The following is a 68,958-nucleotide window of genomic DNA, read 5'->3' on the forward strand; positions in this document are numbered from 1 at the left end:
TGATGGATAGATGCACTTTTATAATGGATGGATGCACTTTTATGATGGATTGATGCACTTTTATGATGGATGGATGCACTTTTATAATGGATGGATGCACTTTTATGATGGATAGATGCACTTTTATAATGGACGGATGCACTTTTATGATGGATAGATGCACTTTTATGATGGATAGATGCACTTTTATGATGGATGGATGCACTTTTATGATGGACAGATGCACTTTTATGATGGATAGATGCACTTTTATGATGGACAGATGCACTTTTATGATGGATTGATGCACTTTTATAATGGATGGATGCACTTTTATGATGGATAGATGCACTTTTATAATGGATGGATGCACTTTTATGATGGATAGATGCACTTTTATGATGGATAGATGCACTTTTATGATGGATAGATGCACTTTTATAATGGATGGATGCACTTTTATGATGGATAGATGCACTTTTATGATGGATGGATGCACTTTTTTATAGATCGATGCACTTTTATGATGGATTGATGCACTTTTATGACGGATAGATGCACTTTTATGACGGATAGATGCACTTTTATAATGGATGGATGCACTTTTATGACGGATTGATGCACTTTTATGACGGATGGATGCACTTTTATGATGGATAGATGCACTTTTATAATGGATGGATGCACTTTTATGACGGATTGATGCACTTTTATGATGGATAGATGCACTTTTATGACGGATTGATGCACTTTTATGACGGATTGATGCACTTTTATGATGGACAGATGCACTTTTATGACGGATTGATGCACTTTTATGATGGATGGATGCACTTTTTTAATAGATCGATGCACTTTTAGAATGGATGGATGCACTTTTATGACGGATAGATGCACTTTTATGATGGACAGATGCACTTTTATGATGGATTGATGCACTTTTATAATGGATGAATGCACTTTTATGACGGATAGATGCACTTTTATGATGGATTGATGCACTTTTTTAATAGATCGATGCACTTTTATGACGGATAGATGCACTTTTATGACGGATAGATGCACTTTTAAGATGGATAGATGCACTTTTATAATGGATGGATGCACTTTTATGATGAATAGATGCACTTTTATGATGGATGGATGCACTTTTATGATGGATAGATGCACTTTTATGATGGATAGATGCACTTTTATGATGGACAGATGCACTTTTATGATGGATTGATGCACTTTTATGACGGATAGATGCACTTTTATGATGGATAGATGCACTTTTATGATGAATAGATGCACTTTTATGATGGATGGATGCACTTTTATGATGGATAGATGCACTTTTATGATGGATAGATGCACTTTTATGATGGACAGATGCACTTTTATGATGGATTGATGCACTTTTTTAATAGATCGATGCACTTTTATGACGGATAGATGCACTTTTTTAATAGATCGATGCACTTTTATGATGGATAGATGCACTTTTATGATGGATAGATGCACTTTTTTAATAGATCGATGCACTTTTATGATGGATTGATGCACTTTTATGACGGATAGATGCACTTTTATGATGGATAGATGCACTTTTATAATGGATGGATGCACTTTTATGATGGATGGATGCACTTTTATGATGGATGGATGCACTTTTATGATGGATGGATGCACTTTTATGATGGATGGATGCACTTTTATGATGGATAGATGCACTTTTATGATGGATAGATGCACTTTTATGATGGAAAGATGCACTTTTATGATGGATAGATGCACTTTTATAATGGATGGATGCACTTTTATGACGGATAGATGCACTTTTATGATGGATGGATGCACTTTTATGATGGATGGATGCACTTTTATGATGGATGGATGCACTTTTATGATGGATTGATGCACTTTTATGACGGATAGATGCACTTTTATGACGGATAGATGCACTTATGATGGATAGATGCACTTTTTTGGGCTTCAAATTTTGTGCTACTGTTATAAAGCTTGGAAAACACAATTATTTTTAATGAACTGTGTTCATCTGAAAAAAGTATGTCATAAACACTTAGGATGGCTTGAGTGTGAGTAAATCATGGGATAATTTTCATTTTTGAGTGAACTATCCCTTTAATTCTCTCGTACTATACTTGCATGTTTTGCAGATGTTGATTGTGATGATTTGTTTACTGCGCTGCATCAAACATTTTCTTCCTTCCTTCCATTCCAGACATGGCCTCCACATTTTTCCTCCAGTCACTGACCTCCACTGTCTTTTCCTACAAAGAGAGACACACAAATGCATCACCTAATTGTGTTAAACAAAAGAAAGGTCTGAGTAACGCTAAACTCTCTCATTTCAGCCCAGATGGACGCCAGCTCACCTTCTCTGTGTCTTCCTTCTTGACGGACTTGAGGTTTGCTCTCAGATCCATGGACACCTTGTGTTTGGAGCCCAGCAGAGAGCGCAAGATGGCGTCGGCCGACACGCGGACTCTCCTCAGGGGAGGGCGCTTAAACTTTCCCCTCAGGTCCAGGACTTTGATGTTCAAATCTTTGATCTGCAACAGGTTTGTTAACAGGCTTCAGCATACACAAGTTTCTATTGAGCAGGTTCCTGTGTAAGTCTGATGTAATATTCTTACACAATTATTACATTCTTGAGCAGGGAGCACATGCCCAGCTGTCAGGCCCATTATTAATGTCCTTCGGTCCTGATGATCTGGTCTGTTCAAGTTAGGCTCAGTCTCTGTTTACAGTTGGTGTTAGTCGTTTATTTCATTGCCAACATTTTCATGCATAGTTTATAAGCACTTTCTGTTTTTCATATTTCCTTTTGAATAAAAAAGCTTTTCTTATTTTTAGTACTTTTGTCTTGTTTCCAGTCCAAATATCTAAAAACGCACGCCAAAAAGAGACAACATTATTTTTCTTACCTCATTATTTTGCTTGTTTTAAGACATAATATAAATCATATGAAACAAGACGTAATATCTTATGGCATTTTAAATGCATCTTGATTGAAGAACTTTTAGATATTTTGATTTTTGGACTGGAAACTAAATACAAAAATACAAATAACAAAAATAATAAAGTAAGAAATTTGCAGTGTAGTTTGGATTAAAAAAGAAGAAGAATTAAAATGTAAATGAATGGGGATATAACATTTACATACATTTACATTTACATTTATGCATTTATCAGACGCTTTTATCCAAAGCGACTTACAACTCAGGAGTACAGTAAGCGATCCGTCAAGAAGAGGCAACGAAACACAGAAAGTGCCCTAAAAACCAAGATTTGTATACCGCTCAGAGTAGCAAAAACCAGAAAAGGGAAGAAGAAAGGAGAAGTAGAGGAGGAAGAGGTTTTTTTTTAAATGTATTTATTTATTTATTTTTAAATGTAAGATTAAGTGCTCATGGAAGGGATGAGTATATGAGTATATAACTTGCTCTATTAAATCATTAAATTCTATTTTGGTGAATATGTCTGCATTTTTGCTTTTAACCATCTGGTACTGTTTGAATGTCGGTCAAAAATGACTGAAATTTTAATTTCAATGAAATAAATGAGTTCTATAATGATTCTTTATTTATTATTTTGTATTTTTAGGGGATTATATGGTACTAAATTATATTTTTGCAGTAGTTAGTTTCCATTTATTCACTTTTTGTTGTTGTACAGCACTTCTGTGCAACTCTGTTGCTTTTAAATGTGCTATAGAAATGCATCTTGACTTGACTTGACCTTAGACCTGAAAAGGAAATTTCCAACTTAAATTTAAAAATTAAATAATTAAAAAAACAAGATTTTCTGTCATAAATATTCAATGTTTTGGAGCAACAGACTGAAGTTTGGTCTCATTTTAAAGACGACATGTGGCAGAATTTTCTGAAGTAAAAAAAGTTTGTTATGAAAAATGAACAAAAATACAACGCTTTACTCTAAAACTAGAAAATCAAAGCCATCGATATGAACAAGCTGTGCTCCAAATTTTAGGTTGATATCTCAAAATATGAGTTTTGAGTAAGAACTTGTTTGTGCGCAGTACCAAACTCTTCCACTAGATGAAATTCGCCACCCATTCATTTCCAGTGCGCAAACAATACAAGTGTGACCATTTAACCTTTTCGAATCATGTCTATGAACTTTTTTGTGTGCATGTTCACACAGCAAGTGTTAAACCCTTTACAAAGTTTTGTAACATTTCCGATGTAGTAAAAGATTCTATAAATTAAAAAAAAGGAAACTTTTTCGCTCAAAAACGATCGAACAGCACCAGAGGTTAACATGGAAAATGTTTGAAACTTGTCCTGTCTGGTTAGGGGACTTTCAATGTCCTTAGTTAGCATTGTTGACTGAGAGACTGTAGCTTATATACAGTAAAAGGCTAAAGGGTTACTTTACCTCTCTTGTGTTGTGAAGCACTTTAGCCTCAATGTCGTAGCGCTCCTCGTCCACCACATCAATTTTAGCATGTAGTTCCCGACACAGCTCCTGATAGAGAGAACGAATCGTCTTTACAGGGCTTCCACTGATTTTGCAAGTAAATCTAAGTATGGCAGTACCATGGTCTTTTTATATATAATGTATACATGCCATTGTTTTAATGATGATATCAAGGTGCTTTAATTCTATAGTATTATAGAGCATGTATTTTGTGGTATATTTCTATATTAATACCAGTAGAGTTTTGTGAGTTGTTGACATACCTGAAGCTCAGCGAAAGACATTTCTCTAGTCTGTAGCGGAGGAGCTTTCTCAGCCAGATATCTCTCCTTCTCTCCCTCTTTATCTACCAGCTCCTGCTCTAAGTCATCCTTTGCTTTAGCTACCATAAGACTCTGACAAACACATAGAGATGCACTTTAAAATGCAATATATGCTAGGAAAAAATCCATTCTAAATATAGCTGGAAGCAGAAATTATTGGGGCCGAGCACAACAGCAGAGCAACAAGCTAGCAGAAGAACAACTGCAAAAATGAGTAAAAGACATTCAGAGACAATTTTAATCAGAACGGTTGAAAACCCATAGTTGTAATGAGATATAATTGCTTGTAATATAATTTCATTGCAATTTTTTTACCACAAGGGGGCGCTGCCCTGAAACTTTTCGGGTACCCTCCGGGTATGGTGCTGAAGACACATACTGAGTTTCGTAATGATATGCCAATGCGTTTGTAAAATATAGCAATATAACAACTTACAGCTTTGGATCTTTTTTGTCATTTTGTAACTAGAATGGCGGCCATGTTTTTCAAGGTACAGCAGTGTCATAATGGACTATGATAGCAACTGAGACTAATGCTGCATTCACACCGCACGTGAATGACGCGATTCGCGCGAGTGATTTACATGTTGCGTCAATGCGAGACGCGAATAGGCATTCTGCGGCGCGATTCGCGCGAATGAGGCGGGAAGGATCACGCGAATTTAGCGTTTTAAATCGCTCAAGTTGAAAAATCTGAACTTTGGCGGAAATTCGTGCAGCGTTAGCCAATGAGGAGCCTGCTTACTGCTGTCACGTGGTGAAGTGACGGATGGGAAACCCATAGGGGGAACCCCGAGGCCAGAGTAATTTAAAAATACTGTTATTGTGTCACAAAATGTAGAACCCCCTCCCATGACTCGCGAATTCGCGTCTGTTGTGTAGTGAATGTCACGCGCGAATGGATTCAAAATGTTCACGCGTCCTTCTTCGCGCGAATAGCGCAATTTATTCGCGTCATTCGCGTGCAGTGTGAACGCAGCATAAGACACTGCATGTTCATTTTGAAGTCAATCAGACCAGTGGTGCTGTAGTTAGAGCCAATGTCATGTTTTGTTCATATATAGCGCCACCAAGTGGCACAGTCCCACCGCTTTTTGTTTGTGTCCTCAGAGTGCCCCCATACTGTACATAAGTGTGCCAAATTTGGTGAAAATATCTAATTTCGTTTAGGAGTCAGAGATATTAATATGATCACATAAAAACTGACCCACCTCCAAATTTTTCAATGCATGTTTTTCAAAATTCTGACATTTGGCCTTTAGTGTAGTCTACCTTTTATGATTCTGGATTTTCCTACGGTTGTTTCGTCTCGATCGGTTTTGAAGATATTTGTGAAAGTTGTTTAAACACTAAATCACAACGCCATAAGGCGAATAACACGAAACCTAGCATGTTTGGACTCTGCAAGGAGTATAATGGACTCTGCAAGGAGTTGGACTCTGCAAGGAGTATAATGAGATGCCATGAAAATAAGTCAACCAAATCCAAAGTTATAAGCATGTGAATATTTGATTTTACCATTAGGTGACGCAGGTCAACTTCTCAGGCTCCTTCAAGGCATCGTGCAGATGACTTATACCGAGTTTCGTAACGATATTCTAATGCGTTGAAATAGTGCATGAAATACAGCATTTTACTACAAAATTCAAAATGGACACCGCCCAAAATGGCCGATATGGAAAAATTGGACATCTTTGGACCCGGCATGTATCCCCCGAATCTAACAAGACCATTTTTTTGAGGGTTTAAATTTTGGGGCTAACCGTTCAGAATTTATAAGCAAAAATAGCCATTTATCGTATCTTTGGACCAGTAGGTGGCGCTGTGTTGAAATGCAGCATGTAGCCTCAAGTCATGCTTGTGATGATCTGTACCAAGTTTGGTCTGAAAACGATAAAGTGCTGCAGAGATACAGCCTCACGTCTGTTTTCACAAGCGCTATGTACAATTTGTTTGCGTGTTTCCTGAAAATGCTTTAACCAATCGACTTCCATAACTTTTTCTCAGCCTTGTCTGAAGATGATCTGGTTAATTTTTAGTGAAAATCAGACCAAAAGCCTTGGAGAAGTTATAAAAATATATATATATATTTTTGAAAATTTAAAATGGCTGTAACATTTTTATCAACCCTTACGTTTCAAAAGTAATTAGCACAAACATGAGTATAACTTTGGACAGTTGGTGGCGCTAGAGCGATTGTGTTAGAGACTCCAAATTTGGCATGTTGATAGTTCAGACTGTTCTCTATCAGTGTGCCAAATTTCACATCTTTCCCACAAGTGCTTCTATGGGCTGCCATAGACTCAAAAGCAGAAGAAGAAGAATGCCACCGTACTTGGCCCCTAATAATGCATTTCTTCATTTTTTGGTGTTTACTAAGCATTGATTTTTTTTCTTTCTTTTTTAGCAACCACCCAAAAATATGTAATTTTGCACAGGCAACATTTTTCCTCAGAAAATGCACAAATATTGCATACAGCTGCAACTACAATCTATGAATAACAGTCGCAGAAAATGATTGTGCAGTGCATACGTACCTTTAGCATCAGCTTGCGAGATGCAGAGATCTTGGACTTTTTCTGTCAAATTTGAAATGAGCATTGGTTATATGTGTATATATAGCACTTATTATATACATATTTAATACTATCATTCATAATGTCATGTACTATTATAATAACTGTTGATTAGTTTTCTGGTTGCTGATAGATTAGTGAGATAACGTGTTGGAAAAGTGCTATTCAACGATGGCTTTTCACTCTTACCTCTTGCCTGCAAAGGAATAAAAACACACAGTTAGATGATGAATATCATAATTCTGATTCATAACAGCTTTTGTTATAAAAAGGCACATAGTCGTGTCCAAAAGTCTAGGATCCCTTTACAATGAGGTTACTTTAGATAGTTAACATGAACTACGGTAAAAATAACCATTACCTCTACAGCATTTATTAATCTTAGCTAATGTCAATCTCAGCATTTACTAATCCGTTTTAGAAATCACACGGCTTAATAAATGCTGTAAAAATTGATTTCTCATAGTGATTTCATATTAACAAAACCTGATGATCCAGGTTATTCGCCATGAAATGAGAAATTTTTTATTATTGACTTAGAATTTTAAATATTTCACATTGAATTTATATCATAAGATTTTCCGTCTGGCCTCAGACTTTTGGACTGCATTGTATTTACACACACTTCATTAATATTGAGGCCTGTGTTAAGGTGACAGAGCCGGTAAATCCAAGAATAGAGTGCATTTGTTGAGGATGCAATAAGACGTATGAACAAAAGAAAGCAGAGACACAGTATACTCACTCGGGCATCTTTACAATGGTGATTGAGCCTAGGAGATAAAAATAAAGGCATTTGTTTCTGAAGGGCAGGACCATTGGGAGGCTCAGATTCAGACATGCTAATCAGACCATTATATCCAGCAACAGGAATCTCACGTATTTGACTCTTGAAATCATCGCCGTTATTGTGAGACATATATCATTTGTTGAGTAACTAAGTGCTGCTTTTTAAAATGAATGACCTAACACTAATTGATTGATGTGGAATTGTGCAATGGTGTCTGTTCGGCGTCTGTTGACACTTTAAAGTCCTGACAGTGGCCACACACACACACACACACACACACACACACACACACACACACACACACACACACACACACACACACACACACACACACACACACACACACACACACGCACGCACGGATGAAGTGGACCCCTAGGAAAAATGGTGTTGGTAGACGCCTGTCATGGCGCGGTTATATTGGCATGATAACTATGCCACACTGATAACAATCCCAGCTTTCTCCACTTGCAATGCACCATAAATAGACTCGCATCAGAGCTTTAGAGGCTTTAACCCAGCCCAAGTTTCCGCTCATTGATGTTCCCATTGTTGTCTAACTGGTCTAGTGCACTTAAAAAAAAAACAAAGATGTTACATTTCACAATGAAACAAAAGAGCATGTCATCATTAGTTTAATTTATTTTGCCAAACACCAAAAGTTGGTTTCCAAAGTAAAATAAACTGTAAAATAAAGTGTTACCCAATATTGAATTACTGGGTAAAGTTAGGGACAGGTGTGGCGGGATGGGTAAGGTTATGGGTAAAGTTAGGGACAGGTGTGGCAGGATGGGTAAGGTTATGGGTAAAGTTAGGGACAGGTGTAGCGGGATGGGTAAGGTTATGGGTAAAGTTAGGGTCAGGTGTGGCGGGATGGATAAGGTTATGGGTAAAGTTAGGGACAGGTGTGGCAGGATGGATAAGGTTATGGGTAAAGTTAGGGACAGGTGTGGCGGGATGGGTAAGGTTATGGGTAAAGTTAGGGTCAGGTGTGGCGGGATGGGTAAGGTTATGGGTAAAGTTAGGGACAGGTAAGTTTATGGGTAAAGTTAGGGACAGGTAAGTTTATGGGTAAAGTTAGGGACAGGTGTGGCGTTATGGTAAGGTTATGGGTAAAGTTAGGGACAGGTAAGTTTATGGGTAAAGTTAGGGACAGGTGTGGCGGGATGGGTAAGGTTATGGGTAAAGTTAGGGACAGGTGTGGCGGGATGGGTAAGGTTATGGGTAAAGTTAGGGACAGGTGTGGCGGGATGGGTAAGTTTATGGGTAAAGTTAGGGACAGGTGTGGCGGGATGGGTAAGGTTATGGGTAAAGTTAGGGACAGGTAAGTTTATGGGTAAAGTTAGGGACAGGTAAGTTTATGGGTAGAGTTAGGGACAGGCGTGGTGGGATGGGTAAGGTTATGGGTAAAGTTAGGGACAGGTAAGTTTATGGGTAGAGTTAGGGACAGGTGTGGCGGGATGGGTAAGGTTATGGGTAAAGTTAGGGACAGGTAAGTTTATGGGTAGAGTTAGGGACAGGTGTGGCGGGATGGGTAAGGTTATGGGTAAAGTTAGGGACAGGTAAGTTTATGGGTAAAGTTAGGGACAGGTAAGTTTATGGGTAAAGTTAGGGACAGGTGTGGCGGGATGGGTAAGTTTATGGGTAAAGTTAGGGACAGGTGTGGCGGGATGGGTAAGTTTATGGGTAAAGTTAGGGACAAGTGTGGCGGGATGGGTAAGGTTATGGGTAAAGTTAGGGACAGGTAAGTTTATGGGTAAAGTTAGGGACAGGTGTGGCGGGATGGATAAGTTTAAGGGTAAAGTTAGGGACAGGTGTAGCGGGATGGGTAAGGTTATGGGTAAAGTTAGGGACAGGTGTGGCGGGATGGGTAAGGTTATGGGTAAAGTTAGGGACAGGTAAGTTTATGGGTAGAGTTAGGGACAGGTGTGGCGGGATGGGTAAGGTTATGGATAAAGTTAGGGACAGGTAAGTTTATGGGTAAAGTTAGGGACAGGTAAGTTTATGGGTAAAGTTAGGGACAGGTAAGTTTATGGGTAAAGTTAGGGACAGGTGTGGCGGGATGGGTAAGTTTATGGGTAAAGTTAGGGACAGGTGTGGCGGGATGGGTAAGTTTATGGGTAAAGTTAGGGACAGGTGTGGCGGGATGGGTAAGGTTATGGGTAAAGTTAGGGACAGGTAAGTTTATGGGTAAAGTTAGGGACAGGTGTGGCGGGATGGGTAAGTTTAAGGGTAAAGTTAGGGACAGGTGTAGCGGGATGGGTAAGGTTATGGGTAAAGTTAGGGACAGGTGTGGCGGGATGGGTAAGTTTATGGGTAAAGTTAGGGACAGGTAAGTTTATGGGTAAAGTTAGGGACAGGTGTAGCGGGATGGGTAAGGTTATGGGTAAAGTTAGGGACAGGTAAGTTTATGGGTAAAGTTAGGGACAGGTGTGGCGGGATGGGTAAGGTTATGGGTAAAGTTAGGGACAGGTGTGGCGGGATGGGTAAGGTTATGGGTAAAGTTAGGGACAGGTGTGGCGGGATGGGTAAGTTTAAGGCTAAAGTTAGGGACAGGTGTGGCGGGATGGGTAAGGTTATGGGTAAAGTTAAGGACAGGTAAGTTTATGGGTAAAGTTAGGGACAGGTGTGGTGGGATGGGTAAGTTTATGGGTAAAGTTAGGGACAGATAAGATTATGGGTAAAGTTAGGGACAGGTGTGGTGGGATGGGTAAGTTTAAGGGTAAAGTTAGGCACAGGTAAGATTATGGGTAAAGTTAGGGACAGGTGTGGTGGGATGGGTAAGTTTATGGGTAAGGTTAGGGACAGGTGTGGTGGGATGGGTAAGTTTATGGGTAAGGTTAGGGACAGGTGTGGTGGGATGGGTAAGCTTATGGGTAAGGTTAGGGACAGGTGTGGTGGGATGGGTAAGTTTATGGGTAAAGTTAGGGACAGGTGTGGTGGGATGGGTAAGTTTACGGGTAAAGAGAGTTAGATGTAAGGGAAGTGTCAACAGTGTAATTATAAAATTACAGAAATGAATTACAGATGTAATTGCATGCAGGTCATTTTTTAAAATGTAAGTACAATGTAAAAACGTTTAAGTAAACAATAAGTGCATTGTAACAAATGATGAATTTAAATCTTAGTACATAGTAGCTAAAAGGTTAGTTCAAACAAAAAAGAACTGTCTGTCATTAACTCCTCCCCCTAAATTGTGCTATTTTCATGAATATTAAATTTTTGTATGGGGTACAGATAAAATTATATTTTGAGTTTCTATTTTTTAAACCGATTTCCTTCATTGTATCAACTCAAATTTTTAATTTTAAGGCAACCAGGTTACTTACTTTTTTAAGTTAAACCAACAATATTTGTTTTGCAGTGTATAGTAACTACATGTAAAATATGTAACGGACACTGTAAAATGAAGTGTAACCTAATGTTCTTAAGGTCTTTTGGTTTTAATAATAATATGCCATTTAAATTGAGGTTTAATGCATCTTAATATCAGAAAGCCAAAAGTAAATACTTCTCGAAAGAATGTGAAACATTTTTACTTAAATGATCTGAGAGATGTAATTCATTATCATGTAAGTAAATTATGAAAGGAAATGTTTCAAATACAAGCGTAACATTCAGGCACAGGCATTGACATCTCCATGAAAATATTGATCAGGATGAGTATAAAATATTTTTTAAAAATAAGTTGCCTGGTTGCCTTAATTTTGAGTTTATTGAAATTAAAAATGTGAGTTAAATGTGAGACATTTTTGAGAATTGACAACCTTTATTCAAATATTTTTAAAATATTTTTGTGATGACGCAGCCAAATAGTGCTATTTCCTTGATTTATCATATTGTTTATGTGGTTCAGATACAATTATATTTTGCGTTTTTATTTATTAAACCAATTTCCTTCATTGTATCAACTCAAATTTTTAATTTCAATAAACTCAACATTTTAAAACAACCAGGTTACTTACTTCTTTAAGTTAAACCAACCATATTTTTTTTACAGTGAAACATTTACATTTGGTGACGTAATCTTGACTATGTCTGGCAATATTAGCGGCCTAAGACATTGAGTACGACACAAATCCTTTGGTTTATTCTTCTTAGAAAGGCGTATATTAAAGCCGTAATGTAAGCAAACGGAATGAACTTACCTTCTAGCTCAGATGGGCAGAGAAATGTTCTTCAAAGTGATGCTCTAGAACAATGCCTCTCTTTTTTAAGACACCCTCTTATTGTTCATCCTCGACCGGTTACTGGGTGATATTATTAGCACACACACACACACACACACACACACACACACACACACACACACACACACACACACACACACACACACACACACACACACACACACACACACACACACACACACACACACACACAAAGCCTTTATCCAGCACTTGTGGAGCTCTGTTGTTGATAGGCCGGACGCGGCGCTTATCAGCCTTTAGACAGCTGTGGTTCCTCACGATGCGTCGTGGCCTATAGCCTGATTTAGCTTACTATGAAGAAGGCAAAGCAATCTCTTCCACCTTTATAATGTGTGCACATTAAGATCTTGACTGTTTCTCCTGGACTGTTTTGTGAGAGCGACTGGCATCTTCCTCAGTACTTTTCCAGTACAAATATACACACTTCAACTCCGTGGACCCTGTACAGGGGCAGCAATGACATCGTCATGTATTTACTTTCCATGTTAAATGTCTGGAGGAGCTCTGACCTCATATGTGGAGCCATTTGAAAGCTTAGAGTCTCTACTTTCTGGAGATATGCTTCACTTTGGCATTTGTTTTACACAAAGTAAATGGTAAATGGACTGCATTTATATAGCGCTTTTAACAGACCCTATGGCCATCCAAAGCGCTTTACATCTTGCCTCACATTCACCCATTCACTCTCTCATTCATACACCGACGGCATATTTACACTAAATTACTCTGGTGCCATTTCCGCCTGGATTTGGCCAACCCAAATTCGAAAAGCCTCCCATACACACATACAGTGGTCTAAGTTCAAAATGGTGGTGTCATTTTACAGGAAACCCTTTAAAGTTATAAAACACTGCTAAAAGTGATAAACAGTTAAGTATATGTTGTCTAAGCTGTAATAACCCCCCCAAAAAGTAGGCGCTTTTTGATTTTTTTAATATAAATTCATTTTTGAAAGTGTGTAACTCAGGCCCTGTGTGCTCTAGGACCCTGCAGACACTTTGGGCTGCTTCCAGCATATACAATTAATTTAATGACTCTGGGATATTGCATTTATATCACTGTATATGGTGGTGGGAGGGGGTGGGGGGTCATCTCTTCAGACCTATTTGAGTAAATATGGCATACAACATGACTCAGACAAACTTCTTTTTTCCACTATTTCTGTAATTTAGTGGAAATAGCCCAAAGTGTCTGCAGGGTCCTAGAGCACACAGGGCCTGAGTTACACACTTTCAAAAATAAATGTATATTAAAAAAATCACAAAGCGCCTGCTTTTTTGGGGGGTTACAACAGCTTAGACAACGTATACTTACATGTGTATGACGTTTAGCAGTGTTTTATGTAACTGTAAAGGGTTTCCTTTAAAAGGACACCACCATTTTGAGCTTAGACCACTGTATGTGTGTATGGGAGGCTTTTCGATTTGCGTCGGCCAAATCCAGGCGGAAATCGCAAAAAAATGGTCTTGGAGTTGAAGTAGATATACACATGTGACAAAAAAATCAACTTAGGTCATTTATATGGTTCAGATGGTTTAATGTTTTAAGTTGCTGTTGACCCTCATCCTTTCCTCGGGTCATTTTGACCCGGAACTCTTTTTCGCATTTGAACCACTAATACACAAAAAAAGTTGTTTGACTGGATTTGAGGAGTTTTGTTTATTAATTTATTTTATTTAAAAGTAGCAAATCCTTCCCTCGCGGGTCATAGGAATGCTTCAGGACACAGAAAAAAAAACATTTTAACATCAATGTAATGTCTATATGTGAAAGCATACTGACGAGAAACTGACTCTAGGACCCACACTGTAAAAAAATTATTTAGAAAAAAAGTTACCTGGTTGCCTTAAAATTTTGAGTTCATTGAACTTAAAATTTTGAGTTAATACAATGAACATTTTTTGAGATTCGACAACCTTTATTAAAATATTATTAAAAGATTTTGTGAGCATATTGGGTAATTGTGTGTGTTTTATTTGTGATGATGCAGCCAAATTGTGCTATTTTCAGCTTTGACCGCGCCTCTGGAAGACTTGGAGTTAAGCTTTTCTCTGAGAAAAGAACAAAGAACGGCACTGAAGTCATTCTGAAGAAGGGAAGATGTGTTCAAAGTTTAGCCGACCGGATACGGCGAATGTTTAATCTATCAGCTCCGCTTCACCTTTGTTGCTCTGGTTGGTGTAGCGCTATCCTATCGCGTGCAGAGGGAGTTTGAAGACGACCGTTTATCCGCCCCTCGGATTGAGCTGTCAATGGAGAGTTTCAGACCAAACATCTGGATGTGGGTCTGGCTTGTCAGGCTAGCGGATCAGCTCATCCGCTTCACATAGAGCTATAAGAGTTATGAAATCTCATATTATTATTTTTCAACGAGGTCGGCAAAGCTCAATGTGAGAAATTTTGTGCTGAATTAAATGTTATGCAAGAAATTGTGAGCTATTTTAAAATAAATTGAAAGAAAGGGATTAAATAATTATTTATTTATTATTTATTGATAAAATCTAGTAATTTAAAGGTAAAAAAATACAAAATAACAAAATCTCGAACAAAATGGCATTAAAAATAGAAAAAAATATTATCTAATTTAAATTAAATAAGCTTTGCGGGGGAAAAATGTAAGTGTTATTTTAAGGGCTTGGGTTCATTCGGATCTTGATAATGAATATAATATTTAAGGTAACTTACTTTTTTAAGTTAAAACAACAATGTGCTTACTCAAGAAGCAAAATTACTGATGTTAAATCTTGTTTGAACTATTGATCAAAATTAAATGATGATGTGCTTAAAAAAACAGGGTAAGAAAAAGTAACTTAATTTTAATGGAAAATAAGTTATTATATATAAAAAGTTAGATTTTATTCAGATTTTCAAGTCACTTAATGTTGATATTTTTTCTTAATATCCTGAGTAATTTTGCTTCTCAAGAAAATGTATGTTAAATATGCATATGTATTTATTTATTTTTTGCTGTAATCATTTTAAGCACATTAGCTTCTCAGATGTTTCTCCTAAAAAAAAAAAAAAAAAAAAAAAAAAAAAAGCCTTAAAGTAATTGCATGGATTTTTCTAAAAAAAAAAAAAATGGCCAAGAAATCAAAGTCGATCTCAAACATTCCTCATCAAATTCTTCTCATGTTAAATTATCTGCAATTAATATTACTTTAATAGCTCAACTCACCAACTATTGACTTTATGGAGGAGTTTTAGGAGAAACATCTGAAAGTGAGTCCATTCTTCCTTGAGTTTGGCAGAAGATGATCTAACAGTTTGTATTAGGGATGAACTTGACTTCATTGCCTTTCATATAATCCGTTTTGCATACAGAAAGGGATGATATGTTAGTTTATGTGCTGTATGTTTCCTCCATTCAGTGCTCTGTGTTTGACCTTAGGTCTGATTAAAATATTAACTGTAGACAATATTAATCTCTGTCAGAAAATGGCAGGAATGTAAAGTTGGCCATACGTTGGCTTAGCTAAACATAGAGCGGTCGGACAGCTGATACTGCCACTCTGACCTGAAAGCTATTTTCATGTCAAGAGATAAAAAATGCATTGGACAGCAATGCTTTTATCTGAGCGAGGTTAGGCAGGTGTGCTCGTCTATCGGGCGTGTTGAAGCCTCACAGCTGTACTTTCAAAACTCATCCCAAGTTATTATCAGTCCGTTATGATCCCTGAATTTGTGTTCTTGCTTGCTTTTGTCTCCATGTTGGATTGCTTTTTTTATGTGCATGTCGATCTTCGGCTCATAAGAGGAAAGCAATAGTGTGGCCTGAGACAGACGGTGTTGTTGTTTCTAACCGGCCGTATTAACATCATTCGCTGTTAACACCCGTCCTGTTTACTGCCGCTTTTGGTTTTATTTGTATCTTGGCTGATGTGGAAACCCTGGATTATAGATGACCGTCATATTTAGTCAATTTTGAACGCTGAGGATTTTACAGCATTAAATATGAGCTTGGCTTCTTTTTATCTTTGCTGGTTCTTTTTTCTTTTTTTTGCGGTAGTTGGGCTTGGGTCTGTTTTTGTATAGGCAAAATATTGAAAGGGTCCATAACACACACAGTTTGTTCCAGTCTGGTGTTACTCTTGAGTATCTGTAGAGTAGTGTTGATCCTTCATATCTCACAAGAGTCTTTAGTTTATCATATTTATAAAAGACAGATACACTGAACCGATTCTTTCTGAAAACAGCCGAGTCCGTTGAGTCAGCAATGGGCGGAGCTAAAGAGACACACACACACACACACACACACACACACACACACACACACACACACACACACACACACACACACACACACACACACACACACACACACACACACACACACACACACACACACACACACACACACACACACACACACACACACACTCCCATCAGATGGCACTAATCTACCTTCATAAAATCGGATTTTAATTGCATTCAATAAATCTATTTTAACATGGAATAATAATTAAAAAATAATTTATAATAATACATTATAAATAACAAAGAAATTAAACATATATTAGACAACAAATATATATGTGTGTGTGTGTGTGTGTGTGTGTGTGTGTGTGTGTGTGTGTGTGTGTGTGTGTGTGTGTGTGTGTGTGTGTGTGTGTGTGTGTGTGTGAGCCTGTTTATGTGGTTTATGAGGACACAAATTTGTATAACTACATGGGTATTACACTGGTATTACACTATAAATGTGGTTTATGAGGACATATCAAATGTCCTCATAATTCAAATGGCCTTAAAAACATACTAAATGATGTTTTTTTGAGAAAGTAAAAATGCAGAATGTTTCCTGTGATGGGTAGGTTTAGGGGCAGTGTGTGTGTGTGTGTGTGTGTGTGTGTGTGTGTGTGTGTGTGTGTGTGTGTGTGTGTGTGTGTGTGTGTGTGTGTGTGTGTGTGTGTGATGGGTAGGTTTAGGGGCAGTGTAAGGGGATAGAAAATACGGTTTGTACGGTATAAAAACCATTACGCCTATGGAGAGTCCCTGTAAACCACATAGACCAACATGTGTGTGTGTGTGTGTGTGTGTGTGTGTATCATACATACATACATACTACTAACCTGATTCCAAAAAAAGTTGGGACACTGCACAAATTGTGAATGATTTAAAATTTCTATAATTACAAATCTCATAAACTTATATTTTATTCACAATATAGATAGCATATCAAATGTTGAAAGTGAGACATTTTGAAATGTCGTGCCAAATATTGGCTCATTTTGGATTTCGTGAGAGCTACACATTCCAATAAAGTTGGGACAGGAAGCAATAAGAGCCCGAAAAGTTAAATGTACTTATAAGGAACAGCTGGAGGACCAATTAGTACCTTATTAGGTCAACTGGCAACATAATTGGGTATAAAAGAAGTATCTTTTAGAAGTCAAGATGGGCAGAGGATCACCAATTCCCCCAATACTGCGGCGAAAAAAAGTGGAGAACTCAGAAAGGAGTTTCTCAGAGAAAAACTGCAAAGAGTTTGAAGTTATCATCATCTACAGAGCATAATATCATATCAGTCTGTGTGCAACAAATGAATATAATATACAAGTTTCACTTTTTGAATGGAATAAGTGAAATAAACCAACATGTTGATGATATTATATGACCAGCACCTGTAAAGTGTTTGGAAGCAACATGCAAAACTACGGCGGAAGAAAATGAACTTCTGTTTTTACTGCGATATAGATCTTCCCCGTGTGACAACTAGCCCCGGTCACTCCTACTGTATTAAATCTTCCCTGTGAGTCTGTTCAAAGTTCAGACCTCCATGCACAGACAATTATCACCTGCTTTTTATAAACTGCTAAGCACTTGTACAAACACAAGCCAGACTCACGCTATAGTCTTAATAAGATGTGGCGCCCTCTGGTGAGCAGTAGTGCTCGAGTCTGATATAGTCCTTTACTCCTGAATGGGATTTTCACAATGCATATTCATTTCTTTCTGATGCATTATTAGACCGAACTGCCAAATTTTTAATTTTTTACACAAAATATGTGAATGCTCAAACTCAACATAGTGATATGAACATACAACTATTATAAATGTTTATTATACTGCATAATGTATATTGCTTCACACACTATTTCTATTATTATTTATTATGGGCGATTTTCAAAGTCATGTGATTTCAGTAAACGAGGCTTCGTCACATTAAAGATGATTAAGAATATATGTAGGGTAAATGCAAATGTGTATACAGTACACTAAGCAATCAGTCGAATCGCTATGCCTAATGCAGACATAAATGGTCATTATAACATGGTTGAAACAGCATTTATCATTAGGGTGAGTAGGGGTAAGATGAGCCATGTTTTACTTAAGACAGAAGTGCAATACAATTGTCTGAAGTAATGTCAGGATGTTTTAAATGATCAGAATTTATTTCTGACAAAGGGTTCTGAAAATATGGCGGATTATAAAAAAAGTGTTCTGTGGCTCAATTTACCCCAGGTTCGGGGTAAGTTGATCTGAGTCAGTGGGTAAGTTGCACCATCTGACTGAATCTGAATTGAACCATGTGAGATTTGAAAGATGATTTACCTCTTTTAAAAACACCTTCAATAATCTAATTTCCTTTTACAGTCATGTTTCATTTCTTATAAAACCAACCAAATAAAGTTGACATTTCAATATCTTTAATTGTTTGCATTTCTGAAACATGTTTCAATAAAAAAGTTGTAACCTTCCCCAAAACAGACTAAACATATTAAATAAAACTTAAATGGATAGTTTATCCAAAAATGAAAATTTGATGTTTATCTGCTTATGTTTATGAATTGACATGCATTATACGAGCAACGGTTGAGTTAAAATCTTCATTAGTGTTCTCCTGAAGAAACAAACACACCTATGATGCCCTGGGGGTCAGCAGATCAACATCACAGGCTCATTATTGGCTGAACTATCCCTTTAATTAGACTGAATAAATAAATATCATTGAAACTAATAAACATTTTAGTCAAAAGGGTCTTGGCATGGCAGTTTTCTGCAATTTTGAACATGTTAGGCCAGTAGGGAAGGGATAGAGGTGTGTGTATATTATATATATATATATATACAGTCTTGTTCAAAATAATAGCAGTACAATGTGACTAACCAGAATAATCAAGGTTTTTAGTTACCAGTAGGTTCAGTAGATTCTCAGAAAACAAACAAGACCCAGCATTCATGATATGCACGCTCTTAAGGCTGTGCAATTGGGCAATTAGTTGAAAGGGGTGTGTTCAAAAAAATAGCAGTGTCTACCTTTGACTGTACAAACTCAAAACTATTTTGTACAAACATTTTTTTTTTCTGGGATTTAGCAATCCTGTGAATCACTAAACTAATATTTAGTTGTATGACCACAGTTTTTTAAAACTGCTTGACATCTGTGTGGCATGGAGTCAACCAACTTGTGGCACCTCTCAGCTGTTATTCCACTCCATGATTCTTTCACAACATTCCACAATTCATTCACATTTCTTGGTTTTGCTTCAGAAACAGCATTTTTGATATCACCCCACAAGTTCTCAATTGGATTAAGGTCTGGAGATTGGGCTGGCCACTCCATAACATTAATTTTGTTGGTTTGGAACCAAGACTTTGCCCGTTTACTAGTGTGTTTTGGGTCATTGTCTTGTTGAAACAACCGTTTCAAGGGCATGTCCTCTTCAGCATAGGGCAACATGACCTCTTCAAGTATTTTAACATATGCAAACTGATCCATGATCCCTGGTATGCGATAAATAGGCCCAACACCATAGTAGGAGAAACATGCCCATATCATGATGCTTGCACCTCCATGCTTCACTGTCTTCACTGTGTACTGTGGCTTGAATTCAGAGTTTGGGGGTCGTCTCACAAACTGCCTGTGGCCCTTGGACCCAAAAAGAACAATTTTACTCTCATCAGTCCACAAAATGTTCCTCCATTTCTCTTTAGGCCAGTTGATGTGTTCTTTGGCAAATTGTAACCTCTTCTGCACATGCCTTTTTTTTAACAGAGGGACTTTGCGGGGGATTCTTGAAAATAGATTAGCTTCACACAGACGTCTTCTAACTGTCACAGTACTTACAGGTAACTCCAGACTGTCTTTGATCATCCTGGAGGTGATCATTGGCTGAGCCTTTGCCATTCTGGTTATTCTTCTATCCATTTTGATGGTTGTCTTCCGTTTTCTTCCACGTCTCTCTGGTTTTGCTCTCCATTTTAAGGCATTGGAGATCATTTTAGCTGAACAGCCTATCATTTTTTGCACCTCTTTATAGGTTTACCCCTCTCTAATCAACTTTTTAATCAAAGTACGCTGTCTTGAACGACCCATTTTCCTCAGCTTTCAAATGCATGTTCAACAAGTGTTGGCTTCATCCTTAAATAGGGGCCACCTGATTCACACCTGTTTCTTCACAAAATTGATGACCTCGGTGATTGAATGCCACACTGCTATTTTTTTGAACACACCCCTTTCAACTAATTGCCCAATTGCACAGCCTTAAGAGCGTGCATATCATGAATGCTGGGTCTCATTTGTTTTCTGAGAATCTACTGAACCTACTGGTAACTTGTTTGCCACGTAGCAATAAAAAAATATACGAAAAACCTTGATTATTCTGGTTAGTCACATTGTACTGCTATTATTTTGAACAAGACTGTATATATATATATATATATATATATATATATATATATATATATATATATATATATATATATATATATATATATATATATATATATATATATATATATATATATAATATAATATTGTTAAGCATCTTCTGGGTCTTATCAGATCAGGATTTGCTGTACTTGTACATCGTTCCTATCAAATAAACTCAAAACTAATAAACTATAATTATACCAGTTTATTCTTCAGAGACTTAACTGAACTGCAGTACCTTATGGAGGGACAAGTTAAAATGCTGGCTCAGTTTACCCCACATCCTTTGGCCCACTTTGCCCCATAGCCGCCATTTTGGACTTAACTAACAATTCAGGCTGATATTTGTAAATCGAATGCATTATTATTATTATATTTAGTTGAATGATTCATTACTAAATCACCAATATGGATCATAAATATTTTAGACCTGAACAGGTTTGCTTTGAAGCAGCAGCCGTTAATTACATCTGTTCTGCTAAAATGTTACTTTGATGAGCCAAAAACATAAAGTTTTTAAAGTAAAATGTGTGCCTTCCACTCCTCGCATGTGCCTCATTTCCACAGTCTGGCTCCAAAATATATAGTCACATGACATTAACAGTGTACAGTTGCCAAGATAAAGGGGGTGGATCAACTTACCCACTGGCTCATCTTACCCCACTCTCCCTACATGATTTTGTAGGGATTGTAATCAGGCGCTAAAGAGAATAGGCCGGCCTATTAAAACTAATTTAAACAAATGGGATCGCCTGGGGTCCTAAAGGAGACCCGATCTCAGGGGGGATCTAATTTGTCAAGCTTCATTCGAGTGTGGGCAGTAAGACGTACACTTGTTTACCATTCTTAGCATAGCTTGTGTTTTTGCCTCTGGCAAGTGTTTAATTGATGATGGTGGGAATCTCCTTCTGTGGATGTTTGTTTCCCCTGGCAGCTGCTCTGAGACCAGTTTTGTTTATTCGTTCCCATTGTTTAATTCTGAATAAAAGCATTGCAGTTTCTCTGATGGGCTTATCCATCATCTCTTTAGGTCAGGCCCGTGACAGGCTCAAAGACATAAACACGCTTTGTTTCTTTTGATGTGTGTATGAAGTCATGGAGAAAACAAGCCAATCATTTGAGTGTGTGTTCAATGCTTTCTGTGTTTACATCGACAACTTCATGTTTGTTCAAATTAGGGGCCAAGCACTGAAGGTGCGTCGTATTCTTCCATTTCTTCTTCTTCTTTTGCTCGTGAGTCTATGGCAGCCCATAGAAACGTTGTGTAGTTTGTAGAGGTGTAACGATATATCACGATATGACAGTTTAGTATGGGGAACACATATTCACTATTAACTCCGTCTTTTGCCTCAATAAACTCCTAATTTACTGCTTATTAATAGTTAGTAAGGTAGTTTCTGTAGCGGTTAAGTTTAGGTATTGGGTCGGATTAAGGGATGTAGAATAAGCTCATGCAGAATAAGGCATTAATATGAGCTTTATAAGAACTAATAAACAGCCAATATCCTAATAATATGCATGATAATAAGCAACTAGTTAATAACTGAACCTAAAATAAAGTGTTTCCAAAATGTGCCAATATGTGTCGTTGATGTGAAGCGATATGATTCGCGATATAGAGTTGTTTTATCCAAGGCTCAGCTCGCTGTAGTCGGCCTGTTTATAAGGTATAATTCACACAAACACACATTTACAAATGTGCCACACGTTTCTCTGTCATCATGAACTCACCATCATGTCGTTTCTCGTTTAACTTCACAAATGAAGATATTCTTTATGAAACCCGAGGGATTTCTGTCCCTCCATTTAAAGTCCATTATTCCTCTCAAACTTAAAAGATCCAAAAAAATGTCCTAAAGTCAGCGTAAAAATAACTAATGGAGTGTCTAATCCGAATCTAAGTCTTCTGAGGAGACACGAGCGATGGCTTATAATGAACACAATTACAGCGACACACATACTGTAGTAAACACGGACGCTCAGATGATTGAGAAACAACACCAGAATTAAACATTGCTAAACATTTACAGTTTGAGAGGTCAATCTGACGAGCTTTCCTGCGATTAGAGCTGTGACGGATTGCATTGATCACCTGAAGCGCACACACACTCCTCAAAGTCAAAGCACACACATCATTTAAATCAACAGATCACATTTAGTTGTAGTAGGATGATTGTTCAAAGCATTTCAGATGGTTTCTTCTGTCATGTATAGTGCATTAACAGCAGGAGAGGCAGGACGAAAAGAAGCGCGAGTAAAAAATTAAAGTTTACGGAGTTTTAGTGACACTATTACGTTAATTACGACAATATATAATGTTGAATATAATGTATAATGATGCAATGGATGAATATTTGTGGGTTCTAATAATAATACACTAATAACAATATATTGCGATATAAAATGTGGGTAACACTTTAGTATGGGGAACACATATTCACTATTAACTCCGACTTCTGCCTCAATAAACTCCTGATTTACTGCTTATTAATAGTTAGTAAGGTAGTTTCTGTAGCGGTTAAGTTTAGGTATTGGGTCGGATTAAGGGATGTAGAATAAAGGCATTAATATGTGCTTAATATTATGACTATATATAATGTTGAATATAATGTATAGTGATGCAATAGTGAATATTTGTGGGTCCTAATAATAATACACTTATGATAATAATATTATTCTAATAATAATTAAAAGTAAAACAAATAAAAAAAAAACATGTTGGCTTAAAATTTTGGGATACGTATCGTGAGTTCAGTATCGTGAGTTCGGTATCGTGAGTTCTGTATCGTGAGTTCAGTATCGTGAGTTCGGTATCGTGAGTTCGGTATCGTGAGTTCGGTATCGTGAGTTCGGTATCGTGAGTTCGGTATCGTGAGTTCGGTATCGTGAGTTCGGTATCGTGAGTTCGGTATCGTGAGTTCGGTATCGTGAGTTCGGTATCGTGAGTTCTGTATCGTGAGTTCAGTATCGTGAGTTCGGTATCGTGAGTTCGGTATCGTGAGTTCAGTATCGTGAGTTCGGTATCGTGAGTTCAGTATCGTGAGTTCAGTATCGTGAGTTCGCTATCGTGAGTTCGGTATCGTGAGTTCAGTATCGTGAGTTCGGTATCGTGAGTTCGGTATCGTGAGTTCGGTATCGTGAGTTCGGTATCGTGAGTTCGGTATCGTGAGTTCGGTAATGGAGTTCAGTATCGTGAGTTCAGTATCGTGAGTTCAGTATCGTGAGTTCAGTACCGTGAGTTCAGTACCGTGAGTTCAGTATCGTGAGTTCAGTATCGTGAGTTCAGTATCGTGAGTTCAGTATCGTGAGTTCAGTATCGTGAGTTCAGTATCGTGAGTTCAGTACCGTGAGTTCAGTATCGTGAGTTCAGTATCGTGAGTTCAGTATCGTGAGTTCAGTACCGTGAGTTCAGTACCGTGAGTTCGGTATCGTGAGTTCGGTATCGTGAGTTCGGTATCGTGAGTTCGGTATCGTGAGTTCGGTATCGTGAGTTCGGTATCGTGAGTTCGGTATCGTGAGTTCGGTACCGTGAGTTCGGTACCGTGAGTTCAGTATCGTGAGTTCAGTATCGTGAGTTCAGTATCGTGAGTTCAGTATCGTGAGTTCGGTACCGTGAGTTCAGTACCGTGAGTTCAGTATCGTGAGTTCAGTATCGTGAGTTCAGTATCGTGAGTTCAGTATCGTGAGTTCAGTATCGTGAGTTCAGTATCGTGATATATATTGAATGGTTACTCCCCTAGTAATTTGGCACAGGGATAAAGGTCCGTCTGAACCGTCACCCGAGCAAACTTAGAGTCTCTAACTCAATCTCTCTAGCGCCACCAACTGTTCAAATTTGCCCTCACATTTTGAAAAAAAAAATTTATAAACAAAATAATGTTTTCCTTTGATTCCTTTTCTGTAGTGAAAATAGACGGGTTGTCCAATTCTCACAAATTTGAACCAGATCATCTTCAGACCATGATGACAAAGTTATGGAATTCAGTCCAATCGTTCTCGAATAACGCACAAACGAATTTGAGGCTATATCTCTGCAGCGCTCTAGCGTTTTCTGACCAAACTGGTGTGTGTTATGACAACATGACCTGATGGTCAGAATTTATTAAAAAATCTAATTTTTGCATATAACTTCTGAATGCTTTGGTCAAATCATAAAAGTGTCTCGTTAGACTCGGTGCCGAATCCTGCGATACCCAATTTTTCCATATTGACCATTTTGAGCATCGGCCATTTTGAGTTTTATTGTAAAATTTTGTATTTTACGAACGCATTGGTGTATTGTTACAAAACTTGGTATGTGTATTCGGCACCATTTCCTGACAGTACTCAAAACGTTTCAGGGAAACAGCAAAAGTTATAATGAAATTTTTAAAAATGCTTATAACTTTTCATTAAATTTGCCTATTTTAATGAAATTTGAGTCATGCTGAGAACATGGATATCAATTTTGCCATTGTCGTCCAAACTTCCTGTCCACCATTTTGATTTTCTTTAAAAACCTACTTTTTCAACCTCCTCCGAGATCGTTTGTCTGATTTTCACCAAATTCGAGTCATATCATCTTCAGACTGTGCCGACAAAAAGCTATGGATTTTCTGTTGCTAGACAAAACCGTTTTCATATAACGCCCCAACAAATTTGAGGCATGATGCCAAAATGGCTCGAAGCTGTATCTCTCCAAAGCTTTGACAGATTGACAAACTTTATCACCTCTCTCGACCCCACCACAATAATTTGGTCACAGCGCCACCTATTGGTTGAAAGTGATAAACCATTAAATAATTTTACCAGTGACTATATTTATGACTTTTCAGCCATTTTGTCTAAAATCATCTTAAAATGTTTTTTTATTGCTCATTGTTGCACTTGGTCTGACGCTCCCAGCCATCTTGGCATGACTTGTGGCGTTCTTTGTGCATGTTTTATTCATGCATTCTTAGTTATTATATTTTTCAAGAGTACAATGCATTGCATATCTCAGTCAGTGAAATGCATTAACAATTTATAAAAATAAAAACAAGTTTTATTATTGCATAAAAATGTCAGTTGATACTGTCTTGGTTTTCACATGAAACCCTGTTTATTGGATTTAGTACATATTAAGTACCAACATGGGCACGTGTGTGTGTGTGTGTGTGTCTATAACATTTATAAGTGATGTTTCTCATACAGCGTGAGGTTTATAGGTGGTTACGTGTCTAGTTTATCCTCTTGGGTTCACAGATGTTAGCTGTATTTCTATTGGGCGTGAGCCAGAGCACCAGCTCCCTGACCAAACCCAAAGCCCTTCGGTCCGAAGTTCTTAGCATAGCACCCTATAGAAATAGAAATAAAATAAATATTCAAGTAAATAACATTTATTATACTGTACATCAACTGTTTGCATGATGTTTGATACTGACCTTTACAATAAATCTCTCCATCTTTATCTGCTAAAGTGGTGGATTCCAGGCTCTTGCCACACTTTGCGCATCGGAAGCAGCTCTTATGCCAAGACTAAAGGACGACACACATAAACATGTGATGTATATTCATAAGTCAACGCCATTGCTGAGGATTTTCTCCTTAAAACTGAACCAATGTCTTAAAAACAAGTCTTGAAATTGCCGGTGTTTCTGACATCACAAACAGTTATCGTTACGTCCACAACCAGTCGCGTCATTTATCATTATCTATAACTGCTGTGGGCGGGGCTTTAGCATATTATTAACAAGAGGTGTGTTGGACATCGGCTGCGGCTGGATGGATGCGATTGGCGAGAGTAGCCGCGTGCAGGAGCTGCAAACGGAGACGTGAAGTCAGACACTTTCTGCTTCCCGTGGTGACGCTTGCACTGCCTTTGCAAACTTTATCACAGCTGAAGTTAAATAAATGCAATATTTCTTAAATACACAGATGCTTCAAATGACATTTTCATTCAATACTTTATGTACTGCTTAATAAAGCGTCTATTTGGACAAGATTAATGTTCAACATAAACCTACACTATCAATGAAGTGGTGTCAACGGTTTTTATCAGTTTTAGTTTAAATAAACATGACAACATAACATCGCGACTACATCAAAAGAGGTTTTACTGTGATAAATAAATGATTTGTGAGAATTAGCGTGACATAAGGTTTTAGAATAAACACGAAACACACGTGATCGCTGTCATGCGGTGAATCGGCCAATCGTGGATCAGCTGTCGTCATCAGAGCTCGAGCAGCTCCTGCCGTCCCCCTTGAGAATCTGCAGCGGCTGCATCAGCCGGCTAGTCTCGAATCGCTCTCGCGGTACTTTGTTGACATACGTCACAGTCACGTGCCGTCGGTGCTGCCTCAAGTCGGACAACATTTCTAACCGGCATGCACTGCTTCAAGTCAGCCGCCGATCGGTCTGAGCATCTCTGGGTGAAGGCGAACAAGCCTTGTGTGCGCTGTGGGTGGGGCATGCATTGTTGGCTTAATAAGCATAATAGGCTTAAGAACGTGCATGTAAGTGTAAATGCATGTAAATTGATATCAAGAATTAAAGGATAACTTCAGCGATTAGCATATGGCTTTGTATCAGTAGAAACCCTGGAGTATATTCAAATGATTGTGCTTTCCCCCCTCATATCCCCCTGAGAAAAGAGATTTATGCATTTTATTTCTGGAAAAATTCCTCCAGTGAAGCAAATTGATGATATTTGCGTCATCTTTGGAATGTTTGGCCAAAGGCTAAAGACTACAGCCAGCAGAGGGAGCCATTTCCGCATGTTTTCAACTCGCGCATGGGGATGGAGATCACACTCACAGCTCAGCTCAGCTCGTATGCTAAGCAATGTAAGTCTTTTTTAACTTCTCAAATTAATTTCTATGAAAGTTAAGCTTCCAAAGGCATGAACTGAAAACACACCAGACTGAACACGCGTTGTGAATGTATGCCGCGAATATGTGGTCACGATTTCCTCAGCTCTCATCACGAGAGCTCGTCAGCTCATTTATGACGTTAAATGTAATCTGACTCCTAATCTGAGTTAGTGCTGTGAGACTCACGCGGCGACTCGATCGTTATATTGAACACACACGTTCAGTATTTAATTGTAGTGTCTTCTCTAACTCAGTCACAGTAATCCAGTAGCGGTGGCTTTGGGAATGGCCTCACAGGGCAGCGAAGCATTCTGGGAATTGTAGTCTTTCATCCCCATGAGACAAAAATACATTTTCTGTCTTTTCTCAGTCTAGAAAGCACCAAATTCAAAAATAATTTCACATTTCTACTACATTGATGACCCAGTTTAAATACAGATTCATCTTCCCAGCGCTAAAGTACCCCTTTAACGTTTTTACTAGTGGAAATTATTTCAAGGATTAATATTCTGGGAATTAATACAAATCTGAATAGCTTTCCGTATGTGGGCATCGCTGTGATATATTGCCATATCTGTGCACAAGGCAACCCGCATTCAGTCTCAGCTGGTGGTTCAGGGTGTTTTCTTCATTAATGCTGCCATCAGCGACTAGTCAACGAAATCTAAAGCAACTCGTTCAACCCCTAATTCAGATTGGCAGTAATTTTTGTCAGTTTGCAGCATTATTTAAGGGCAGGACAGGACATGATGTGGTGCTTGTTTTGGATTTTTTTTAATAACAGTCGGTAATAAGTCTATTGTGGCAACTGAGCCGAAACAATTAAGACATTCTCCAAATGATTTCAGCACAAAGTAATCTGGCAGATGAGGTTTCGGTTAGCTAGTTTGGTAAGGCATCACAGGCCCAGGGCACGTCTCTGCAAGTCAGGTCAAGAAAACTCACATTTCCTCCTCCAACCACTTTCTCTGCCGCGTACACGGCCTTTCCACAGCGAGGGCAAATATCCGATCCGCCGAGCTTCTGCGCCAACTTTGACGGGTTGGGATTGTTGGTCGGTTGATGAGATGTTTGTCTGTGAGGAAAAAAATACAGACCGGCTACTTTAATGCACATCGGCAAAGACCAGGGATGGGCTTACTTTTAAAGGGATAGTTCACTTTAAAATGAAACTTCTGTCATCCTTTACAACAAGTTGTTTCAAACCTGTTTGAATTTCTTTCTTCAGCTGAACACAAGGGAAGATATTTTGAAGAATGTCAGTAACCAAACAGTGGAGCCATTGACTTCCATAGTAGGAAAAAAATATACTATGGAAGTCAATGGCTCCAGTTAATTGTTTGATTACTGACATTCTTCAGAATATCTTCCCTTGTGTTCAGCTGGAGAAAGAAATTCATACAGGTTTGAGGGTGAGTAAAGGATGACAGAAGTTTCATTTTAAAGTGAACTATCCCTTCACAGAGTATTTTACCACAGATTACAAAATACATGCTTTAAAAAGTCATCTGTAATGTATGTTTTTGGATTACACAAGTTTTGTAACTTAAATACTTTAGAATACTAATAAGGAATGTAACAAGGATAGGATTTGTTTATCCTCTACATAATATTTTAAACGGCATCAGTTTCCCACAATATTTCTTGAAACAAAAAATGCAGAACAAAATACTGATGCTCAAGATGTAAACACGACGCGTTGAGATCTGGGGTGTGTGAACTTTTTAAAATTGGATGAACAGGGTTGTACTTATTTTGTGTTCTGCACAATAAAAAATGCAGTTGTGACTTTTTATCTCACATTATTGAGTTTCTCTCACGATTCCGAGTTTGCTTAGAGTTGCGAGTTATAAAATCAGAATTGCGTGATAGTCACAATTACTTTTTTAAAGTTGCAAAACTTTTTTCCCCACTCAGAAAAAGACAGAATTGTGAGAGAAAAAGTTGCAATTACCCCAAAAAATGATCACATCCTGTGAAAAAGTTTTCACCCCCTGTTCTTAACTCTTTCTCCGCCACACCGTTACTTGTGAGAAAACGCTTCCCGTCCAAAAACATAATTTTCCAGGTTTCCTCTGTTATACGGTAGCGGGCGCTAAACGTTTTTTTTAAACGCTCTTTCTTACATTGCATGCTCAGATATTAATAAAACAAAATATTCTATGGGCTCTTACATTTTTGTGAAAATGGTCAAAAACCCTGGTGGTGGCTGGCAAATTATTATTTTTATTTTTTAAATGCTGGAGGGGAAAGTTCATGCATTGTTTTTCATAGAAGCTTGTTTTTGCCATTAAATATAAAAAAATAAAAAAGGCAATTACTTTAAATGAAACATGAGAACACTCGTGGGTCATCAGGTTCAGATTCTAGGGTTTGTACATTTGGTCAGTTTGTATAATTTCAGTCGTTTAGTCTTGTGGAGTTTGTAAACATCGATTATGTGAAATATCATATTCAGGACAGTTCTAAATAAAAGAAACATGTATTTTTAATAATCCCAGATCGATCTTATTTAGTTAAAAATATAAAATTGTTGCAAATTCTGCAAGGGTTATGAAATTTATGAGTATTTACATTTACGCATTTATCCAAAGCGACTTACGACTGAGGAGTACAGGAAGCAACCCGTCATGAAGATGCGAAGAAACGCAAAAAGTGCCCAAAATACAAAGATTTGGATTTTATTTAGAAAAGGGAGGGAAAAGAGAAAAAGAGGAGTTTTTTTTTTTTTTTTAAAGCAGAACTGTATCTTATGATGCTTTTGCAGGCTATCTGAGAGTCACCTGAGAATCACGTTACATTGAAATGTAACACTTGAACACTCGAACATGTTACAAATTTACATTGAATTTTAATGTCATTTATTTTAAACATTAAAGTAATCACTTTGGTAATCTAAAAGACTTTTCGGATGTTACTGTAATTTAATTACCACCCATTTAAAATGTAACTGTAATGAAATAGTTTGTATTTTAAATGCGTAACTAGCATGTATTTCGTTACCCCCAGCCCTGATAAAGAGGAAGCGTTCATACTGACCCAGCTGGTTTGATCCCCAGAGCTTCGCCCGAGTCCATGCTGAGCGTTCCCGCGCCTCCACCAAAGCCGTATCCTTTTGGGCCATATTTCTTGCCGTAGCAGGACTTGCAGTAGATCTCATCCTGATGCACAGCCACGGTGGTGCTATCCAGATTCTTTTTGCACACCACTGCAGTAAACACACACACACACACACACACACACGCACACACACACACACACACACACACACACACACACACACACACATACACACACACACACACACACACACACACACACACACACATTTAAGACCGTTTACTCTGTGATGTTTAGCAAAATAATCCACAGCTCAGCGGTTGTTCTTTAGAAGTAGAAGTTAAAGGGTTAGTTCACCCAAAAATGAAATGTCTGTCATTAACTCCTCTCCCTAATGTCGTTCCACACCCGTAAGACCTCCGTTCATCTTCACACACAGTTTAAGATATTTTATATTTAGTCCGAGAGCGTATGCAAGTGTATGCACACTATACTGTCCATGTCCAGAAAGGGAATAAAAACATCATCACAGTAGTCCATATGAGACATCAGTGGGTTAATTAGAGTCTCTTGAAGCATCCAAAATACATTTGGGTCCAAAAATAACAAAAACTACGACTTTATTCAGCATTGGCTTCTCTTCCGCGTTTGTGTTCAATCCTCAAATAATGATTCAAACGGTTATGAATCAGTGAATTGATTCATGATTCGGATCGCCAATGTCACGTGATTTCAGCAGTTTGACACGCGATCCGAATCATGAATCAATACGCTGATTCATAACCAAACGTTATTTGACATATAATACAACAATACAATAAAATCTAATACACTATGCACCCCTGCATCTAACCAGGCCAGCTGGACATCTAGCTTATTTTGACTGATTTAAAGCTTTTATGACTTGTGGTACAAAATAAAATTTGGATCTGTTTTTGATCAGAAGTGGTGGACCGAATCGACGCCTAGATGTCAGTCATTTAAAATGAGATGCCAACGTTTGTGTGTAATCACATGCAAAATGATTTGCCTTTGTCATCATTCTGTCTTTGTAAATGGATTCAATGCTATCCCAAGTAATTTACTAGCTGTAGTAACTGTTTCTCTGATTATCTTTACTCACAGACTGGAACTGAGAAATCCCTGATCTAGAGCTCATTGTGCTATAAAGACGTACTATATTGTAAGTTTTAATAACTCAAAACGTCTTTGTTTGTCCAAAACTGATCGAGCTGCCAAAATGGCGCTGTTTATTTTCAACTGTGAATGTCGAGCATGTCAAGTCAATTGTATTTGTGTAGTGCTTTTCATAATGTACAGCTTTAGAGAAAAGCATGTTGTTAATGTTTATAATGATCTTTAAAGGGATAGCTGACCCTAAATGAGCCTGTGCTGTTTATCTGATGACCATCTGAGATGTCGGTGTGTGTGTTTCTTCAGGAGAACACAAATGAAGATTTTTGACCAGCCGTTGCTCGTATAATGCATGTCAATGGGGTGTATTTCTATGAGAGTAAGAAAAACACACAGACTTACGAATCCATATTAACCTTCTAACTGTCATCCCCCTTTTTGAAAATAAACATGAAAATTCACTTTCCAAACTTAACTTAAATGGTTACAATTCAAGAATGCTTCGGAATAGAGCCATAAGTTTGAAATCACTTCAAAAAAGTAAAGTATAAAAAAGTTATGAGACTTTAAATTTACTGTAAATCAAATATACTGTACTAGATATTTAATATAAAATTTATGTTACAAAATAATGTGTACTCTAAAATTACTATCAAATCAAACCTATATGTCTAATCAATTTGTGTTCCAAATTTGAAGTTGATATCACAAAAATTAAAGTTCCCATTAGATTTTGTTTAGGCGCTGTACCACAAATAGCCACCGGGTGTCATTGAAATTCCATTGATTTTTTTTAATGCGATTTACTGTGTCAAATGTATATATTTTTGTCCAAATATCACAAAACAATTTTCAGATATAGAACCGTGAGACTCAGACCTTTCCGACGATATGTGTTTTGTTAAGATTAGAAAAGGTTTTTATTATAAAGTATTTAAATAAATATGAAACATGACAACGCCACTTGGGGAGGAGCCGCTGGAATAATTAAGAGCACCGTTTCCATGGTAACGCAAGGTCCGATTTTCACATGTTTTTACAGGATGAATCTTGAGTTCGTAAGCTTTCGAATGATATATACTTTGTCAACATTAGCTCAGGATAAACATAGGATATAATTGTTTTAAACATACAGTGGCAAATGGGCCCACCGGTGGGCCAGTGACAGTTCGTGACGACACACTGATGTCTTAAGACACGAAACGATCACTTTCTGCCAGAAACACAACAGTATTTGTGTTATTTTTACCTCATATCAGACGAATCTCATCTAGTGTTCCCAGCGCCATTACTCCCACTGAAGAAGGTCAAAATACCAGCAGGATCATAGATATATATGCATAGATGCCTCATTCAACTGATCCGCGCAGGCACTAATAAATGGAATCTATTAAAAAAATTTACTTTTTAAAATTAAAAATCCCCTGCATATATAGTATATCAGAGCTATACAAACTGATGTGTACTGCAAAGCTCAGTCTCCCTGCGATTTGGTGACATAATGCATCGTCGTCATCCTCTTCCTCAGTGTTAATGTCTCTAGTGTCCTCTGCACATAAACATCCATTTGTTCCCCAGATCTGCAGGCGATGTGCAGCCATAAAAGGCAGACGAATCCACTGGGATGTTCGTTTGTACAGCACCTAATATGGACACGCTGTTAAACAGAAGAGATGTACTCGCTGCTCGCTCCTGTGTTGAAAAGCATGCCTGCTTTCCACTCTTTAGTTCAGAAGCTCAAAAGTAAAACATGCTGGGTTTAAAATGGACTAACTCAGCAATTGGGTTGTCTTAAGCAAACATTTAACCCAACCGCTGGGTTAAAACAACCCAAATGTGGGGTTAGTCCATTTTTTTTAGTATTTTTGTCTTGTTTCTAGTCCAAATATCAAACAATTCTTAAAACAAGAAGTATTTACTAGACAAGCAAAGTAATTGTCTTGTTTTGGGGGGAAATAACTCAAAATGAAGAGAGTTTTTGCTTAAAATAAGATAAATAATCTGCCAATGGGGTGAGAAAAATAATCTTGTTTTCTGTTTGAATTAAGATTATTTTTCTCACCCCATTGGCAGATTATTAATCTTATTTTAAGCAAAAACTCTCTTCATTTTGAGTTATTTTTTCACAAAACAAGATAATAGTTTTTGCTTGTCTAGTAAATGTTTCTTAATGTAAGAACTCGACATAAAAGCATGACTGAGACCCAAACAGAGCAATATTTATAAAAATGTCTTTTGAGTTTTCGTTCACAGCTGACCAATACTTTATATTTCCCATCATATTTGACCATCTGCATGATCTTTCCCTTTTCCGGTTAACACCCCGTCTCTACAGGACTAAACCATCACCACCCGTTTCCACACGGAGAATCTCACACGTACACACACTTCCTTTCTGCTGAAAATACTCTATTATAGAGAGGTGTGTGTCTGAACATCTGCTCCCATCTCATGTCAGATAACATTATGAGATGAAGATGAAAGCGATAACACTTTAGAATATGGTCCCGTTATTAATAAATAATGCAATAATTAAATAACAAGAAACTCTGATTAATGAATTAGTGAGTATGATGTGAATGTGGTAGTTCACGGTTAGCTAATCAATAACTACACTGTAAACATTTTGTTTTTGGTTTAACTTGAAAAAGTACGTAACCTGATTACCTGAATTTTGAGTTTATTGAAATTAAACATTTTAGTTGGAAACTGGTTTAATAAACAGAAACTCAAAATATTACACTGCATAAAATGCTCTTCTTATTTAGTATTTTTTTCTTGTTTCCAGTCCAAATATCTAAATATTCTGAAATTAAGATTTATTTATTTTTTACTAGAAAAGTAAAATGACATACGCAATTTTTTCTTGTTTTCTGGGGAAAAATATCAAAAATGAAGTGAGTTTTTGCTTAAAACAGGCACAATGATCTGCAATGGGGTGAGTAAAATAATCTTATTTCTGATTGGGACGGAAACAAGAGACTTGTTTAGATTATTAATCTAGTAATCTAGATTAGATTACTTGTAGAAGATTATTTTTCATTGGCAGATCATTTTGCTTGTTTTAAGCAAAAACTCACTTCATTTTCATTTGATTTTCAACAAAACAAGAAAAATGATTTATGCCATAGTAAATGCATCTTGATTTACGAATTGTTAGATATTTAGACTATAAACAAGACACAATTAAGAAGAGCATGTGTTGCAGTAATGTATCCGAACCATGTGATAAATCATGAAAAAGCGCTATTTGGCTGCGTTATCACAAATAAAACACACAATTACCCAATATGCTCACAACATCTTTTAATAATATTTGAATAAAGGGCTCCAAAATGTTCATTGTATTAACTCAAATTTTCAATTTCAATGAACTCAAAATGTTAAGGCAACCAGGTAACTTATTTTTAAACAATCTTTTTACAGTGTACTATTTTTTTCATTCCTCCCCAAGGACTAAGAACTGCAGGTTCATAATTAACATGAATAATGCATGTATTTTTCTCTTGTTTCTAGTCTAAATATATACAAATTCTTAAATCAAGATGCATTTACTGGATAAGAGAAATGACATCACTGTTGGGTGTAATTAGTTAATAAGTAATTAGTAACTGTAATGTATCACTTTTCCCTTGAAAAAGTAAAGTAAGGGATTACTCTTATTTTTTGTGTAATTTAATTTCAATTACTTGTGAACTACTGTAATTAAATTACACAAAAAATACGAGTTATCCCTTTCTTACTTTACTTACTTTATATAACGTAAACGAATGAGTTATAAAATAATCCCCCCCTCACAGAAGGAAGGGCAAAATTAGCCGAATAGACCAAAACCACAGTTAGTCCCAGACTGTAAACATGTTTTTTTCTGCTGTAAAGTTGGGCATTTTAACATGAGGCTCAATGAGGTTCTGCTCCTTCAGGAGCCGCTCTAGTGGCCAGACGAGGAACTGCAGTTTAAGGGTGCGTTCACACTTGTAGTTCGGTTAGTTTGGTTCGTTTGGTCCGGACCAAAAAACAAAAACAAAGCATCTAGTCCTGGTCTGCTCAGCGTTCACACTGGCATTTTTAACAGCGAACCTAAAGTTACCGAACCAAAGGCTCAGGGAGACGCTCACAACCTGATTGGTCGGCTTATATGACGTAGGAGCTGCTTACTGAACATTCAGAACAACGCTGTGTGCTGATTAAACGCGATCATTTTATGCGTGAATATGGCATTATTTACCCGCTGAGAACTCATGAAGAGCTCATAAAGTGTTCAAAACATTTAAAACAGCTCCAGGATTTCCTCCGTTGTGCAGAAAAGAGACGGCCGTTCTGTTGTCTGTGCCGGATAATAATGGCCAACAGGTCCTCTGATGAGAAGAGCCAGGTCTGCTTTTTGTGCGTTTTTTCTAGCATTTTCTAAACATGCTCGTCAGACCAAATATTGACCAAATATTGATTAGGCACCTCCTCGTTGCTCTACGTTTGCCCTCTAACGTTAACGTTACTCATTCTGGATACATCGATCTTTCCGCGTCGTCAAATCAGCTGACTATGCGTCGCATCCTGTGACATTACGTCCTGTTTTTGGTCCGTTTACATGTCTTTGGTCCGTGTTGCGTTCATAAACCTGTTTAGAGTAGTTCCCAGTCCTCTGAAGTATGAATAAAATGGTATGACTGATTCATCAATCAGAGACTAAAGTGTTATTCCTGCATTACTCCGTTTTTCATTAATGTTGGAGCCGTACTGTAAAGTGTGAGCCAGAAGTGTAAAGGAGAGGACGAGTAAAGCCTTTAGTGATGTGAGACTCACTGCACAGAAAGCAGGACTTGTGGAAGCTTTGGCCCTCACACTGGACCTCCTCTGCGAAATACACCGTCTTCTTACAGCAGCCACACTTATTTCCTCCTCCGAGCGGCATTCTGAGAGACACACACACACACACACACACACACACACACACACACACAGACAGACGCACACACACAGACAGATAGACAGACAGACGCACACATAGACAGACAGACACACACACACGCACACACACACACACATACACACACACACACACAGAGTCAGACACACACACAGACAGACAGATAGACAGACAGACAGACACACATATAGACAGACACACGCACACACACACACACACAGAGTCAGACACACAGACAGACAGACAGATAGACAGACAGACAGACGCACATATAGACAGACACACGCACACACACAGACACACACAGAGTCAGACACACACATACACACACACACACACACACACACACACACACACACACACACACACACACAGACAGATAGACAGACGCACACATAGACAGACAGACACACACACACACACAGAGTCAGACACACACACACACACACACACAGAGTCGGACACACACACACACACATACACACACAGACAGACACACACACACACAAACACACAGATGCACACACATAGACACACACACACACACAGACACACACCAACAGACAAACAAACAGACAGACACACACACATACACACACAGACAGACGCACACACACACATACACACACACACACAGACACACACATTAAAAGATACACAATTACACACAGACAGACACACACACACACACACAGATGCAAACACAGACACACACATTAAAAGATACACAAATTATTATTATTAGTTTTCTTCATAAGGTAACAATGAATCAAATTTGGTGAGTTCAGCTAAAGTTTCATATCCTGTTATAATCCAAACGGCTGCATCAGGGCTGATGTTTCCCTCCACATAATCATGGATGATTAATCTTATTTGTTCCCGGTAACATCATTTTATAGATGATGCACGATGATTTCTACACTCGGTAACACTTTACAATAAGGTTTCATTTGTGTACATTAGTTAACATTGACCACAGCATTTATTAATCTGGGATAATACATCACAACATTTACTAATACATTCTTAATCAAAAACATAAGCAAGTTATGAAGAATTTTATTGTTGTTAACAAATGTTTACAAAGATGAGTTTTAACTAATGCATTAACTAACATGAACAAATGAGAGCGTATTGTTAAGTGTGACCATATACTCATATACACAAACTTTATTTTTATGCAAATAGTTGGTATTAGGTAAGAATTGGTAAGACTCTTACCTGCAGTGATGCTTGTGTCAGAGCGATCAGCAGCTTCTGAATCCTCGTTTGAGGAGAGAGAGAGAGAGAGAGAGAGAGAGAGAGAGAGAGAGAGAGAGAGAGAGAGAGAGAGAGAGAGAGAGAGAGAGAGAGAGAGAGAGAGAGAATTCTAACGTGTCTGGCTCTTCTCAGATCATTGTTTGATTATTATATACTGTTAGTTGACCGATGCTTTACTAAGAGTATGTGCTCTGAACAATCAAATACTTATTATTTATACAAATTTATAAAAATTATTTATGTACTGCATTTAGACTAGAACATTATTATTTGTATTATTCTTAGTCATTGTTAACCACAGTCTCTTATTAATTCTTTAATAGTTGAACTACCAAACAAACTTTAAGATTTTTCAGAGTCATTTTCTGTTTAGTTTATGAAAGTCCATAAAGTGTGGCTTGATGTGTTTGTGGTTTTGTATCCAGAACTGTAATGCAGTGACCCATGAAGATGTTTACTCGTGGTCTGACCTTACACGGTGTTTGTTAGGAGGACTGGAATCCCTCACACCGAAACAGCTGAACCTGCTGGAGCACTAGTTAGTTAACAGCTGAACCTGCTGGAACACTAGTTAGTTAACAGCTGAACCTGCTGGAACACTAGTTAGTTAACAGCTGAACCTGCTGGAACACTAGTTAGTTAACAGCTGAACCTGCTGGAACACTAGTTAGTTAACAGCTGAACCTGCTGGAACACTAGCTAGTTAACAGCTGAACCTGCTGGAACACTAGTTAGTTAACGGCTGAACCTGCTGGAACACTAGTTAGTTAACAGCTGAACCTGCTGGAACACTAGCTAGTTAACAGCTGAACCTGCTGGAACACTAGTTAGTTAACAGCTGAACCTGCTGGAACACTAGTTAGTTAACGGCTGAACCTGCTGGAACACTAGTTAGTTAACAGCTGAACCTGCTGGAACACTAGTTAGTTAACGGCTGAACCTGCTGGAGCACTAGTTAGTTAACGGCTGAACCTGCTGGAACACTAGTTAGTTAACAGCTGAACCTGCTGGAACACTAGCTAGTTAACAGCTGAACCTGCTGGAACACTAGTTAGTTAACAGCTGAACCTGCTGGAGCACTAGTTAGTTAACAGCTGAACCTGCTGGAACACTAGTTAGTTAACAGCTGAACCTGCTGGAACACTAGTTAGTTAACAGCTGAACCTGCTGGAACACTAGTTAGTTAACAGCTGAACCTGCTGGAACACTAGTTTGTTAACAGCTGAACCTGCTGGAACACTAGCTAGTTAACATCTGAACCTGCTGGAACACTAGTTAGTTAACAGCTGAACCTGCTGGAACACTAGCTAGTTAACAGCTGAACCTGCTGGAACACTAGTTAGTTAACAGCTGAACCTGCTGGAACACTAGTTAGTTAACAGCTGAACCTGCTGGAACACTAGCTAGTTAACAGCTGAACCTGCTGGAACACTAGTTAGTTAACAGCTGAACCTGCTGGAACACTAGCTAGTTAACATCTGAACCTGCTGGAACACTAGTTAGTTAACAGCTGAACCTGCTGGAGCACTAGTTAGTTAACAGCTGAACCTGCTGGAACACTAGTTAGTTAACAGCTGAACCTGCTGGAGCACTAGTTAGTTAACAGCTGAACCTGCTGGAACACTAGTTAATTTACAGCTGAACCTGCTGGAACACTAGTTAGTTAACAGCTGAACCTGCTGGAACACTAGTTAGTTAACAGCTGAACCTGCTGGAACACTAGCTAGTTAACAGCTGAACCTGCTGGAACACTAGTTAGTTAACAGCTGAACCTGCTGGAGCACTAGTTAGTTAACAGCTGAACCTGCTGGAACACTAGTTAGTTAACAGCTGAACCTGCTGGAACACTAGTTAGTTAACAGCTGAACCTGCTGGAACACTAGTTAGTTAACAGCTGAACCTGCTGGAACACCAGCTAGTTAACAGCTGAACCTGCTGGAACACTAGTTAGTTAACAGCTGAACCTGCTGGAACACTAGTTAGTTAACAGCTGAACCTGCTGGAACACTAGCTAGTTAACAGCTGAACCTGCTGGAACACTAGTTAGTTAACAGCTGAACCTGCTGGAACACTAGTTAGTTAACAGCTGAACCTGCTGGAGCACTAGTTAGTTAACAGCTGAACCTGCTGGAACACTAGTTAGTTAACATCTGAACCTAGTTAGTTAACAGCTGAACCTGCTGGAACACTAGTTAGTTAACAGCTGAACCTGCTGAAACACTAGTTAGTTAACATCTGAATCTGCTGGAAAACTAGTTAGTTAACAGCTGAACCTACTGGAACACTAGTTAGTTAACAGCTGAACCTGCTGGAACACTAGTTAGTTAACAGCTGAACCTGCTGGAACACTAGTTAGTTAACAGCTGAACCTGCTGGAACACTGGCTAGTTAACAGCTGAACCTGCTGGAACACTAGTTAGTTAACAGCTGAACCTGCTGGAACACTAGTTAGTTAACAGCTGAACCTGCTGGAACACCAGTTAGTTAACAGTTGAACCTGCTGGAACACAAGTTAGTTAACAGCTGAACCTGCTGGAACACTAGCTAGTTAACAGCTGAACCTGCTGGAACACTAGCTAGTTAACAGCTGAACCTGCTGGAACACAAGTTAGTTAACAGCTGAACCTGCTGGAACACTAGTTAGTTAACAGCTGAACCTGCTGGAACACTAGCTAGTTAACAGCTGAACCTGCTGGAACACTAGTTAGTTAACAGCTGAACCTGCTGGAACACTAGTTAGTTAACAGCTGAACCTGCTGGAGCACTAGTTAGTTAACAGCTGAAGCTGCTGGAACACCAGCTAGTTAACAGCTGAACCTGCTGGAACACTAGTTAGTTAACAGCTGAACCTGCTGGAACACTAGCTAGTTAACAGCTGAACCTGCTGGAACACTAGTTAGTTAACAGCTGAACCTGCTGGAACACTAGCTAGTTAACAGCTGAACCTGCTGGAACACTAGTTAGTTAACAGCTGAACCTGCTGGAGCACTAGTTAGTTAACAGCTGAACCTGCTGGAGCACTAGTTAGTTAACAGCTGAACCTGCTGGAACACTAATTAGTTAACAGCTGAACCTGCTGGACAACTAGTTAGTTAACAGCTGAACCTGCTGGAACACAAGTTAGTTAACAGCTGAACCTGCTGGAGCACTAGTTAGTTAACAGCTGAACCTGCTGGAGCACTAGTTAGTTAACAGCTGAACCTGCTGGAACACTAGTTAGTTAAAAGCTGAACCTGCTGGAACACTAGTTAGTTAACAGCTGAACCTGCTGGAACACTAGTTAGTTAACAGCTGAACCTGCTGGAGCACTAGTTAGTTAACAGCTGAACCTGCTGGAACACTAGTTAATTTACAGCTGAACCTGCTGGAACACTAGTTAGTTAACAGCTGAACCAGCTGAACCTGCTGGAACACTAGTTAGTTAACAGCTGAACCTGCTGGAACACTAGCTAGTTAACAGCTGAACCTGCTGGAGCACTAGTTAGTTAACAGCTGAACCTGCTGGAACACTAGTTAGTTAACAGCTGAACCTGCTGGAACACTAGTTAGTTAACAGCTGAACCTGCTGGAACACTAGTTAGTTAACAGCTGAATCTGCTGGAAAACTAGTTAGTTAACAGCTGAACCTGCTGGAACACTAGCTAGTTAACAGCTGAACCTGCTGGAACACTAGTTAGTTAACAGCTGAACCTGCTGGAGCACTAGCTAGTTAACAGCTGAACCTGCTGGAATACTAGTTAGTTAACAGCTGAACCTGCTGGAACACTAGTTAGTTAACAGCTGAACCTGCTGGAAAACTAGTTAGTTAACAGCTGAACCTGCTGGAACACTAGTTAGTTAACAGCTGGACCTGCTGGAACACTAGTTAGTTAACAGCTGAACCTGCTGGAACACTAGTTAGTTAACAGCTGAACCTGCTGGAGCACTAGTTAGTTAACAGCTGAACCTGCTGGAACACCAGTTAGTTAACAGCTGAACCTGCTGGAGCACTAGTTAGTTAACAGCTGAACCTGCTGGAGCACTAGTTAGTTAACAGCTGAACCTGCTGGAACACTAGTTAGTTAACAGCTGAACCTGCTGGAGCACTAGTTAGTTAACAGCTGAACCTGCTGGAACACTAGTTAGTTAACAGCTGAACCTGCTGGAGCACTAGTTAGTTAACAGCTGAACCTGCTGGAACACTAGTTAGTTAACAGCTGAATCTGCTGGAAAACTAGTTAGTTAACAGCTGAACCTGCTGGAACACTAGTTAGTTTACAGCTGAACCTGCTGGAACACTAGTTAGTTAACAGCTGAACCTGCTGGAACACTAATTAGTTAACAGCTGAACTTGCTGGAACACTAGTTAGTTAACAGCTGAACCTGCTGGAACACTAGTTAGTTAACAGCTGAACCTGCTGGAGCACTAGCTAGTTAACAGCTGAACCTGCTGGAACACTAGTTAGTTAACAGCTGAACCTGCTGGAACACTAGTTAGTTAACAGCTGAACCTGCTGGAAAACTAGTTAGTTAACAGCTGAACCTGCTGGAACACTAGTTAGTTAACAGCTGAACCTGCTGGAGCACTAGTTAGTTAACAGCTGAACCTGCTGGAACACTAGTTAGTTAACAGCTGAACCTGCTGGAACACTGGCTAGTTAACAGCTGAACCTGCTGGAACACTAGTTAGTTAACAGCTGAACCTGCTGGAGCACTAGTTAGTTAACAGCTGAACCTGCTGGAACACCAGCTAGTTAACAGCTGAACCTGCTGGAACACTAGTTAGTTAACAGCTGAACCTGCTGGAGCACTAGCTAGTTAACAGCTGAACCTGCTGGAACACTAGTTAGTTAACAGCTGAACCTGCTGGAACACTAGCTAGTTAACAGCTGAACCTGCTGGAACACTAGTTAGTTAACAGCTGAACCTGCTGGAACACTAGTTAGTTAACAGCTGAACCTGCTGGAACACTAGTTAGTTAACAGTTGAACCTGCTGGAACACAAGTTAGTTAACAGCTGAACCTGCTGGAACACTAGTTAGTTAACAGTTGAACCTGCTGGAACACAAGTTAGTTAACAGCTGAACCTGCTGGAACACTAGTTAGTTAACAGCTGAACCTGCTGGAACACTAGCTAGTTAACAGCTGAACCTGCTGGAACACTAGTTAGTTAACAGCTGAACCTGCTGGAACACTAGTTAGTTAACAGCTGAACCTGCTGGAACACTAGTTAGTTAACAGCTGAACCTGCTGGAACACTAGCTAGTTAACAGCTGAAGCTAGTCAGTTAGTTAGAAGCTAGCTAGTTAGTTGGTTAAGTTGTTAGTTTGTTAGGCTAGCTAGTTGTTAGTTAAGAGGAAGCATAGTTGGTTATGGTATAATGAATGTTTTTAATTAAAATATGCCCAAATCTTCTGAATTCTGAGTTGTAAAGCTAGTTTCATCAGGTGTGATATACACTGTAAACCTTTTTAACTATACATACAGTAAAAAGTACTAACATTAAGTGCCATGTGTTTAAATGCAGACATCACATGGGACTAAAATGGCTGTTTTAACTGAAAGCATATCTTTAAGTGTGTCAGTGCCGTTGTTCAGTCTAAAGATGCGCACTAGTAATGTGTTTTTCTAAAGCTACTTAAATATGATTGAACTAAAGCCTAATCCTGGCTTACTGTCTGAAACCGGGCCTGTAACTCTAATTTACCCGGGGTTTATTAACTGGGCTTGTGCTGTATTCGCATTAATATTTCAGATGTGAGTCTGCTGATGGGGCTGTTTGTCCAGCACAGATTCTTCTGAACCAATGACTTCCTTCGATGGTTGATGCAAAGAGAGAATGTGTTGGAAACGGATCCACAGCCTCGAGACTGAGCGAGTGAAGTCCTAAAGCTGCATTTGAACTGTGTGTTACAGAAGCCTGTTATATACAAACTTTTGGTGCGCGTGCATGCACGCACGCACGCACGCACGCACGCACGCACACACACACACACAGGGCTCTATACATCCGCTTTGACCAGCCTCTGCATCTGTGTGTGACCGATGCGTTAATCCAGCGCTGGAGAAACAGGAGCTGAGGACAGGAAGGTTTTCATGTAAATCTGAGCTTGTGTTCGGCCCTGTGAGAGAAAGGACATTTCTAGGACGTGCTTTATGATTTATAGTTTATGATGAATTCAAGAGCTCCTGCTTTTTTTCTTCAGCAGTTCGGCTTGTATAATATCATCAGTGGCTCTGCAACGAATGACATCAGGTTGTGTAAATGGGTGAACTGGCCCTTTAAGGGAAACTTGATTTGAGATCAGTTTGTACTGTGATTGGTCTATGGTGGTTTAATTCACTTAAGAAATCACACTTACATAAATTAAGTTAATTATGCACTTCTGACTTTCGAAAAAGCCAAGTAACAAATAAAATGGAAATACTGGTTTGTTTGAATGTTTGTGGGTGTGAATGTGTGTGTTTGTGCATTTTCAGGAAACGACCAGAAGAGGGCGCGCTCACTCTTCTGTGCTGATATGCAGACACACCCTTTCCTTCTCTTTCACACTCACTTGCTTTTGTATTATAGGAACATCAGTTGTGCTTCAAACATCCGACTGTGCTTGAGTTTCTGTTTGTCTCGTGTGTGATTTAACGATTTACTTTCACGCCTGAGCGCATGCTGTATTCAGTTTGGCGCTGTTGGTTTTGTGAGACTGTAATTAATGCCACGATTGAATAAGCTGAGTTAAAGAGCATTAGCTGTGCATGTGCGTGTGCGTGTGTGTGTGCGTGTGTTTTAGATGGGTCAGGTTTAGATCAGATTCAGTAAAGCCTAAAAAACGAGCGGCTGAACCCCGAGCCTGATGGATGGACAGGACCACCGACACACACACTTTAAGTTTACTACAGACACACACTTTATGTTTACTACAGACACACACTTTATGTTTACTACAGACAGACACTTTATGTTTACTACAGACACACACTTTATGTTTACTACAGACAGACACTTTATGTTTACTACAGACACACACTTTATGTTTACTATATTGACACACACTTTTTGTTTACTACAGACACACACTTTGTTTACTATATTGACACACACTTTATGTTTACTACAGACACACTTTATGTTTACTATACAGACACACACTTTATGTTTACTACAGACACACACTTTATGTTGAATACAGACACACACTTTGTTTACTACAGACACACTTTATGTTTACTACAGACACACACTTTATGTTTACTACAGACACACACTTTATGTTTACTACAGACACACACTTTATGTTTACTATACAGACACACACTTTATGTTTACTATACAGACACACACTTTATGTTTACTATACAGACACACACTTTGTTTACTACAGACACACTTTATGTTTACTACAGACACACTTTATGTTTACTACAGACACACACTTTATGTTTACTATACAGACACACACTTTATGTTTACTACAGACACACACTTTATGTTTACTATACAGACACACACTTTATGTTTACTACAGACACACACTTTATGTTTACTATACAGACACACACTTTGTTTACTATACAGACACACACTTTATGTTGAATACAGACACACACTTTATGTTTACTACAGACACACACTGTTTACTACAGACACACACTTTATGTTTACTATACAGACACACACTTTATGTTTACTACAGACACACACTTTATGTTTACTATACAGACACACACTTTGTTTACTATACAGACACACACTTTATGTTGAATACAGACACACACTTTATGTTTACTACAGACACACTTTATGTTTACTACAGACACACACTGTTTACTACAGACACACTTTATGTTTACTATACAGACACACACTTTATGTTGAATACAGACACACACTTTATGTTGAATACAGACACACACTTTATGTTTACTACAGACACACTTTATGTTTACTACAGACACACACTTTGTTTACTACAGACACACTTTATGTTTACTATACAGACACACACTTTATGTTGAATACAGACACACACTTTGTTTACTACAGACACACACTTTATGTTTACTATACAGACACACACTTTATGTTGAATACAGACACACACTTTGTTTACTACAGACACACTTTATGTTTACTACAGACACACACTTTATGTTTACTATACAGACACACACTTTATGTTTACTATACAGACACACACTTTATGTTGAATACAGACACACACTTTGTTTACTACAGACACACACTTTATGTTTACTACAGACACACACTTTATGTTTACTACAGACACACACTTTATGTTTACTATACAGACACACACTTTATGTTTACTATACAGACACACACTTTATGTTTACTATACAGACACACACTTTATGTTTACTATACAGACACACACTTTATGTTGAATACAGACACACTTTATGTTTACTATACAGACACACACTTTATGTTTACTACAGACACACACTTTATGTTTACTATACAGACACACACTTTATGTTTACTATACAGACACACACTTTATGTTGAATACAGACACACACTTTATGTTGAATACAGACACACTTTATGTTTACTATACAGACACACACTTTATGTTTACTATACAGACACACACTTTATGTTTACTATACAGACACACACTTTATGTTGAATACAGACACACACTTTATGTTTACTATACAGACACACACTTCATGTTGAATACAGACACACACTTTATGTTTACTATACAGACACACACTTTATGTTTACTATACAGACACACACTTTATGTTGAATACAGACACACACTTTATGTTTACTACAGACACACACTTTATGTTTACTATACAGACACACACTTTATGTTTACTATACAGACACACTTTATGTTTACTATACAGACACACACTTTATGTTTACTATACAGACACACACTTTATGTTTACTATACAGACACACACTTTATGTTTACTATACAGACACACACTTTATGTTGAATACAGACACACACTTTATGTTGAATACAGACACACTTTATGTTTACTATACAGACACACACTTTATGTTTACTATACAGACACACACTTTATGTTGAATACAGACACACACTTTATGTTTACTATACAGACACACACTTTATGTTGAATACAGACACACACTTATGTTTACTACAGACACACACTTTATGTTTACTACAGACACACACTTATGTTTACTACAGACACACACTTTATGTTTACTACAGACACACACTTTATGTTTACTACAGACACACACTTTATGTTGAATACAGACACACACTTTATGTTTAATATACAGACACACACTTTATGTTGAATACAGACACACACTTATGTTTACTACAGACACACACTTTATGTTTACTATACAGACACACACTTATGTTTACTACAGACACACACTTTGTTTACTGCATACACACACTTTATGTTTACTATGCAGACAGACACTTTATGTTTACTATACAGACACACACTTTATGTTTACTATACAGACACACACTTTATGTTTACAATACAGACACACACTTTATGTTTACTACAGACACACACTTTATGTTTACTATACAGACACACACTTTATGTTGAATACAGACACACACTTATGTTTACTACAGACACACACTTTATGTTTACTATACAGACACACACTTATGTTTACTACAGACACACACTTTGTTTACTGCATACACACACTTTATGTTTACTATGCAGACAGACACTTTATGTTGAATACAGACACACACTTTATGTTTACTATACAGGCACACACTTTATGTTGAATACAGACACACACTTATGTTTACTACAGACACACACTTTATGTTTACTATACAGACACACACTTTATGTTGAATACAGACACACACTTATGTTTACTACAGACACACACTTTATGTTTACTATACAGACACACACTTATGTTTACTACAGACACACACTTTGTTTACTGCATACACACACTTTATGTTTACTATACAGACACACACTTATGCTCACTGCATACACACACTTTATGTTTACTATGCAGACAGACACTTTATGTTGAATACAGGCACACACTTTATGTTTACTATACAGGCACACACTTTATGTTTACTATACAGGCACACACTTTATGTTTACTATACAGGCACACACTTTATGTTTACTATACAGGCACACACTTTATGTTTACTATACAGGTACACACTTTATGTTTACTATACAGGCACACACTTTATGTTTACTATACAGGCACACACTTTATGTTTACTATACAGGCACACACTTTATGTTGAATACAGGCACACACTTTATGTTTACTACAGACACACAGTTTATGTTTACTACAGACACACACTATGTTTATTAAATAGACACACACACTCACACTGATTATTACACACAGTGATTACACAGCAACACACAGACACGTTTAAATATTAAGAATAAAAGCATTCCTCTCTGGAGAAGCGTTCAGTCTCTCCTCATGTCAATAGTGACTCCGCTCACGGCTCGAGCACAGCTGGCTTTTAAAGGGAAAGGGAGATGAGGCTCTGATTGGTTTATTCCTCGTTACGCCCAAAACACACCCATGACTCATTAAGAGGCGAGGGACGACCCTTTAGGATCATGCGCTGACCATATTCCCGTCGTTAAACTAGCAAAAGTAGATTCGGACACGCCCTAAGAGCTCCTTGAGCTCAGATCAGTGAAATAGGGCTCTAAGTTCGTCCGCCTTAGGAAGGTCAAACTAATGAGTTTTGGAAACGGGTGGGAAAAACATGCAGCTATTTTTGCTTATTCAGTGGGCGGGGATTATTTAAATGAGTAACATTATGAGTTCGTTAACGCGTTGTATTTAAGCGGCTCCTCCTCCAGTTTCTGTTGAAGCCGATACTGAAGTGACTTAAACTGCAGTTCCTCCACTGGCCACTAGAGCGGCTCCAGAAGGAGCAGAATCTCATTGAGCCTCATGTTAAACTTCCCAACTTTACAGCAGAATAAAACATCCTTACAGTCTGGGACAAATTGTGGTTTTGGTCTATACGGCTAATTTTGCCCTTCATGACGACTGTGAGGGGGTGAATTATTTTATAAGTCATTCGTTTACATTATATAACGCCTTAAAGTTCTGCATAATTAAGGGCGTGGCCACTTTGATTGACAGGTGGACAGCCATTGATCCGCTGTCTGTTAGTCATCGCGTCAGCTAAGCTCCGCCCACGTCCCGCCTCTCTGCACATTTTCTGTTATTCTAACAAGATGGCGATGGCCAGCTCGTCTCTACTTTACGCTTCAGAACGGCTCTTCAGAATCCTACGGGCGACGTCATGGACACTAAGGCCATATTTTTTTACAGTCTATGGTTGTAGTTCTTGGAAAGTGGATTCTGTTGGTATAATTGTAGAATAATCTGAAATATACACTGTGATCCATTTCAAATTTGAGAGCTCTAGACATGGCAGGGAGGATCCATATCCGCCGCTAATGGCCCTCAGGTCTCAAGCTTAGGGAAAAATACCCATCCAGCCTGGACATACGCCAGCTTGTCCATTTACTACTGAAGAGAATGTGTGTGTGAATGAAGATGCTGGGTGAATAAGAAGAGACCGGTTCAGATGGAGCCTCTCTGGTCACTGCGATGCTTATGATACTTATTTGCATAGTTGACCCTAAAATGAGCCTGTGATGTTGATCTGCTGACCCCCAGGCCATCATAGGTGTGTTTGTTTCTTCAGGAGAACACTAATGAAGATTTTTAACTCAACCGTTGCTCGTATAATGCGTGTCAATGGGGCGTATTTCTATGAGAGTAAGAAAAACACACAGACATACGAATCCATATTAAACCCTGAGGCTCGTGACGACACACTGATGTCTTAAGACACGAAACGATCGCTTTCTGCCAGAAACACAACAGTATTTGTGTTATTTTACCTCATATCAGACGAATCTCATCTTGCATTCCCAGTGCCATTACTTCAGCAGAAGAAGGTCAAAATACCGGCACGATCATAGATATATTTACATAGTTGCCTCATTAGTGCTTGTGGATCTGTCGAATGAGGCATCTATGTAAAAGGAACTGGGTGCAATGCATTGTGGGATTGCCAGGAAAGGATGCATGCGATCTGGTAAGGTGTCTCAGAAGTTCTCATCATGTCGCGGTCTTGTTTTTGTAACAGCGTTCACATCAGTAATGTGCCTATGATACTTTAAGATCCGGCACTTTCCTATTGGTTTTGGGAACAGGACTAAATACTCTTCCATTATGCATGAGCTCATGAACCGGTGTAGTTATACCTGTTTAAAATCCATATATTCAATCAAACAAGACGTTTAAATGTTCAGTAAGATCACACATATTACCCTTGAAGTGAAGTTGGAATTGTTTTTTGATTCGCAAAGCCCCTCAGGAAATGTCCTTTACAAATGAACACATGATATTTTGAGGCCCATTAATTACATTCCCTCTTACATTATTCCAAATAATAATAATAATGCACACGATTGCAGTTACCCCCTATCTTGACACACAATTTCCACTGAAAGAATGGTAAAATATGAAATGTTCCCGATGATTCTGCTTTAAATGTGTGTGTATGTTTGCTATGCTTGTACGTTTCAGTCCTCATGTTGATGCCCAGTTTATTATCCTGATGTAATCTAGTAAATCTCAGGACGCCGGTAAAGCTACTCTTCCAGAATATTGCCGAGTTGTCAGATGACTCATTGAGAGGAAAGTTTGAGTCGTGTTATATCACTCTCAGAAAGGCTTGCACACGTTCATGTCTATTAGGTTCATCTTAACTTCAACATCATGTCATTTCTACGCTTTAAAAATGCCGTATGCTTTTTCGAATATTTCCTGTCATGTATTGTGAGCTGTGTGTGAATGTAAAAGCTCTGTAAAATTTTAAAGGGGTCCTGTTATGTGACTTTTTACAAGATGTAAAATAAGCCTCTGATGTCCTCAAGGTGTGTGTGAAGTTTCAGCTCAAAAAACCCCACAGATCATTATTTCATTCATTTGTTAGATTTATATAGCGCTTTTTAAGGCACTCAAAGCGCTTTCCATAGAAGGGGGGAATCTCCTCAACCACCACCAGTGTGCAGCACCACCTGGATGATGCGACGGCAGCCATATTGGGCCAGAACGCTCACCACACACCAGCTGATTGGTGGAGAGGAGACTAGGTGATTAGGCCAATCAGGATATGAGGATTATAAGGAGGCCATGATGGACAGGGGCCAATGGGCAAATTTGGCCAGGATGCCGGGGTTACACCCCTACTCTTTATCGAAGGACATCCTGGGATTTTTAACGACCACAGAGAGTCAGGACCTCAGTTTAACATCTCATCCTATTGACGGTGCTCTTTGACAGTACAGTGTCCCCATCACTATACTGGGGCATTAGGACCCACACAGACCACAGGGTGAGCGCCCCCTGCTGGCCTCACTAACACCTCTACCAGCAGCTCCTGGCTTTCCCAGTTGGTCTCCCATCCAGGTACTGACCAGGCTCACTTTTATGCACTTTTATGATGGATAGATGCACTATTATGATGGATAGATGCACTTTTATGATGGATAGATGCACTTTTATGACGGATAGATGCACTATTATGACGGATAGATGCACTTTTATGATGGACAGATGCACTTTTATGATGGATAGATGCACTTTTATGACGGATAGATGCACTATTATGATGGATAGATGCACTTTTATGATGGATAGATGCACTTTTATGACGGATAGATGCACTTTTATGATGGATAGATGCACTATTATGACGGATAGATGCACTTTTATGATGGACAGATGCACTTTTATGACGGATAGATGCACTTTTATGATGGATAGATGCACTATTATGATGGATAGATGCACTTTTATGATGATAGATGCACTTTTATGATGGATAGATGCACTTTTATGATGGATGGATGCACTTTTATGATGGATAGATGCACTTTTATGATGATAGATGCACTTTTATGATGATTGATGCACTTTTATGATGGATAGATGCACTTTTATGATGATAGATGCACTTTTATGATGATTGATGCACTTTTATGATGGATAGATGCACTTTTATGATGATTGATGCACTTTTATGATGGATAGATGCACTTTTATGATGGATAGATGCACTTTTATGATGGATAGATGCACTTTTATGATGGATAGATGCACTTTTATGATGGATAGATGCACTTTTATGATGGATAGATGCACTTTTATGATGATAGATGCAATTTTATGATGGACAGATGCACTTTTATGATGATAGATGCAATTTTATGATGGATAGATGCACTTTTATGATGGATAGATGCATTTTTATGATGGATAGATGCACTTTTATGATGGATAGATGCACTTTTATGATGATTGATGCACTTTTATGATGGATAGATGCACTTTTATGATGGATAGATGCATTTTTATGATGGATAGATGCACTTTTATGATGGATAGATGCACTTTTATGATGATAGATGCACTTTTATGATGGATAGATGCACTTTTATGATGGATGGATGCACTTTTATGATGGATAGATGCACTTTTATGATGGATAGATGCACTTTTATGATGATTGATGCACTTTTATGATGATTGATGCACTTTTATGATGATTGATGCACTTTTATGATGATTGATGCACTTTTATGATGGATAGATGCACTTTTATGATGATAGATGCACTTTTATGATGGACAGATGCACTTTTATGATGGATAGATGCACTTTTATGATGGACAGATGCACTTTTATGATGGATAGATGCACTTTTATAATGGATAGATGCACTTTTATGATGGATAGATGCACTTTTATGATGGATAGATGCACTTTTATGATGGATAGATGTACTTTTATGATGATAGATGCAATTTTATGATGGATAGATGCACTTTTATGATGATAGATGCACTTTTATGATGGACAGATGCACTTTTATGATGGATAGATGCACTTTTATGATGGACAGATGCACTTTTATGATGGACAGATGCACTTTTATGATGGACAGATGCACTTTTATGATGGATAGATGCACTTTTATGATGGATAGATGCACTTTTATGATGGATAGATGCACTTTTATGATGGATAGATGCACTTTTATGATGATAGATGCAATTTTATGATGGACAGATGCACTTTTATGATGATAGATGCAATTTTATGATGGATTTTGTGATTTAACACTGAGATTGTGTTCCTCTGAAAGGAGAAAGTCATACACACCTAGCGTGACTTGAGGGAGAGTAAATCTTGGGGTCATTTTTATTTTTTGGGTGAACTATCCCTTTAAGTGGATGCATGTAAACCTACTGTAATAGTACACTCCAAAACAACATTAGGAGCCTTTTAAACAACATACGGGCACATAGTGCCCAATTGATTTTCTGTCTTAAGCATCTTTTCATTTAATATTTTCAATACTAAACAAAGTTGTAAGTAGTTACCAGGGATGGTTTCTAAGGGGTTGCTAAGTTAAAAGAGTCCACCCTGTATGTCTTTATAAGAACTTTAAATTGACTTTGAAATTGCAGACTTCCAGATTCAACTTCAATAGAGACCGGTCTCCGTTGGATTGGAACAATTATTAAACAAAAACAAAAACAAAAAATACATTAAAATAGCCATCTAGGCTAGATATTGAAATAAATATAAAAATCCATAGCAAAGGCACTCAGACAAACCGGTTCTGTTGAAACGGGGTCAGTTGTGCCCGGCTGTGTAAGATTTGAACATATTGTGGTTGGATCCAAAGGAGTGTGTCCCTCAGGCTCAGACATTAGATTTATATGATTACTACAACGGCTTTACACCGTTAATGCCTGCCAGGCGGCGCTGCGTTTGCCAGTTTCATCAGAAGGCGTTCACTCATAAATGTGGCTTTCGACTGAGTTTTCTTTACTTGATGTTATTGGTCTGGTCTTTCGTCCTCAGAGTTGATGTGTGTGAAGCAGGAGAAATGGGCAAGCGTAAGGATTTGAGCGAGTTTGGCCAGATTGTGACGGCTAGACGACTGGGTCAGAGCATCTCCAAAACTGCAGCTCTTGTGGGCTGTTCCCGGTCTGCAGTGGTCAGTATCTATCAAAAGTGCTCCAAGGAAGGACCAGTGGAGAACCGGCCACAGGGTCATGGGCGGCCAAGGCTCATTGATGCACGTGGGGAGCGAAGGCTGGCCCGTGGGGTCCGATCAAACAGACGAGCTACTGGAGCTCAAACTGCTCCAGAAGTTAATGCTGGTTCTGATAGAAAGCTGTCAGAATACACAGAGCAGCTCAGTTTGAAATAATTGATTATTAAATAGTTTAATATGTTATTTTCAGTGACACTGAGTTGCAGTGTGGGCTGCTGGTTCGTTTGTTTGTGTGAAGATGAGCTCCTCATGAAGTCATTAGGGTGCGCTGGATTTGTTCATAGCTCTTTTAATGCAGTTTAATCAATATTTGTGTCTCTGAATGTCTGCAGACAGTAGCTCAGATTATACTCTCATGTCTACAGAACAATTAGACTATTCAACTACATCAATAAAACGTTGATATTTATTATAAAATTGGCTTTAAATTATTAAACTACTTCTATTAAAAACTTTCCCTGACAAGTTTCTTCCATTAACATTCAGTGCAGCTCGCTCTGTTGCTGAAAGCAGTAATATCCAGCTGTGATGTAAAGCATACGTAATCAAGGCTTGATATGAACACACGCCAACACGCCAAATGTGTGTTTCAGCAGTGGCGGGAAAAAAAAAAAATTATAATTTTTTTCACTTGTAGTCTTTTACAAAGGCATCTGAAATAATAAAGTAAGTCCAATGTAAAGTGTTGTCACAAATATTTATTTTTTAATACCGAATACTCATCCAATATAATAATAATGGATAATTCCAAAACTCATTTTCCGACTTTCTTTTTCTTTCTTTCTTTCTTTCTTTCTTTCTTTCTTTCTTTCTTTCTTTCTTTCTTTCTTTCTTTCTTTCTTTCTTTCTTTCTTTCTTTCTTTCTTTCTTTCTTTCTTTCTTTCTTTCTCTCTCTTTTATGATGGATAGATTCTCTTTTATGATGGATAGATGCACTATTATGATGATTGATGCACTTTTATGATGGATAGATGCACTATTATGATGATTGATGCACTTTTATGATGGATAGATGCACTTTTATGATGGATAGATGCACTTTTATGATGGATAGATGCATTTTTATGATGATAGATGCATTTTTATGATGGATAGATGCACTATTATGATGGACAGATGCACTTTTATGATGGATAGATGCATTTTTATGATGATAGATGCATTTTTATGAGGGATAGATGCACTATTATGATGATAGATGCATTTTTATGATGGATAGATGCACTATTATGATGGACAGATGCACTTTTATGATGGACAGATGCACTTTTATGATGGATAGATGCACTTTTATGATGATAGATGCACTTTTATGATGATTGATGCACTTTTATGATGGACAGATGCACTTTTATGATGGATAGATGCACTTTTATGATGGATGGATGCACTTTTATGATGGATAGATGCACTTTTATGATGGATAGATGCATTTTTATGATGGATAGATGCATTTTTATGATGGATAGATGCACTTTTATGATAATTGATGCACTTTTATGATGGATAGATGCACTTTTATGATGGATAGATGCACTTTTATGATGATTGATGCACTTTTATGATGGATAGATGCACTTTTATGATGATTGATGCACTTTTATGATGGATGGATGCACTTTTATGATGGATAGATGCACTTTTATGATGGATAGATGCATTTTTATGATGGATAGATGCATTTTTATGATGGATAGATGCACTTTTATGATAATTGATGCACTTTTATGATGGATAGATGCACTTTTATGATGGATAGATGCACTTTTATGATGGATAGATGCACTTTTATGATGATTGATGCACTTTTATGATGGATAGATGCACTTTTATGATGATTGATGCACTTTTATGATGGATAGATGCACTTTTATGATGGATAGATGCACTTTTATGATGGATAGATGCACTTTTATGATGGATAGATGCACTTTTATGATGGATAGATGCATTTTTATGATGGATAGATGCACTTTTATGATGGATAGATGCACTTTTATGATGATTGATGCACTTTTATGATGGATGGATGCACTTTTATGATGGATAGATGCACTTTTATGATGGATAGATGCATTTTTATGATGGATAGATGCACTTTTATGATGGATAGATGCACTTTTATGATGGATAGATGCACTTTTATGATGGATAGATGCACTTTTATGATGGATGGATGCACTTTTATGATGGATGGATGCACTTTTATGATGGATGGATGCACTTTTATATTTGATGTTTTGATGTTCAAAGCGTTTCTAAGGATGCTGATTTTATTTTGTAACTTTATTTAAATGCGATACTGTTATAAAAGCATCAGCAATTATTGTGGTATGAAAATACGAGTATAGTCACATGCCTAATCGCAGCATTGCATGAGAGTGATTTTGCAAAAAATGAAAAAAACATCCATCCAGGATGGAGCATGGAAAGGAGAGTGTTGCAGATGAGTGTCCACTGGTTAGGGTGTTCCGTTAGTGTGGACAGTGTGTTCAGGGTCGGCACCAGAGCTGCAGTATCAGCTGTTTGGTCTATATGCAGCAGAATGGACCATTAAGAGTCCAGTGGGAACCGCATCGAGTGTTTAAATCCTGTTAGTTGTATGACAGACAAGGGTGTGGGCCGGAGTCGATTGGATTAGGAGTGAAATGCCTGTGGATCAGAGCCTGATCTCGCATGTTGGATCCTTTTAGTGCTCCAGCCCAAAGGATTATCACCATAATGATGATGATGATGATGATGATGATGATGATGATGATGTCACGCTATCCTGCTGTTCCTGATGACTGGCATAGAGTCGCCTGGAAACATTTTTCCCCTTTGCATGAGGTTGTTTTCCGTTTAAAATGAACATGATAATTGTACGCACCACCTCTAGTAGTTCACATTTCAAAAAACATAATTACGTAATTATAGTTTTCATGTTTTATTGCTGGCAGATTATTGCCCGTGCCTGGGCTTAAGGCAGAAGATGACGGGTTTAGTTCGATTTCTTCATGAAAACAGCTGTTGAATATGGACTTGAGCCCATAACAGTCAAATGAGATCTCTTCAATATGTCAGATTTATTTCAGCCAAAATACAGCAAAAACTTTAATATTGTCAAATATTTTCTAGGTGAATATTTAGTCAAATGTAATTTATTCATGTGATCAAATCTGAATATTTATCATCATTACTCCAGTCTTCAGTGCCACATGATCCTTCACTAATCATTCTCAGATGAGGATTTTATGCTCAACAAACATTTATGATTATTGTCTATGTCGGAACAGTTCATTTTTTGTGGAAACTGTCATACAGTGTATTTTTCAGCAGTCTTTGAATAGAAAGTTCTGAAAGAATATCTAAAACATAAATCTTTTGTAATATAACTAACGTCTGTCATCTGACTCTGACTCTTATTTTGATATGCTGTTCAGTTTGCGTTATAGTTTATGTTTTCCTGCTCTGTTTAGTTTGGGTTTCCTTGGTTTCTGATCATGTCCCGGCTGAATCCAAAATCATTCCTTAAAGAGTCATAACACACACACACACACACACACACACACACACACACACACACACACACACACACACACACACACACACACGTTAGTGTCGTTCACAAGTATTTGACTATCAGTACGCTTATAAGTTCACGTGTAGTATAGTTGCAGTGCAAACGAAAAACGTACTTGTGTACTACCTAAAAGTATACTTTAATACACTAAAAAGTGGGCCAATTTAGTCCCAAGAATTAAAACAGTAGGATTAAAAATATAGTACATTGTCATTAGTATACTTACAACATGAAGTATACTCAAAAATATACTTGTACTTCACTAAATAAAATGATCTTGAAGTATACTTAGTACTTATGGATGTACGATATATCGCCTCCATATCGGTATCGGCCAATATATGGTAATTTCTCATGTTATCTTATTGGCCAATTTGAACATTTGGAACATGGATTTAATGCTGAGACTTTTGTTTTTGTAATCAGGCTCTCAAAAACTATATTAAAATTTGGATTTCGATTTATCTGCCAATATATTGGCTATCGGCTTTCAAATATAAGCCGATACTAATACTTATTTTTCATCATTTCAGATCATTTTTATTCTCTCTCTCCTCTCTCTCTCTCTCTCTCTCTCTCTCTCTCTCTCTCTCTCTCTCTCTCTCTCTCTCTCTCTCTCTCTCTCTCTCTCTCTGTCTCTCTCTCTCTCTGTCTCTCTGTCTCTCTCTCTCTCTCTCTCTCTCTCTCTCTCTCTCTGTCTCTCTGTCTCTCTCTCTCTCTCTCTCTCTCTCTCTGTCTCTCTCTCTCTCTCTCTCTCTCTCTCTCTCTCTCTCTCTCTCTCTCTCTCTCTCTCTCTCTCTCTCTCTCTCTCTCTCTCTCTCTCTCTCTCTCTTCTACTGTTGGATAATCTGATCTGAAGCATCTTCTGGCTGGCTTGGCTTGACTTGCCCCAGCCTCTGTCTCTGTCTCTCTCTCTCTGATGAGACTCAGTCTGACGTACTGAAATGGTCCTGTAGAAGTGGCAAAAAAATAAATAAATTATTGAATCTGGGTCTCGGGTCTAAATTTAACAAACAAAACCAGGTCTGTTATATAAAGCCATGACCAGTCACATAAGGACAGTGACTGCAATATGAATATTCTCCTTTTTTTAAGATCCAAAATCCACCGTATATATTTTTACAACTACTTTATATATATTTTTTACACTATATTGCCGAAAGTATTGGGACACCCCTCTAAATCATTGAATTCAGGTGTTCAATGGCCACAGGTGTATAAAATCACCTGGGAAATCAAAATAGGATGCAGTGGAGTAAAGCAGCCCCACTGGACTCTAGAGCAGTGAGACGTGTTCTCTGAGCGACCAATCACGTTTCAGGCTGACAATCACATGGACGAGTCTGGGTGTGGCGGTCGCCAGGAGAACGGGACCTGCCTGACTGTATTGTGCCAAGTGTAAAGTTTGGTGGAGCGGGGATTATGTTGTGGGGTTGTTTTTCAGGGGTTGGCCCCTTAGTTCCAGTGAAAGGAACTCTTAATGCTTCACCAAGACATTTTGGACAATTTCATGCTCCTGACTTTGTGGGATCAGTTTGTGGACGGCCCCTTCCTGTCCCAGCATGACTGCGCTCCAGTGCACAAAGCGTCGCTCCATAAAGACATGGATGAGGAGTTTGGTGTGGAGGAACTGGACTGGCCTGCACAGAGTCCTGAGCTCAACCCGATAGAACAGCTTTGGGATGAATTAGAGCGGAGACTGAGAGCCAGGCCTTCTCGTCCAACATCAGTGCCTGACCTCACAAATGAGCTTCTAGAAGAATGGGCAAAAATCCCCATAAACACACTCCTAAACCTTGAGGAAAGCCTTCCCAGAAGAGCTGGAGCTGTTAGAGAGGGTGGGCCGACTCCAGATTAAACCCCACGGGTTAACAACGGGATGTCGTTAAAGTTCATGAGCATGTAAAGGCAGGCGTCACAATTTTTTTTAGGCGAAAACTTGTGTATTTTATTATCTAAACGTGGGTAGTGTTTGCACATGTAAAATTGGGTGGTTGCCAAAGCGTTGCTATGCATTATTTGTATTACTTTTACCTTCTGTAAAAAGGTCAGGAAAAATGACCTCGGGTAATGCTAATCCCGTTCCAATAGACCCGCTGCAAAAATGTACGGTAAAATTCTGTCATTTCGAATTTAAAATTATTTTTTGCAAGCATGGAGGCGTTTAAAGGAGCATTGGGTTGTGTTGTAGGTGGAGGGACAACTCTGTGGCAAAGATACCTCCAGTATTTTCCGCAAACCATTTAAAGCAAAAAGATGGAAAGCACTTATTAGAGGCACAACACTTCTTTTAGCTCTAGTTAAGTGTCTATTACCAACACACTCCAATCAGAATCGTTAGACTGGACCCAACTGTTTTATATAACAAACAAACTCACACACACACACACACACACACACACACACACACACACACACACACACACACACACACACACACACACACACACACACACACACACACACACACACACACACACACACACACACACACACACACGTTTGTTTTTGTGACATATGGGGGCATTCCATTTGCCTGACAAGCCAGACCCACATCAAGATGTTTGGTCTGGAAACTCATTGACGGCTCAATCTGAGGGGCGGATAAACGGCTGTCTGTCAATCTCTCTCTGCACGCGATAGGATAGCGCTACACCAACCAGAGCAACGAAGGTGAAGCAGAGCTCGCTGACAGATTAAAACATCCGCCGTATCCGGTCGGCTAAACTCTGAACACATCTTCCCTTCTTAAGAATGACTTCAGTGCCGTTCTTTGTTCTTTTCTCAGAGAAAAGCTTAACTCAAGTCTTCCAGAGTCGCGGTCAAAGCTGATTCGAAAGACCGCCGTTCGTCAGTTTGTGTGTTTATGGCTCCGCCCACGGACTCTACTCCTCACACTTCTGCTAGTTTTACTGAGATGTCTTATCCCGTGTGAACTGACATTAGTATTACAGACATCCTGAGGTTAAAACACTTCACACACACCTCCCCATGTTAAACTAATCCCGTCCGAATAGGGCTTTAGTGATTACCAGCAAACTTTTGCAGTCGCTCTGAAAGCCGGTTGCATGATGTCAATTCAAATAAATGGTGGTCTGGTGAAAGTTTAATCTTGTGTCCTCAAGACATGGCGCGATGTCATGACAAATATAAATATAAGCCTCCGATGTGTGTGTGTGTGTTCACAAGCGAGTGTGTGTCTGGGTTTGAGTAAAGACTGTTCCAGTGTGTGTCTTGGTGAGGGATTGAGGGTGAAAGTCTCCTGCTCTCTGCTCTGTTCCTCTTCCTCATTGGCTCGTGACGTGTCTCCTGTATGTCCAGATGTCTTCAGTCTCCGCCTTCCCTTGAGACTCTGTCAGACTCAGTAAAGGGCATTGAGCGGAGAGCTCAGGATGCTGGAGATTCAACCGCGCTCTGCAACACGAGGTGAGATGCAATGGCCTGTGTTCACATATTGCATAATGTCTGTGTGGTTTGGGGTTTTATGTTGAGTAATTTAGGAGAGCTCACAGATGTGTGTGTGTGGGAGAGAGAGAGAGAGGGTGTGTGTGTGTGTGTGTGGGCATGTTTTTGTGACATATCAGGAAATGTGTATAATGCCATGGGTATGACACAGGTATTACAGGAGAGGGTGAAATATGAGGACATTACCCATGGCCCCACTTTACAAAAGGCTTATAAATCACACAGGAGGAGTTTTTATGAGAAAGTAAAAATGCAGAATGTTTCCTGTGATGGGTAGGTTTAGGGGCTGTGTGTGTGTGTGTGTGTGTGTGTGTGTGTGTGTGTGTGTGTGTGTGTGTGTGTGTGTGTGTGTGTGTGTGTGTGTGTGTGTGTGTGTGTGTGTGTGTGTGTGTGTGTGTGTGTGTGTGTGTGTGTGTGTGTGTGTGTGTGTAGTAGTAGTAGAGAGAGCAGCTGCTCAGTAGTTGTTTTCTGCACTGCTGTGTCATGATCTGCTCCGTCTGGATGAGACGCTTGGCTCTGCTGATATTGATTTATGGTGAGGATGGAGAGTCCAGTGAGATGTGATTTCTCTTCAGTTTGCAAAGGCATGTTTTTACGACGGTGCACTGAGTTTATTTGTTGCTTTGGAGTTTTACGTGTGTTTTTGTATGAAAGATTTTCCGCACGAAACTCACCGGGGCATGTTGTCTCAGTGTGTGTTAAGTCATCGCGATGGGAACCTGCTGAAGTGTAAAATACTCTCTACAGTAACACATCTGTATATAACGGAAATATAGAGGTTATGAATTTATTTTTAACATATCTTTTTTCTTTACAAAGTTGGTGTGTTTTTCCTGCAGTAACTACAGTAGTGTGATGGAATTTTAAAATATGATTACATAAATTATATACAAATTTTATTTTTTATTCATAAAAATATGAATATGAAAAAGATTATATAGTTTAAAGGAACAATTCATAAAAATATCTTAATTTAAGACTATGAATTTAGTATAAATTCATAACCAAAATATGACAATGTGAAAATGATGATGACAAATATAATAAATGTATATGTGTAATTCTAGATTGAAGGACCCAATTCAAGATATCCACATGTCAGACCATGTATTTTATTTATTTATTTATTTATTTATTTATTTATTTATTTATTTATTTATTTATTTATTTATTCATTCATTTATTCATTCATTCATTCATTCATTCATTCATTCATTCATTCATTCATTTGTTTATTTATTTAATTTAATTTAATTTATTTATTTATTTAATTTAAAATATGTATATTTTTATTATTTATTTATTTATTTTATTTAAATTATATATTTTTTATTATTAATTTAATTTATTTTATTTTATTTTTTATTTGTCTTATTTATTTAATTTCATAATTGACTGTGCCATATATTATATAAATAATCTTATATGTGTTATTTATTTACACAACGTCTGATTATTTAAATATAAATTATTTTTTTATTTTTTTATTTATCTATTTATTTATTTATTTTTTTTTATTCTATTTATTTTATTTTATTCAATTTTTTAACTAATTAATTAATTATTTTATTTTTTATTATTATTTTATTTATTTCTTTATTGTTGTCTAATGTTGCAGAACTTACAACCAAGATGTATTTATGTATACACACACACACACACACACGCACACAGACACACACACAGACACACACACATGCACACAGACACACACGCACACGCACACAGACACACACAAAGACACACAGACACACGCACACAGACACACACAGGGTGTGTTGTTCTCCGATCTGGCTCTTGTCTAATAGGATGTGACATGTCTGTCAGTGTCAGGCCTGAGGGTCTCAGTTATCAGTCAGAGCCGCTGCTGATCTGGAGTCAGTGACGCTTCAGCTCTGCAGGATCAGGTGTTAATATATGAGCATGATTATGTATTTATATGATCTCTGCAGTCGTGCTCTAATGGCACAGGATGACTCGAAGCCCTTAATGTGAGCCGCCGTGGAGCTCAGCGAGGCTCAATAGTGTGTGTGTGTGTGTGTGTGTGGAAGGGCCGCTTCTGGTGCCAGTCTCTGGATGGCAGACTGGGCCTGCAGTGCATGCTGAGAGTGAGAGTCAGCTGACCTTATGATCAGATATGCTAATGAGTTTGTAAGAGGCTAAAAATACATGTTTCAAAGATTTCACTGCTATAGTTTAAACCACATTCATCTGCATTTATGTAGCCAATCTTGCTGTGTGATCACGGCGGTGTGGAATATATCAATATGTATTATTATTATTTATTTACACAACATCCAATAATGATTTTTACTTTACTTTACTTAATTGATTTAATTTTTGTAATTTTAAGTTGTTATATCTTATTCTGTATTTATGAACTAGGGCAAACAATCTTTGAAATGCAATTCATTATATTATTTTTATACACTCAAAAAAATGAACGTATGACGCTGTTCACTTGATTTAAGCAGCTCATCTCGATTTAACACCATTATATCGGGTTTCTGGTTCAAATGTAATTGATTCATGTTAAACTGACTTGACTTAAAACCGTCACTCTTTGGCATAACTTAATGTTTTTATTTTCAGATAACGTGTTTCAATCAAGTAACCCAATCAAACAGGACTTCCCTTCCCATCATGCTTTGCAAAGGGGCTGAATTTGGAGAGTAAATGTTTAAATAAAGTGATATTTTATGCATTTCTAACTAGATGAGAAAATGGAGAGACTTTTTAATGTTCTGTTATGTTGGTATTTAAAAGTGTGTGTTATGTGTGTGTTTTTGGACGTTACCATTGTGGTGAAGTGTAGAGCGTGAGCTCGGGCTGAGGATCTGCTTTTAATAATTAAAGCTGTTTTATTGATTAAAACAACGACTTTGGGAATGCCATAGATGTAACAAAACCATCGCCAATACAATCTTGTAATGTAAAAGATTTTGTAAATGTTGTAAAATATAGCATTTCACTAAATAAAAATAATCAATTAAACTGGATTACTTTTTTTGTTTTTTTTAATATTCATTACAGGGTAATAAAACTTAATAGTTTTGGACAGAATTAAGAATGTTAACCTGATTTAACTAAAGGGCATTGAATTAACTTTTCTTTAAAAAAATTACGTTTACAGAAATAAATAAATAAATATGTTAATTAAATCCAACAGAACATGATGACATAAAAAAATAAGTAAACCCAACGTATCATTTTTTTGAGTGTATACTGTATAATATTTATATTTTCACAGCCTTGACTGATTATTTTATTTATTTAGTTATTTATTTATTTATTTATTTTAATTGGTTTTATTGTATTTATTTTAATTGATTTTATTTTATTTATTTTAATTGATTTGTCATCTCTTCTCTTATTTTGTATTCATGAACGAGAGCGATCCAGACCATGCTGTCATATCTCTCCTCGTTCAGTTATGATTATCGTTAATCCCAGCCCTGTCCCGTATTTCTCCAAAGCATATTCTAGACAGAGGACAGATAATGTTATTGATTATTGATATGAGTCAGATAATGTTATTGATTATTGATATGAGTCAGATATGTTCCCGCAGATCTTCCTCATGTCTCGGAGCCACTCCGCTGTCCCTCTGACCTCCAGTTGTCCGGATCCGGCTGGACAGAAGCGATCCACCTCCTCCTCTTCTTCCCAGGCTTCCCGGATCCTCCGAGGCCCAGGCTTGAGTCGCCAGTCTTCACTGAGAGCTCCAGGGACATCCGTCGGGATCCGGCCGCCCGCTCCCCGCTCAGCCCAAAGCAGCCCGAATGTGCCTAAAAGAGACGCGACCCGTTTCAGGGACACACAGGACGTGCGGAGGGGCTCGCTGCCCCAGGACAGATTCAGAGAAGACAATAAGAACTGGAGATCTGGCCATCATCGTCATCATCATCACTTCACCAGTTTAGACAATGAAGCTCAAGCCATTCGCAAGCCGACCAATGGGAACATCATCTGGGAAACGTCTGGAAAGCATCGGATGAGGATTCATGCGGATGGAGATGGAGGGACGATTGCATCCCAGTCACACACACACACTCACACACACACGTGTCCTGAAGGCAGAGTGTCTCCGCGTATGGCAGCGGTGGCCCCGTTCAGATTCAGGTGAGTTCCTCATTTATTGATGATGGTTTATATTTACACTCTAAAAAATGCTGGGTTGAAAATTTACTAACCTAGCAATTGGGTTGTTTTAAGCAAACATTTAACCCAACCATTGGGTTAAAACAACCTCCGCCTTCTTCCAGAAAGGAGGTGGGGAGCACTAGCTAATTTGCATTTAAAAGCAGAGGTGGACAAACTACACAACTTCATTACTTGAGTAAAAGTAAAAGTACTACTGGTCAAATATTACCCCGTTACAAGTGAAAGTTGTAAAAACAGATTTTTACTGAAGTAAAAGTACAGAAGTATTTGATTCAAAAGTACTTAAGTATCAAAAGTAAATTTCCTTTTTTATGTCGCCACATTATTGTATTATAGTTGTATAAATGCACATTATGCCATCATGGTTTAAGCCAGTCAGTGACGCTCCATCTGACATACTAGCAGACGACTAACTTAAACTCATTTAAATACTTGTATATAAGTTACAACGCTCTTTATAAAGCGGCTGTCACTTTAAGAACGAATGCACGGATCCAATACACTGATACACATCTGATATTCTCACACTGTTCACCTTCACTGAAGACAGAATCAACTTTGTTTATGTGAATCCTCCACTAAATGAGCATTTGGACATCCGTCTTCTTCAAGAGTCCTCCGTCCTCAAAGCTGCGACAGAAACGACTTTCGACTTCGAGGACCTTGATAGAAATGTAGTGGAGTAAAAAGGACGATATTTGTCTTTCAGATGTAGTGAAGTTAAAGTCAGAAGTTTCCAGAAAAAATAATACTCCAGTAAAGCACAGATACTCAAACAGTGAACTTCAGTACAGGACTCGAGTAAATGAGCTGAGTTACTGTCCAGCTCTGTTTAAAGGGACACACAAACGGCGTTATTAGCACTATAATCTAGCAATAATTGTAAAGCTCTTTACTGTAACTGTATGGGTAATATTGTCTCATTTGTATTTTGTAACTATATTTATATATATTTTAAAGAAGCATCTGGGACACGACTGATGCAGAAATGAAGTCCTCTAAGTGAAAATGCTACAGACTCTATAAAGCGTTGCTTCTTGTTGACAGGCTGCAGGTTGGAGAGGACGCTGAAGCTTCTCTGGAGGATCTCAGTGATGGTTCCTCAGACTCTGTGGAAATGTGCTGTGAGGATCTGAGTGAGTCTCTGCTACAGTACACAATATTCACGAGTCTGAAATCACAAGCGCTATTATCTTCAGTAGGTACTTATATTGAATAAGTCATTAAGGGGGGGGGGTCTAATGCTATTTCCTGCATTCTGCCTTATTTACGCTGTTTAAAGAGTTAATTCTCATGATAAACATGGACAAACTGTCAATAAACGAGTTGGACGTATGACGGAGTATTTCTGTGACAAACACACTCCTTCAGGATTCACACAATTTTTTGTCAAGTATGTCCCTGTATGACATCATAAAGGGAGGAAATCCTTCTTTGGGCACTTCTCCCGGATGAACACACACACACACACACACACACACACACTCACACAAGCTTGGTTCGGGTTACAGGAGCCATTGGCGGAGCTGCCGTTGTGTGAGGGAAAGATCACCTTGTTCAGCTTTACAAATAACCCAGCTTTAAAGGTCCCGTTCTTCGCGATCCCATCTTTCAAACGTTAGTTAGTGTGTAATGTTGCTGTTAGAGCATAAATAATACCTGTAAAATTATGAAGCTCAAAGTTCAATGCCAAGCGAGATATTTTATTTAACAGAAGTTCCCTTTCAAAGCCTACAGCGAGCGGCCGGTTTGGACTACACCGCTGCACTTCCTGCTGTGATGACGTCACTAGAACCGTTTGCTGACTAACGCTCCGCCCACAAGAACACGCAAAATAGGGGGCGTGGTCTCGCTGCTCTCCCACGTGGAGAAGAGCGCTTGCATCTCCCCGTTATGGTAAGAGGCGGGACCTTTTCGGGCAAAGTGCGCTAAGCTGCTGTCCAATCACAACACGGGAAGCGCTGGCCCAATCAGAACTCGTTATGTGTTTCTGAAGGAGGGACTTCATAGAACAAGGAAATCATCAGGCCGTTTGTAGGACAGAGGAAACAGCGCTGTACAGATCAGTCAATTGTGTGAAAAATACTGTGTGTTTTTACACGCGAAACATGAACTCATGTTATATTGCACACTGTAAACATAATCAAAGCTTCGAAAACACGCGAAGAACGGGACCTTTAAGGGAACAGTGGATGCAGTTTGTGTTTCGGAGTTCTGCAATTGTGTGTGTGTATGTGTGTGTGTGTGTGGTCATGAGTGGAAACTGTGTGTGTGTGTGTGTGTGTGTGTGTGTGTGTGTGTGTGTGTGTGTGTGTGTGTGTGTGTGTGTGTGTGTGTGTGTGTGTGTGTGTGTGTGTGTGTGTGTGTGTGTGTGTGTGTGTGTGTGTGTGTGTGTGTGTGTGTGTGTGTGTGTGTGTGTGTGTGGACCATAGACATGTCTGTAGTGTCCGTGACGTCGCCCGTAGGATTCTGAAGAGCCGTTCTGAAGCGTAAAGTAGAGACGAGCTGGCCGTCGCCATCTTGTTAGAATAACAGAAAATGGGCAGAGAGGCGGGACGTGGGCGGAGCTTAGCTGACGCGATGACTAACAGACAGCGGATCAATGGCTGTCCACCTGTCAATCAAAGTGGCCACGCCCTTAATTATGCAGAACTTTAAGGCTTTATATAATGTAAACCAGTGTTACTCATTGCGTGGCTCGCGAGACTCATGCGGCTCGCCAAGCTTTAATTTGCGGCTCGCATTATATCACATCAACAGTACGAGTGTGCAGTCTTGTGGAGTTTTGGGGTGCATATGCTACGCAATTTTTCGCGTGCATATGAGACGCACTTTATGGCGTGTATATGACACGCTCTTGGATGGGCGTGGGCGATTTGCACGCCAAATACATTCCACGACGCTAAATTAGGACGATTCTAACAGAGAAACCGCCTCACCAATGAACATCTTGCATGTCTCACAAGGATTGCAACGACAAGCTACAAATACAACATTAAAAAGTCAAGGAAACGCATGCATGCTTCCGCTCATCCCAGCATTAATGTAATCCTGCTTTTTTTGGATGGCGGGAGGCTTCGGCTTCGTCCCGTCTTTTTTAGTCTGCGTGTTCTTCAATCCGCAGCGGCGCGGAGCAGAGCACACGTCAGAAGCAGAGGTGTGTGTGTGTGTGTGTGTGTATACATCTGAGCCTCTGTAGCATATAAATGCACCTTTTGTAAAAATGAAAGTTTAGACATCTGTCATTAATTTTTCTCTTTTGCGGCCATGTTTTATTTTCACAAAAATATTCAGGCAAATTAATAAACTTTTGTCTACTCTAATTTCACAATTTTTAATTGCCTGAAAATATGCCTATGTGATTCATAATGTAGGCCTAATTAACGAACAAGAAATATTAATAAAGCCATTTTCATCAGATTAGGCATTTTAA

The 68,958-nt window shown here is 38.4% G+C and overlaps 3 protein-coding genes across 3 annotated transcripts in view; 1 reads left to right on the plus strand and 2 right to left on the minus strand.

Annotated features, from left to right (window-relative positions):
• tnni1b (troponin I type 1b (skeletal, slow)) overlaps nucleotides 1-7,418 on the minus strand; it is an 11,087-nt gene extending 3,669 nt beyond the window's left edge. Inside the window, exons 1-5 of the mRNA XM_067460498.1 lie at nucleotides 7,289-7,418; nucleotides 4,692-4,823; nucleotides 4,387-4,476; nucleotides 2,361-2,537; nucleotides 2,131-2,255 (exon numbers count right to left, since the gene is read on the minus strand). Coding sequence (XP_067316599.1) covers nucleotides 2,163-2,255; nucleotides 2,361-2,537; nucleotides 4,387-4,476; nucleotides 4,692-4,823; nucleotides 7,289-7,297 — 501 coding nt within the window. The 5' untranslated portion in view covers nucleotides 7,298-7,418 and the 3' untranslated portion in view covers nucleotides 2,131-2,162. The remainder of the gene's footprint in view (nucleotides 1-2,130; nucleotides 2,256-2,360; nucleotides 2,538-4,386; nucleotides 4,477-4,691; nucleotides 4,824-7,288) is intronic.
• Nucleotides 7,419-26,038: 18,620 nt separating this feature from the next.
• On the minus strand, nucleotides 26,039-38,286 carry csrp1b (cysteine and glycine-rich protein 1b). The gene is made up of 6 exons (XM_067460493.1): nucleotides 38,157-38,286; nucleotides 36,812-36,921; nucleotides 30,854-31,022; nucleotides 28,760-28,889; nucleotides 26,384-26,477; nucleotides 26,039-26,296 (listed from the first exon to the last, which is right to left on the minus strand). The coding sequence occupies exons 2-6, from the start codon at nucleotides 36,918-36,920 to the stop codon at nucleotides 26,220-26,222; spliced, it is 579 nt and encodes a 192-aa protein (XP_067316594.1). The 5' UTR covers nucleotide 36,921; nucleotides 38,157-38,286; the 3' UTR covers nucleotides 26,039-26,219.
• A 22,928-nt stretch (nucleotides 38,287-61,214) lies between these two features.
• Nucleotides 61,215-68,958, plus strand: part of nav1b (neuron navigator 1b) — a 143,976-nt gene continuing 136,232 nt past the window's right edge. Inside the window, exons 1-3 of the mRNA XM_067460494.1 lie at nucleotides 61,215-61,322; nucleotides 64,933-65,483; nucleotides 66,573-66,661. Coding sequence (XP_067316595.1) covers nucleotides 64,942-65,483; nucleotides 66,573-66,661 — 631 coding nt within the window. The 5' untranslated portion in view covers nucleotides 61,215-61,322; nucleotides 64,933-64,941. The remainder of the gene's footprint in view (nucleotides 61,323-64,932; nucleotides 65,484-66,572; nucleotides 66,662-68,958) is intronic.

Source organism: Pseudorasbora parva, chromosome 12 (genome assembly GCF_024679245.1).
Source record: "Pseudorasbora parva isolate DD20220531a chromosome 12, ASM2467924v1, whole genome shotgun sequence".
NCBI lineage: Eukaryota > Metazoa > Chordata > Actinopteri > Cypriniformes > Gobionidae > Pseudorasbora > Pseudorasbora parva.

Coding starts and splice junctions, on each gene's coding strand:
- csrp1b (XM_067460493.1), bottom strand. CDS start 36,920: ATGCCGCTCGGAGGAGGAAATAAGTGTGGCTGCTGTAAGAAGACGGTG. Junction 28,890..30,853: donor CTGGGGATCAAACCAGCTGG/GTCAGTATGAAC, acceptor TTTTCCTCACAG/ACAAACATCTCATCAACCGA. Junction 26,297..26,383: donor TGGAGAGATTTATTGTAAAG/GTCAGTATCAAA, acceptor CTATTTCTATAG/GGTGCTATGCTAAGAACTTC.